Source organism: Scyliorhinus torazame, chromosome 14 (assembly GCF_047496885.1).
Source record: "Scyliorhinus torazame isolate Kashiwa2021f chromosome 14, sScyTor2.1, whole genome shotgun sequence".
Taxonomy (NCBI): domain Eukaryota; kingdom Metazoa; phylum Chordata; class Chondrichthyes; order Carcharhiniformes; family Scyliorhinidae; genus Scyliorhinus; species Scyliorhinus torazame.
In genome coordinates, this window is record NC_092720.1 from 50,299,824 (window position 1) to 50,371,912 (window position 72,089).

Genomic DNA, 72,089 nt, shown 5'->3' on the forward strand with positions numbered 1-72,089 from the left:
ACCTATCACTAAATGCTAGGAGATACTACAGAGTTGTCAACCACTGTAACAAATTGCCAGCACATGCAGTGTAAATAGATTTCTTTGAAACATTCAAGGAGCTAACTGCTCAATTGGCGTGCAACAAATCTCTCTACATACAGGTGGCTTCAGGCACTATCTTCTCCTGGAGCAAGTTTAATTCTGCCACTCCTACCAATGCCCCCCACAACCACACACACACACACACACACACATACAGATTTGATTGACTAGCTAGTTTATCCTGTTTTTTTTTGGTAAAAGTCTTATTGAGAAGGAGGGAGAAACAGCCTGCATGGGATCCATGGTACGGCCCACAACTGTTAAAATAAATGTATGTCTAGACAATGTCAGTGACTAATCAAGTAGCTGCAAATTGATGTCTTGGAATGGTTCTTGTCAAGTGGGCTTGCACAGAGTACTTGATATCAAAACATACGAATTAACAGGAGGAGGCCACTCTGTCCCACAGACCTGCTCTGCCATTCAATAAGATCATGGCTGATCTGATTGTAACCTCAACTCCACATTCCTGCCTATCCCCGATAACCTTTCATGCCGTTGCTGATCATTAATCTAGCTCTGCCTTAAAAATATTCAAAGACTGCTTCCACTGTCTTTTGAGGAAGTGTTCTAAAACTCAATCCTCAAAAAACTTCTCTATCTGTCTTAAATGGGCATCTCATTTTTAAGCAGTGACCTCTGGTTCTAAATTTTTTTACAATAGAAAACATCCTTTCCACATCCGTCCTGTCAAGACCCCTCAAGACCTTGTATCGCAACGTCGTCATCAGCAGCAATATTCTATTTGATTGAGGTTCTCAATCTACCATTTAAACCATTCTCCCCATGTCTACGTGGGTTTCACCCCCACAACCCAAAGATGTGCAGGTCAGCTAAATTGCCCCTTAATTAGAAAGAAAAAATTGGGTACTCTAAATTTATTGGGGGGGGGGGGAAGAGAATCTACCATCTACAATAGTGATTTGTTATTTATGTACTCCTGTTAGACAGAAATGGAACTACAATTTACAAGATCAGCATCGGTGAAAAATGTTACTTAGAACCATAGAAGGAGAAGGAGGCCATTTGGCCCAACAAGTCTGCACCGACCCTCTGAAAAATCACCATGTCTTGGCCCACATCCCCGCCCTATCCCCGCAACCACAAACCCTACCCAAGCTGCACATCCTTGGATACTAAGGGCCACGGACAACGCACCTAACCTGCAGATCTTTGGAGTGTGGGAAGAAACCGGAGCACCAGGAGGAAACCCACACAGACGCGGGGAGAAAGTACAAACTCCACACAGTCACCCAAGGCCAGAATTGAACCTGGGTCCCTGGCACTGTGAGGGAGCAGTGCTAATCACTGTGTCATTTAGTTCAAATTTCAATAAAAGATCATCCACTGCATGCCCATTCTGATTTACACATTCACATCCGTGTTTTCAAATCCCCCAACAACCTATAGATGATCCCATTTAAGTTCTCACCAGACCTTCTAACCTAGCCCGTATTCCTTCTTGTCGCATGGTTCCAATTTCATCACTGACCTTTCACTTTACAAATCCTTGTTTTCTCAACTTTCACCCCAGTTACTGATTTGTTACTTTTGTCTCCCTTTGTGCCAACTGTCTCTCCCTCTATAAGCACTTAAAAGGCTGTTCTGCACAAGGCATGCAGTATTTGTTGGGTTTTGGTACCTGAATGGCAAGAACACACCGTGAATGTTTTCTCCTACCTGGAGTATACATTGGTACCATTGCCACAACTTTTGATATATACTGTGCTTCACTGCACACCTAAGTTTTCATATAATTATGCACCTGGATTGGAATCCATTTTCACAGAGCACACAATTAGATTTTTGGTCTATTTTTAATGCAAAACAGTACAAGTTTTATAAGCAAAATTACACTCATGCCGCTCATGTAATATGGCATATGGCAGAGAATTTTAAATTTAAAGGAATGGCTGAGACGTATGATAACAAGCTTGTCCATTTTCAAAACAGACATCCTCTGATCAATCTTCCCAAGTCATTACATCTACTGTTTTACAAGGGAAACAAATTAAAACTTTTAAACACTGTACTCATTATTAAAAATGTAAAGTTAAAGCATCTAAACATCTCAGTAGGAGAGCTTCACTAAAATGTTCTTATCTTTGTTATTGAGTTTTAATACAAAATACCCGAAAATAGTGCTCGATTAGTTGGTGCAAAGACACCTTCAAGGAAATAAAATGCCTTCCCATGACTGATTTTCAAATGTTGTAACTCAATTTCCCAGACCATATTATGCATAACCTCACATCATCGCCAACATTAAGGAAGTAACGACTAGTCATTTACACAGCTGCATTTTAAGTTAGAAGGCTTTCTGCAGCCATCTTTCAGAATTCTTATGGCGCTAAAGGGCTACTTGGGTTGCCAGGAATTGAAAAATTTCCAATCACCGACTAAGAAAAAGTGCCTCTGGATCTTTTTTCATGAGACAATACTGTTCAATAGACATAATCCTTCTTACAAAACTGTGAAACTGGTAAACTGGAATTAAAAAAAATTAGATTGAAACTTTAACAAGTCTTCAAAAATACTGAATTTTAAGTCAACCGTTTGTGCTGGATTTAGATATTCTCTTCACCTTTGAATTGGTTCTTGAAATTAACAAAGTTCAGTCTTTGCAATGAGACAATTTAAACAGTTTGTTCGATATCATCTTCAACTGTTGTTCCCCAGGCAAAAACAAAACTTTAAAACATAATCGGAATGTCAGCAGTTCTTCGATATGGTTACTGTACAATGATCCTTAAAGTACAGTCAAGCAGATCTGCTAAAATGTGTCACGTCAGTTTGTGACAGCAAATCACTCCAGAGTGCCTGTGAACAACTTCCCAACAATTCTGTCAGATGAAATGTCATTCAGCTCAACTATCCCACAGTCACAAAGCGTCCTCCTTTGCTTGGTGTCTCTGCTGTTCTCCGTTCCTTGAGAATCGCAAATCGTTCATTTAAGGTGATGCCAGTCTAGAGGAAGAAGTACAATTACATTTTGTGATACACATCAAAGCATTCTGCCTGCATAACTAATGGGCTTCCCAAACACAAATGTAGATAGAAGATTATCATTCTCAAGTTTTTTAATCCTCCCTCTCCTCCAGAGAATGCTTTCTCATGCTGGACTATGTTCCCACTCACTTGCAGCCTTTGCTATTTCACATATTCCCATTTTTCCATGCACAATCCTAGGAAGTGGAATTTCACAGACAAACCTAATCCTGTCCTCACTCGATATCCGTCTGCACGTTTAACAGCTGGAAAATGACACCTCGGTTATTGTTCCATACTCCAGCAGAGCTGAGGCCATCCATAACAGCTCTCAGCAATCAGTCTAGTACAGGCCATAATTACATTTTAGATTTCAATACTTATATTTGTCTAGCACCCTTTCATATCAAACATCTCAAAGTGCTTCATCAAATAAAATAGTTTTGAAATGTACCAATTTATGTGGGCAAATGACACAAATGCGTTTCTAGGATTGGAAAAGTATTTCTCAACAAAGATATTATGGGAAATATTTAAATGGATCAATTTGCATAGCATCAGAGGGCGGCATGGTGGCGCAGTGGTTCGCTCTACTGTCTCACGGCGCCGAAGACCCGGCTCGATCCCGGCCCTGGTCACTGTCCATGTAGTTTTCACATTCTCCCCACAGTGGTTCACTTTGCTGCCTCACGGCCCAAAGACCCGGCTCGATCCCAGCCCTGGGTCACTGTCCATGTAGAGTTTTCACATTCTCCCCGTGTCTGTGTGGGTCTCACCTCCACAACCCAAAGATGTGCAGGGTAAATGGATTGGCCACACTAATTGCCCCTTAATTGGGAAAAACCTTGCATAGCATCTTTTAGAATATGCAATTAGCTGTGCTAGAAAAGTTAAGATAAATACTATTTATTTGTAAAGGGAAAACCTTCACGAAAGGAAGTTGTGTATTCACTTATTGTGAGTTCAGTTCAAAATGTAATTTTATGATATGTAATTTGTGGAAGTGAATGCAGGCAAGGTTACCGAACAATTAATCATGCGACGGATTAAATATTGAAGATTAATGAAACTAGCAAATTCATCTGTTTTTGGGTTCAAACTAAACAAGAATCAGATATTTGACACATTCTAATCAAATAGCTCTGGAGTGGATGTCTTATGGGTTAAAATATTACTTTAGCAAATTATCTTTGCTGCATTAGCCAGTATGGACTCCTCTGCAACCAGGAATTCATCCAATTGTAACACTACATCCAGCACAAGGCACCACCAAATAAAAAGGAATTAAAAACAACCATAAAGTAAGAAAAATGAACAGATATGGAAGAAATATCTGAACTACAACAACATTTAAGACCAAATTGAATAAAGAACAAATATTACAAAATGAGATCCAGAATGTGAAAGGATAAATGATTTTGATAAAAGTCAGATCTACAGCATTACTACAGGATCTTCAATTTTGTAATTCATTTACAGAATTTACATGTACTTAATTATGCAAATTGTATTGCATGAGTTTGTAAAATCCATTTTATATCGATTTGATTGCAGCAGTTTTGATGTATCTGATACCATGAGACACATGAAGACTAAAGTTAAAGTGTGTTCTTTTTATGTTGATGATTCAGAGTTTAAACTTTGATCTTCAACCTTGCTTGAATAGTTACACATTAGTATTTTTGCCTGTTGTGCTGAATGTAAAATAAAGCAGCAAGTTAAAATTGTTTTAAAAGAAATAAGAATGATTAAGTCAGTAGAAAGGGTGAAGATTAGCAGAACCATTTGGGTGTCTGCACCCAAGGACTGTGAAGTCTTAAATATAATAACAATAATAATCTTTATTGTCACAAGTAGGCTTTCATTAACACTGCAATGAAGTTACTGTGAAAAGCCCTAGTCGCAACACTCCAGCGCCTGTTCGGGTACACGGAGGGAGAATTCAGAATGTCCAATTCACCTAACAACACATCTTTCGGGACTTGTGGGAGGAAACCGGAGAACCCGGAGGAACCCACACAGACACGGGGAGAATGTGCAGACACTGACCCAAGCCGGGAATTGAATCTGGGACCCTGGCGCTGTGAAGCGACAGTACTAACCACTGTGCTACTGTGCAGCCATAATCTAAATAGGCCTAGTTCAAAATCATGCCAGTATGCATGCAGTATTGTAAAGTATTGATCAAAATTAGTCTCCTTACTAAGTCTTTAAGTAACAATCCTGTTCTTATCAGTCTCGCTATGACAATTGAGATCTCTCTGATGGCAAAAATATTTCCCCCACATTGAGCTGTATACTCCAAGGAATGGCTCATAAATCTTACATCAATTACATAATACATGTACAGGTGAATTAGTACAAGCAGAATGGCTCATAGGGATCATTATGACAATTAGATTTTCCTGAATATAAAAGATGTAGAAACTGCCCCATTTCTACCTTAAACTTTTAAAGAGAGTATGTCCCGCGTTACAGTACAAGGAACAATAAATTAAACTATTGCGTTTTCCAAAAATGGAGGGGAAGCCTGTAATGTCCGATTATTTTTGAGCTTTTGGGCCCCAAGCAATTTGCTTGGGAAAACAAGTTAGAAATGCTAGAAACCATCTTAAGACTGATTTTGGTTAGCAGCTGGTGTTCTTTATTTTGTATTACCATGTAAAAGATAAGCTGTTTTGACAGAATTGAGAGCCTAGGCACAGTGACTGTTCCGCATGTTTGTCATACTGTCTTACTTGCTCAGCAATTAATGTTTGATCTCATCTCAGTGTTTGTTCGGAGCTATTGAAGGAGCACATGGCGCAAAACAAGAATATCTAGTTCAGGGGATGGGGGCTGTAACTCCTATTACTGTCCTAAATCACCTTGTACCATGTATGATCCAAGGGTATGTCAGGCAATTCCAACAAAAATTAGACCTTCGGCCATCTAAGTAAGTGACTAAAAATTACTATCCCCAAATTCATAATTTGGAATTAAGTTGCTCTCCAGCAAGGGAAAGCTGGCTAGACTACTAACAAATGCATATAGCAAGTCAAATAACTAGTTTCAATGGAACACCAAGTCATGTAGCATTTCTCATCCCATCTTTCATGCATATATCTAATTTTCACTTGAACTCGATTGTCACATGGCACTTGTCAAATTTGTAAGGAATAGCAACTCTCATGGTGCAACATGTCCTCCATCAAAAGGTGGCTGGTACTGGCTTGACAAGAAAAAAAAAGAGCCGATCTATACAATTTTAAAATAATTTGCAAACATTTACCTGTCTTCCAACACTGTTGATATCAAATTCCAGAGGCACTCCTTTTGGTGGCTCTTTCTTTTCATCAATCTCTTTTTTTACTGCAAATGGCATCAATGGCGGACGTCTGATTCGGAACGGTTGAGAACTATGGAAAAAGACTCATGATTAAATAGAACAAAATAAGTTTTCTTCCTTTTATGTAACTTGCATTTATACAAGTACAAATGTACAAAAATATCACATGGCATTCCCAAAGGTGTAATTAGAAAGAATGGATGCTCAGCCAAAGTAGACAATAGCAGGGGAGAATGTACACATGCATGCGTGGGCACGTGCACGTGTGTGGCGCTCATGCAGGTGCAGGCCAGTCAAAAGGAGGGAGAAGTACGACATCATTTGAATTTTTCACATATGTGTGAAATTCCAGGTGTGGAGGTACACAATCCAAAGAAAACAGATCTTAACACATATTACGGCAAATAGATCCAAGCTACAGTACTCCTATACACAAACTGATAGATGATTCAATAAAAAAATCATGAATCAAAAAAGGTAGTAACAAAAGAAAGACATACATACTCTGTATTTTTGGCAGATGGGTTCTGAATGGACACAGTCAAAATTCCTCCGCTGCTAACAGGAACGCGACTTCTGAAAGATTAAGTACCTAAGTGACTGACAAGCAAATGTTAATCATAAAAGAATGGCATTCTTCTTAAATTGCAAAATATTTTGCATTGTGCCATACAGAATATCTGTCACTTCTGTCCACAAATGCATCCGGAAGTATTGTATTCTCAAATTGTAAAATAGCATGTCCATACTAAAATTTTAAGAATCTTTTCGCAAAAAAAGTGAACCATTCAGCAGTCAAAACAGCATGAATTAGGCCAGGCTCAAATAAAATTTAGCAACTTCTTGATATGTAGGTTAGCTGCATTACAATTCAAGCTGCACGCGTCGAGGCAAGAATCAATTAGACGTACCAACTTGTATCGTTGCAAACATTCCCCAATGATTCCCTGTCCACACAATAATTGATTCATATAGCAATTACAGTAGGTTCAGAGTTTGATGACTTACTGGTCAAATGTAGCAGCACTGGAATTGGATAGCCACCTGAAAAATAAAAAGATGAGATTCTTATCCCTCAAAAGTCACATTTTTGAGACACATGATATGCTTTCGTAACTGAAATCAAAGGGAAACCAAGTGAAAATATGGATTCCCATTTATTTTAGGTTCTTTATTACATAGAGCAATTTTTGGCTGAGAAAAAGCTCACCAATCAGGCAAATTTAAACCATTTGTTTTGAAGTACAACAACGTTACACATTTGAAACACATTTTTAGAAAGGGAGGGGGGGGGGGAACCTAGCAATTTCCACATCTCCATTTTTTGGATTACAGCAGTCATCTTGTAATAGAATTGTCACATCCAAGAAGCCTACAACCAGATATCTGATTGGGTTATTGCAGAGGCATTCAAAAGGCCATATTGAGCCAAGCCCTGACAATCTAGCCCATGAAACCCTTGCAAATTTGTGCTTACTTGTTGATTGGATTGTGTGAACTTGGGAGACGTTGAGAGAAAAAAAGCATTTCTTCGAATTATCTCACTGGGTGATAGTTCCTTAAAAAGTCAGAACAAGCTTCCGGGTGCGGCGATGACCAGCTGAGTCGCACGTTTCGGCAGCTCCCGGTGGAACGGACTTTTGGGCTCTTAATAAGAGCCCCAACGGCAATTTTAACGGCTAAAAGTACTGTGCGGTGAACCAGAAGGGAATCCCCCCTGGATACGGATGAAAAAAGGAGAGGAAGGTGGCCGGATTGCGGTGGATCCTTTAGAGCAGCGGCAAGGAAGGCAAGCAAAAACCAAGATGGCGTCGGAAGGTGGCAGTTTAATATGGGGCCCTGAACAACACGAGTTTTTGAAACGCTGCATGGAAGAACTCAAAAAGGAAATGAAGAAGGAGCTGTTGGCCCCGATATTACAGGCGATCGAAGGGCTAAAGGAGGAGCAAAAGACCCAGGAGCGGGAGCTTTGGGTCGTGAAGGCAAAGGCAGCCGAGAATGAGGACGACATACAGGGCCTGGTGGTGAAGACGGAGGTGCACGAGGCACACCATAAACGATGTGTGGAAAGGCTGGAGGCGCTGGAGAACAACGCGAGGAGGAACAACCTAAGGATTCTTGGTCTTCCTGAAGGTGCGGAGGGAGCGGACGTCGGGGCATATGTGAGCAGGATGCTGCACTCGTTAATGGGAGCGGAGGCCCCGGCGGGTCCGCTGGAGGTGGAGGGAGCATATCGAGTGATGGCGCGAGGACGGAGAGCAGGAGAAATTCCTAGAGCCATAGTGGTGAGATTCCTCCGTTTTAAGGATAGAGAGATGGTCCTTAGATGGGCAAAGAAAACTCGGAGCAGTAAGTGGGAGAACGCGGTGATCCGCGTATACCAAGACTGGAGTGCGGAGGTGGCGAGAAGAAGGGCGAGCTTTAATCGGGCCAAGGCGGTGCTTCACAAAAAGGTAAAATTCGGAATGCTGCAACCGGCAAGACTGTGGGTCACACATCAAGGGAGGCACCACTACTTTGAGACGGCGGATGAGGCGTGGACTTTTATCGTGGAAGAAAAATTGGAATGAGCGGGTTATTAAAAAAAGAACGTTTGAAACAAAGTGGTGGGGCGAGTATGGGGGGGCGAAGAGGGGGGTAAAAAGGGGGGGAAAAAGAGGAGTTTTATGTTATTAATCCTGCGATGTGGTAGCTTTTCTCTCTTCCACAGGAGGTGGTGGGGGGGGAGGAAAGGAGGTGGAGGAGATGGGGCGTTGGCCATTGGGGGCGGGGCCAAGGGGGAAGCGCGGGCCCGGTTCCCGCGCTATGATAATCATGGCGGGAATAGGGAAGCAGGAAGGAGGGGGCGTCGCACGGTGCGAGCCGAGGTCACGGGGGGGAAGCCGAGGTCGGCCAGAGTTTGCTGACTTCTGGGAGCAACATGGGGGGTGTAACTACGCTAGTGGGGGATCTAGCGGGGGGGGGGGGGGTGGGAGGGGGGAATTATTGGGCTGCTGCTGCTGGGGAGTGGGGGGAGCTGGCATGGGGTGGGATGGGCGGGGGGGGCACCGCCTGGAGGGGGACACAGCTGCGTGGGAACCGGGTGAGGAGCTGGAAAAAGGGGATGGCTAATCGACAAGCGGCGGGGGGGGGGGGGCGGGGGGGGTAAAAAGCCCCCCAACCCGGCTGATCACGTGGAACGTGAGAGGGCTGAACGGGCCGATAAAGAGGGCACGGGTACTCGCACACCTTAAGAAACTTAAGGCAGACGTGGTTATGTTACAGGAAACGCACTTGAAACTGATAGACCAGGTGAGACTACGCAAAGGTTGGGTAGGGCAGGTGTTCCATTCGGGGCTAGATGCGAAAAACAGGGGGGTGGCTATATTGGTGGGGAAGCGGGTAATGTTGGAGGCAAAGACTATAGTGGCGGATAGCGGGGGCAAATACGTGATGGTGAGTGGCAAACTACAGGGGGAGATGGTGGTTTTGGTAAACGTATATGCCCCGAACTGGGATGATGCCAATTTTATGAGGCGTATGCTAGGACGCATCCCGGACCTAGAGGTGGGAAAGTTGGTAATGGGGGGAGATTTCAATACGGTGTTGGAACCAGGGCTGGACAGGTCGAGGTCCAGGACTGGAAGGAGGCCGGCAGCAGCCAAAGTGCTTAAAGATTTTATGGAGCAGATGGGAGGAGTAGACCCGTGGAGATTTAGCAGACGTAGGAGTAAGGAGTTTTCGTTTTTCTCCTATGTCCACAAAGTCTCTTCGCGAATAGACTTTTTTGTTTTGGGAAGGGCGTTGATCCCGAAGGTGAGGGGAACGGAGTATACGGCTATAGCCATTTCGGATCACGCTCCACATTGGGTGGACTTGGGAGATAGGGAGTAAACAGAAGGGCGCCCACCCTGGAGAATGGACATGGGACTAATGGCAGATGAGGGGGTGTGTCTAAGGGTGAGGGGGTGCATTGAAAAGTACTTGGAACTCAATGATAATGGGGAGGTCCAGGTGGGAGTGGTCTGGGAGGCGCTGAAGGCAGTGGTTAGAGGGGAGCTGATATCAATAAGGGCACATAAAGGAAAGCAGGAGTGTAGGGAACGGGAGCGGTTGCTGCAAGAACTTCTGAGGGTGGACAGGCAATATGCGGAGGCACCGGAGGAGGGACTGTACAGGGAAAGGCAAAGGCTACACGTAGAATTTCACTTGCTGACAACGGGTACTGCAGAGGCACAGTGGAGGAAGGCACAGGGTGTACAGTATGAATATGGGGAGAAGGCGAGCAGGTTGCTGGCCCACCAATTGAGGAAAAGGGGAGCAGCGAGGGAAATAGGGGGAGTGAGGGATGAGGAAGGAGAGATGGAGCGGGGAGCGGAGAGAGTGAATGGAGTGTTCAAGGCATTTTATAAAAAATTATACGAAGCTCAACCCCCGGATGGGAGGGAGAGAATGATGGGCTTTCTGGACCGGCTGGAATTTCCCAAGGTGGAGGAGCAGGAAAGGGTGGGACTGGGAGCACAGATGGAAATAGAGGAAGTAGTGAAAGGAATTAGGAGCATGCAGGCGGGGAAGGCTCCGGGACCGGATGGATTCCCAGTTGAATTTTACAGGAAATATGTGGACTTGCTCGCCCCGCTACTGATGAGGACCTTTAATGAGGCAAAGGAAAGGGGACAGCTGCCCCCGACTATGTCTGAGGCAACGATATCGCTTCTCCTAAAGAAGGAAAAGGACCCGCTGCAATGCGGGTCCTATAGACCTATTTCCCTCCTAAATGTAGACGCTAAGATTCTGGCCAAGGTAATGGCAATGAGGATAGAGGATTGTGTCCCGAGGATGGTCCATGAGGACCAAACTTGGTTTGTGAAGGGGAGACAGCTGAATACGAATATACGGAGGCTGCTAGGGGGAATGATGATGCCCCCACCAGAGGGGGAAGCGGAGATAGTGGTGGCGATGGATGCCGAGAAAGCATTTGATAGAGTGGAGTGGGATTATCTGTGGGAGGTGCTGAGGAGATTTGGTTTTGGAGATGAGTATGTTGGATGGGTGCAGCTGTTGTATAGGGCCCCAGTGGCGAGTGTGGTCACGAATGGACGGGGATCTGCATACTTTCGGCTCCATAGAGGGACAAGGCAGGGATGCCCTCTGTCCCCATTATTGTTTGCACTGGCGATTGAGTCCCTGGCAATAGCATTGAGGGGTTCCAAGAAGTGGAGGGGAGTACTTAGAGGAGGAGAAGAACACCGGGTATCTCTGTATGCGGATGATTTGTTGTTATATGTAGCGGACCCGGCGGAGGGGATGCCAGAGATAATGCAGACACTTCGGGAGTTTGGAGAATTCTCAGGATATAAACTGAACATGGGGAAAAGTGAGTTGTTTGTGGTGCATCCAGGGGAGCAGAGCAGAGAAATAAAGGACTTTCCGCTGAGGAAGGTAACAAGGGACTTTCGTTACTTGGGGATCCAGATAGACAAGAATTGGGGTACATTGCATAGGTTAAATTTAACGCGATTGGTGGAACAAATGGAGGAGGACTTCAAGAGATGGGACATGGTATCCCTGTCACTGGCAGGGAGGGTGCAGGCGGTTAAAATGGTAGTCCTCCCGAGATTCCTCTTTGTGTTTCAGTGCCTCCCGGTGGTGATCACGAAGGCTTTTTTAAAAAGGATTGAAAAGAGCATCATGAGTTTTGTGTGGGCCGGGAAGACCCCGAGAGTGAGGGATTTTTACAGCGTAGTAGGGATAGAGGGGGGGCTGGCACTACCGAGCCTAAGTGAGTACTACTGGGCCGCCAATATCTCAATGGTGAGATTAGAGAGGGCGTCCTGTAGGGGGACTAGCCTACAGGCTATGGTGACAGCCCCATTGCCGTTCTCACCGAGGAACTACACCACAAGCCCGGTGGTGGTGGCTACACTGAAGATTTGGGGACAGTGGCGACGGCATAGGGGAAAGACGGGAGCCTTGGTGGGGTCCCCGATAAGAAATAACCATAGGTTTGCCCCGGGGAGAATGGACGGGGGATTTGGAATATGGCAAAGAGCAGGAGTAACGCAACTGAAAGATCTGTTTGTGGATGGGAAGTTCGCAAGTCTGGGAGCGCTGACCGAGAAATATGGGTTGCCCCAAGGGAATGCATTCCGGTATATGCAACTGAGGGCTTTTGCGAGGCAACAGGTGAGGGAATTCCCGCAGCTCCCGACGCATGAGGTGCAGGACAGAGTGATCTCAAAGACATGGGTGGGGGACGGTAAGGTGTCAGATATATATAGGGAAATGAGGGACGAGGGGGAGATTATGGTAGATGAGCTGAAAGGGAAATGGGAAGAAGAGCTGGGGGAGGAGATTGAGGAGGGGCTGTGGGCGGATGCCCTAAGTAGGGTAAACTCATCGTCCTCGTGTGCCAGGCTAAGCCTGATTCAATTTAAGGTGTTACACAGGGCGCATATGACTGGAGCACGGCTCAGTAAATTTTTTTGGGTAGAGGATAGGTGTGCGAGATGCTCGAGAAGCCCAGCGAATCACACCCACATGTTCTGGTCATGTCCGGCACTACAGGGGTTCTGGGTGGGGGTGACAAAGGTGCTTTCGAAAGTAGTGGGGGTCCAGGTCGAACCAAGCTGGGGGTTGGCTATATTTGGGGTTGCACAAGAGCCGGGAGTGCAGGAGGCGAGAGAGGCCGATGTTTTGGCCTTTGCGTCCCTAGTAGCCCGGCGCAGGATACTGTTGATGTGGAAGGAAGCCAAGCCCCCGGGGGTGGAGACCTGGATAATTGACATGGCAGGGTTTATAAAGCTGGAACGGATTAAGTTCGTCCTAAGGGGATCGGCTCAAGGGTTCACCAGGCGGTGGCAACCGTTCGTCGAATACCTCACAGAAAGATAGAGGGAATGGAAATGAAGAAGGCAGCAGCAGCAGCCCGGGGGGGGGGGGGGGGGGGGGGGGGGGGGGGGGAACCAGAAGGACTCTCAGGGTTGTTAATATATATGTATAATATGTATAGGTCGTTGCTATAAATAATTGTATATTGGACTGTTAAATCATATTTTTGGAGAGTGTTTATCTGAGACAAGGCAGTTGCCATTTAGTTTTAGTTTTCGTTATATATTATTTATTCTTTGTTTATAAAACAGGTCATTGTTATTTATACTGTTATATTATTGTGTAAAGGATACACAATATACTGTGATGGTTGACCAAAAATTTTCAATAAAATATTTTTTTAAAAGTCAGAACAAATCTATTGGTATCAAGAGCCATATGCTTTGAACTTTATACTTATATTGGGTTGGACAACAACTCAACTCTGAAAACAAATGTATCGTAGTAATTGATAGATATGTCAAAACAAATAAAGTACAATGTTGGGATTTGAGAATTTTCAGCATCTAAAAAGTAATTTAAGCATATTTTCTGCAGTTTGTTCAGTTTTTGAACTTACGGTTCTGTCCTTTTCTTAGTAGCTGCTCCATTCACCCCTTGTTCAGTTTGCATGTGCACCTGTGTTTAATAACATTTCAGATACAGATTACTGCTTTCAGATATAAACTGCTTAGCCCTATTTCTCTTTCTGACAAAATAGTCAATCTTCTGCTAACAGTAGTCAAAAAGAGGAACAGAAATCTAGAAACCCAGACTGTAAGCAAATAAGGTCAACATTTGTGGGAAACCTTTTTCAACAAGATAAATCGTGTTCAAATCCCATCACACAAGGCTTTGAAATTGTACTTAATGAATGTAATGAATGATAAAGACCATGAAATTGTCAAATTGTTGTATAAACCAAACTGGTTTACCAATATTCAGAAAAGGATATCTGTGATTTCCCAGCTAGCCCGATCTAAAATGACTAGTACTACGTGTTTCTACCTCTCAGCGCAGAGGATCCGTGTTTGATCCTGGCCCCGGGTCACTGTCCATGTGGAGTTTGCACATTCTCCCCGTGTCTGCGTGGATCTCACCCCCACGACCCAAAAAGATGTGCAGGCTAGGTGAATTGAAAGGTGCCTGGCAAGTCATCACTCAGCTATGTCACAGATTTATCAACACCATTAAGGTAAACAGGAATGAGTACTAAATGCAGACTGACCACCAGCTCTCACATTCATATGGATGGTTATTGAAATGTATATGTTTTTTATACTTGGTGGCTTCAGACATTTACTAAATAAAATTTAAGAAAACATGATCAGATATCTGACAGAGCAAAAAAACTGTTGCAAGATGAGACTCAACAAAAAAAAAAGCATCTGACATTAACAAGGTGCAAGGGCATCACAATTGGCCCAGTATCCCCCAAGTACAGGGAGGAAATTGGACATGGCACACATTTCTTATTGCTATTCAGTTTATTTCCACTTTTGGGGGACTAAACTGAAATACCAAGGTCAAGTAAACTGTTGACACCAAGTTAAGTTTCCCACCGTCAGAACAGCCAAATGGCCAAAAAACATCAAAGGATATCCAGTGTGTTTGAAATTGAACTCCAATACACATCAACACCACCAGAAAAAGCGAAAAGGGTGAGGGTAGAGACGGGTGGGAAAAACAGCAACTTCTAGAAATCATTAAGACTCACAAAAGATTCTCAAATCAATAAAGAACAGAGTTAAAGATATGGGCCGAGGGATTTCATGTTGGAGATTGCCACTTAAAAAAACTAATTTGCATCAGTATTCAACTTCAAGCTATTTATCACATAGTATTAAATCAACATAAACGTTTACACGACTAGTAAAGACACAAGCACTTGCCAATACTTTAGTTCCTTTGCTGCCAAGGAAGCGGTCTACAGAGGGCAGCATGCAAAGAAAGTTTTTTGGAGGAATCTCTTTCATCAGGAAAGATAGTACGAAGTCTTACAACACCAGGTTAAAGTCCAACAGGTTTGTTTCGATGTCACTAGCTTTCGGAGCGCAGCTCCTTCCTCAGGTGAATGAAGAGGTATGTTCCAGAAACACATATATAGACAAATTCAAAGGTGCCAAACAATGCTTGGAATGCGACCATTAGCAGGTGATTAAATCTTTACAGATCCAGAGATGGGGTAACCCCAGGTTAAAGAGGTGTGAATTGCATCAAGCCAGGACAGTTGGTAGGATTTCGCAGGCCAGATGGTGGGGGATGAATGTAATGTGACATGAATCCCAGGTCCCGGTTGAGGCCGCACTCATGTGTGCGGAACTTGGCTATAAGTTTCTGCTCGGCGATTCTGCGTTGTCGCGGGTCCTGAAGGCCGCCTTGGATAACGCTTACCCGGAGATCAGAGGCTGAATGCCCTTGACTGCTGAAGTGTTCCCCGACTGGAAGGGAACATTCCTGCCTGGTGATTGTTGCGCGATGTCCGTTCATTCGTTGTCGCAGCGTCTGCATGGTCTCGCCAATGTACCACGCTTCGGGACATCCTTTCCTGCAGCGTATGAGGTAGACAACGTTGGCCGAGTCGCACGAGTACGTACCACGTACCTGGTGTTCTCGCGTGTAATAGTGGTATCCATGTCAATGATCTGGCACGTCTTGCAGAGATTGCCATGGCAGGGTTGTGTGGTGTCGTGGTCACTGTTCTGAAGACTGGGTAGTTTGCTGCAAACAATGGTTCGTTTGCGGAGCGGAGCGGAGAAACTAAGTCATCTTCTTCACAGCCTTCAACACGTCATTGATGACGATGAACATCTTGCCAAGGTCATCCCCACACCCCCACTACTTGCCTTCAAACAACCGCGCAACCTCAAACGAACCATTGTTTGCAGCAAACTACCCAGTCTTCAGAACAGTGACCACGACACCACACAACCCTGCCATGGCAATCTCTGCAAGACGTGCCAGATCATTGACATGGATACCACTATCACACGCGAGAACACCACCCACCAGGTACGTACTCGTGCGACTCGGCCAACGTTGTCTACCTCATACGCTGCAGGAAAGGATGTCCCGAAGCATGGTACGTTGGCGAGACCATGCAGACGCTGCGACAACGAATGAACGGACATCGCGCAACAATCACCAGGCAGGAATGTTCCCTTCCAGTCGGCGAACACTTCAGCAGTCAAGGGCATTCAGCCTCTGATCTCCGGGTAAGCGTTCTCCAAGGCGGCCTTCAGGGCGCGCAACAACGCAGAATCGCCGAGCAGAAACTTATAGCCAAGTTCCGCACACGAGTGCGGCCTCAACCGGGACCTGGGATTCATGTCACATTACATTCATCCCCCACCATCTGGCCTGCGAAATCCTACCAACTGTCCTGGCTTGATAAAATTCACACCTCTTTAACCTGGGGTTACCCCATCTCTGGATCTGTAAAGATTTAATCACCTGCTAATGGTCGCATTCCAAGCATTGTTTGGCATCTTTGAATTTGTCTATATATGTGTCTCTGGAACATACCTCTTCATTCACCTGAGGAAGGAGCAACGCTCCGAAAGCTAGTGACATCGAAACAAACCTGTTGGACTTTAACCTGGTGTTGTAAGACTTCGTACTGTGCTCACCCCAGTCCAACGCCGGCATCTCCACATCATGAGGAAAGATAGGTAGTGTAGAGCATAGATCATCGAAGGAAAGACTAAAGTTGATGGTTCAAAAACCCTTTCTCATTCTTTTCTTTATACTCTTGAATTTATGTCCAATCTTGCCATCATAAAGATTCCCACCACTTAAAGTGAACCTTTTGCCTCTGTAATCAATGTCTATTCATAGATATCACTTATGAAAAAAAATAGGATTTTCTACCTTGAGACATTGAGCTATTTTTTTTTTTTTTTCAGGTAAACATGTCCATACCTTTAGGCCTCTTTTGAAAAGAAATGTTGCCTGTCGCACTTCTTTAGTTTGTTGCATCTTTGCTGGAGCCCTGAAAGAATTTGTTTGGACTGGATTCCTGAAAATAATAAGCATAGAGGATTAAGCCTACAACAACATTTTCTCACAAAATGAAGAATCTAATACAATTTCAGAAGTGCTTGCTTCTGCCTTGATGAAATATATTTACTGAGGTAGTTTTGGACAATTATCAGAATCCTTTTCAGCTGCAGTAACGTAGGAGACTTACTCTATCCTTTGTGTTAAGTCAAATTAATTCTCCATTTCCTTTCACCACCCTAAACATAGCACTGTCCACATCTCCTTACCTCCTCTTTAGCTGCATTGAATGCATCAGTGTTGGCATGCATTTCCACTGTTCTTCATTCTGCCTCATTACTGGTGTGTTGCGCTGGAGTGGAGCTCTTGATCTCTGTCCAACCTGCTGAAATCATGGAGAAGAAATCAACACCAAATACAGAAAGCCTAGAGGAGAGGATGGGGAGTGGGAAGGGAGTAGAGAGTAAATCAAATTTATAATAAAACCTTGCACCAAAATGTACCACCTGACACGAGATTGAATGCATCTCTGAAGCTACATTTCCTTCATATTTTAATTGGTTTAATTTCAACTTTTTTGTATCGCTGAGTTCAACACCTTTACTTTATCCTTTATTGAATCCACTGTTTAGCTGTTTGTTATTACAGAACTTGACTGTTACTGAAAGAGATTTTTTTCGTCAACATTTCTCATCTTGCATTCACCAAGACATTTTGAAATTAAAACCAGGCAGCTTGACGGATTGGTCAAGGCACTGCCTGAGGAATGAAGCAGGAAATTACTTTCATTTATTTTGTTTAGCTGAAACAGGTGCAATTCGTACACAGGTTGCGCCAGGTTCAACTAAACAAAATAAGCGATGCTCATTCGCTGGTTAAATTCTCAGGGCAATACCTTGACCAATTAGGGACAAGCTGCCATGTTTAATTTTCAGACAGTGTTTGGCAGTTAACTGTCAGTCACCATCAATTGGTGCATTCGCCATGGCAATACTTCTACCAATCAGAGCTGCTCGGCAATCAACACTCTTCTTATACAGGAGAAATGTGTTGATTCCCTTACATTGTAGTTTTGTGAATGTCCTGTTGAATGCAGGATGAAAAGTTTGACAGAAGTCCTTTTTCAGCAATATTGAATCTGCTGCATCTTAACTTTAGCCATGCTTAATTTTCTTCTTGCATTGATAACTTGCAGCTATTCCCGACACCACGTTTCACTTTTATTTACTACTTTTACCTCAATTTTAATACTACAAATTATTACCTGGAAAAGTAAGGTAATGTTTATGCCATTGGACTAGTAATCCAGGGACTGTTGAGATTGTATTAAAAGTGTCACTGGTTCACTAATTGGCTGTAAAACATTTTTAGGTTGTAATAGGTTATATATTAATGCAGGTTTTTTCTTTCAAATGTCCTTTAGGGATGGAAACCTGGCATCCTTATGCATTGTGGCCTACATGTGACTCCAGTCGTCCATCAATCTGGTTCACTTTGACGTTGCTCACCAAGTCACTGACTTGAGTGCCGTTACATTCTCAGGATCACCAAGGATGAGCAATAAATACCAGCCTTAAAAGCCAGCAAATAAAAACAGCACCCACATCCCAAGAATTAACAACTCCTTCAGAAATTAAATGGAGCCAGTGCACATAATTCTTAATTCTGACCACTGCATCATCAACTAACTGCTAGCACTATACAACACAAAAATACTAAATATAGGTCAGTGCCCTGAAACTAAGGACATTGGGGTGGGGTCAGCTCGGGTTCCCACTTCTAATCACTATTCAACAACTTTGGTTAGGGAGTGTAAATTGTGGCAGGTGGGCCACAATAGTTACCCAAGAAATCGAGGAATTTGACTGGGATGTCTCGTGATCATATAGTCTGCTGATACCATCTACATAAGGTACCAGAAAGTACATGATATTTGTGTAGATGTATCCCTACAAAACCTCTATCACTAAATTGGCCCAGAACATCCCATCTCAAGGCGCCATAACCTAGAGATACCCGAGAAGATGCATTGGGCACCTCCTCCAGAGGTCCACATGCAAGCACTGCATGAGAATTGCCCAGAAAGTTTAAAGTTGTGACGGGCAATTACCGTGCTGGAACTATCCGATTCTCTGAATTAAATCGGAGGCTACAGATGGTTCTCTGTACTCTCCGAGCAGAATAGTTACCCAAGAAAGGTTAAAAGGAGTAAAACCGCTTCTAACATCCGGGTAACTAAAGCACTGCCCTCTGCCACCATCCTGAACCTTGACTATCACAACACCAGCCCCCCGCCCCCCCAACCCACTGAGCCCTAACTACGACTCTCTTGACCACTGCCGCAACTCACAAACTACAACCCCCCCCAACCTGGTCCATCCTATTCACCCCAACCATCCTACCACCCACCCAACAACCCAGGACTCATCTCCCTCAACGCCTCCCCCCCCCCCCCCCCACTAATTCTACCCAGCCCCTTGATCCACCCGAAACCCCTACACATCCTTGCCCCATGCTACCCATACACTTCAGTCCCCCCCACCTGCTACTCACTTACCTCATCCCTGGCTTCTCAAGATGCATTTAACCATAAGGACCTGGTTTGCAGCATTAGTGCCCTAAAAAAGGATGCATGGATTCACTTCTCCCGACACTGTTGACCTGCATTGGAAGGATTTGGGAACCAAGTACGCTACACATTTTTCACCAGACCAAGGTTGGAAGGTCAGGCAAGAAATTAACAGCTTCTGACAAAGATAGCAAAAAAAAAAGTAGAGTGGCCTCAGAGGTTCTGATGCAATATTTCATGTCAACTGTGCAGGATAATCTCAACTGGCAATTTTTTCTGTTGTTAAGTGAATGTGACATCAGTCATTCTGTTCAAATGCTATTATTTTGGATTATGGAGGCTGCAAAAAAAAAAAAAAAAAAAAATCTACTGAAGAAACAATTATAGGACTGTGAATGAATCTGCTATGGTCTTGTTGACGGGTAGTTGACAGGAATCTGCTATGGTCTTGTTGACTGAGTGCTGAATTTGGTGCATTTGAGTGCTATAGTGAGAGTTTGGTGACTGAGGGAGTATAAGGCTTCATTTTTATCTAAAGTCTAGTCTTTTATTTAGTTAATTAACTTAAAAGTTGCTGTTTGGTTCAGAAGAAGGTGAATTTTCAATCAGTTTTAAACAAAGCTTCTATTTGTAGGCACTTGCAGCTGGAGCTTGTTAATTAGTTAATTAGATTAGGCCAGTTTTCAGAGGCTAGATTCACAGTATAAAAGTGATCCCCTACAGTGCAGACTTTGTTTGCACGGAGTGCTGAATCTGGTGCATTTGAGTGCTATAGTGAGAGTTTGGTGACTGAGGGAGTGCTGAATCTGGTGCATTTGAGTGCTATAGTGAGAGTTTGGTGACTGAGGGAGTGCTGAATTTGGTGCATTTGAGTGCTATAGTGAGAGTTTGGTGACTGAGGGAGTTAGGTGCTCCTTTCTTTTTGTTTCCTACATTTCCGCAAAGAGTGAGAAGAGAGCCAGGAGTTTGGAGAGTGCAGCTGACTGGGAGCAGAGTCGTAGGGCGGACATCCAGTTGGTCCACAGGGCAACTATATTCTGCAAGGTAAGAGGGGATGGAGGCTAGGCCAGTTGCATGCTCCTCTTGTAGGATGTGGGTGGTGAAGGATACCACCGGTGTCCCCGCTGACTATACCTGCGGGAAGTGCACCCAACTCCAGCTCCTCAAAGACAGTGTTAGGGAACTGGAGCTGGAGCTGGATGAACTTCCGATCATCCGGGAAGCAGAGGGGGTGATAGAGAAGAGTTCCAGGGAGGTAACCACACCCAAGGCACAGGACAAGAATAGCTGGGTTACAGTCAGGGGACAGAAAACAAACAGGCAGACAGTGCAGGGATCCCTTGTGGCCGTCCCCTTCAAAAGAAGTATACCGTTTTGGATGCTGTTTGGGGGGGATGGGATACGAACTACTGGGGGAAGGCCCTAGCGGCCAGGTCTCTGGCACTGGGTCTGGCTCTGGGGCTCAGAAGGGAAGGGGGGGGGAGAATCGAAAAGCAATAGTTGTAGGAGATTCAATGGTTAGGGGAATAGATAGGAGATTCTGTGGTCGCGAGCGAGACTCCCGGAAGGTATGTTGCCTCCCGGGTGCCAGGGTCAGGGATGTCTCGGATCGTGTCTTCAGGATCCTTAAGGGGGAGGGGGAGCAGCCAGAAGTCGTGGTGCACATTGGTACCAACGACGTAGGTAGGAAAAGGGGTGTGGAGGTAATAAACGAGTTTAGGGAGTTAGTCTGGAAGTTAAAAGCCAGGACAGACAGAGTTGTCATCTCTGGTTTGTTGCCAGTGCCACGTGATAGCGAGGCTAGGAATAGGGAGAGAGTGCTGCTGAACACGTGGCTGCAGGAATGGTGTAGGAGGGAGGGCTTCAGGTATTTGGATAATTGGAGAGCATTCTGGGGAAGGTGGGACCTGTACAAGTAGGACGGGTTGCATCTGAACCAGAGGGGCACCAATATCCTGGGAGGGAGGTTTTCTAGTACTCTTTGGGAGGGTTTAAACTAATTTGGTAGGGGAATGGGAAACGGATTTGTAGTCCAGCAACTAAGGTAGCCGATATTCGGGACGCCAAAGCGTGTAATGAGGCAGTGGGGAAGGGAACACTGACAAAGGAGAGTACTTGCAGGCACGGAGATGGGTTGAAATGTGTATACTTCAACGCAAGAAACATCAGGAATAAGGTGGGTGAACTTAAGGCATGGATCGGTACTTGGGACTACGATGTGGTGGCCATCACGGAAACTTGGATAGAAGAGAGGCAGGAATGGTTGTTGGAGGTCCCTGGTTATAGATTAGGGAGGGTGGTAAAAGAGATGGGGGGTTGGCATTGTTAATTAGAGATAGTATAACAGCTGCAGAAAGGCAGTTTGAGGAGTATCAGCCTACTGAGGTAGTATGGGTTGACGTCAGAAATAGGAAAGGAGCAGTCACCTTGTTGGGAGTTTTCTATAGGCCCCTGAATAGTAGCAGAGATGTGGAGGAACAGATTGGGAAACAGATTTTGGAAAGGTGCAGAAGTCACAGGGTAGTAGTCATGGGTGACTTTAACTTCCCAAACATTGAGTGGAAACTCTTTAGATCAAATAGTTTGGATGGGGTGGTGTTTGTGCAGTGTGTCCAGGAAGCTTTTCTAACACAGTATGTAGATTGTCCGACCAGAGGAGAGGCAATATTGGATTTAGTACTTGGTAATGAACCAGGGCAAGTGATAGATTTGTTAGTGGGGGAGCATTTTGGAGATAGTGACCACAATTCTGTGACTTTCACTTTAGTAATGGAGAGGGATAGGTGCATGCAACAGGGCAAGGTTTACAATTGGGGGAAGGGTAAATACGATGTTGTCAGACAAGAATTGAAGTGCATAAGTTGGGAACATAGACCAGCAGGGAAGGACACAAGTGAAATGTGGAACTTGTTCAAGGAACAGGTACTACGTGTCCTGGTTGTGTATGTCCCTGTCAGGCAGGGAAGAGATGGTCGAGTGAGGGAACCATGGTTGACAAGAGAGGTTGAATGTCTTGTTAAGAGGAAAAAGGAGACTTATGTAAGGCTGAGGAAACAAGGTTCAGACAGGGCGTTGGAGGGATACAAGATAGCCAGGAGGGAACTGAAGAAAGGGATTAGGAGAGCTAAGAGAGGGCATGAACAATCTTTGGCGGGTAGGATCAAGGAAAACCCCAAGGCCTTTTACACATGTGTGAAATATGAGAATGACTAGAGCGAGGGTAGGTCCGATCAAGGACAGTAGCGGGAGATTGTGTATTGAGTCTGAAGAGATAGGAGAGGTCTTGAATGAGTACTTTTCTTCTGTATTTACAAATGAGAGGGGCCATATTGTTGGAGAGGACAGTGTGAAACTGACTGGTAAGCTCGAGGAAATACTTGTAAGGAAGGAAGATGTGTTGGGCATTTTGAAAAACTTGAGGATAGACAAGTCCCCCGGGCCTGACGGGATATAGCCAAGGATTCTATGGGAAGCAAGAGATGAAATTGCAGAGCCGTTGGCAATGATCTTTTCGTCCTCACTGTCAACAGGGGTGGTACCAGGGGATTGGAGTGGCGAATGTCGTGCCCCTGTTCAAAAAAGGGACTAGGGATAACCCTGGGAATTACAGGCCAGTTAGTCATACTTCGGTGGTAGGCAAAGTCATGGAAAGGGTACTGAAGGATAGGATTTCTGAGCATCTGGAAAGACACTGCTTGATTAGGGATAGTCAGCACAGATTTGTGAGGGGTAGGTCTTGCCTTCCAAGTCTTATTGAATTCTTTGAGGAGGTGACCAAGCATGTGGATGAAGGTAAAGCAGTGGATGTAGTGTACATGGATTTTAGTAAGGCATTTGATAAGGTTCCCCATGGTAGGCTTCTGCAGAAAGTAAGGAGGCATGGGATAGTGGGAAATGTGGCCAGTTGGATAACGAACTGGCTAACCAATAGAAGTCAGAGAGTGGTGGTGGATGGCAAATATTCAGCCTGGATCCCAGTTACCAATGGCGTACCGCAGGGATCAGTTCTGGGTCCTCTGCTGTTTGTGATTTTCATTAATGACTTGAATGAGGGAGTTGAAGGGTGGGTCAGTAAATTTGCAGACAATATGAAGATTGGTGGAGTTGTGGATAGTGAGGAGGGCTGTTGTCGGCTGCAAAGAGACATAGATAGGATGCAGAGCTGGGCTGAGAAGTGGCAGATGGAGTTTAACCCTGAAAAGTGTGAGGTTGTCCATTTTGGAAGGACAAATATGAATGCGGAATACAGGGTTAACGGTAGAGTTCTTGGCAATGTGGAGGAGCAGAGAGATCTTGGGGTCTATGTTCATACATCTTTGCAAGTTGCCACTCAAGTGGATAGAGCTGTGAAGAAGGCCTATGGTGTGCTAGCGTTCATTAACAGAGGGATTGAATTTAAGAGCCGTGAGGTGATGATGCAGCTGTACAAAACTTTGGTAAGGCCAAATTTGGAGTGCTGTTTACAGTTCTGGTCGCCTCATTTTAGGAAGGATGTGGAAACTTTGGAAAAGGTGCACAGGAGATTTACCAGGATGTTGCCTGGCATGGAGAGTAGGTCTTACGAGGAAAGGTTGAGGGTGCTAGGCCTTTACTCATTAGAACGGAGAAGGATAAGGGGCGACTTGATAGAGGTTTATAAGATGATCAGGGGAATAGATAGAGTAGACAGTCAGAGACTTTTTCCCCGGATGGAACAAACCATTACAAGGGGACATAAATTTAAGGTGAATGGTGGAAGATATAGGGGGGATGTCAGAGGTAGGTTCTTTACCCAGAGAGTAGTGGGGGCATGGAATGCACTGCCTGTGGAAGTAGTTGAGTCGGAAACATTAGGGACCTTCAAGCAGCTCTTGGATAGGTACATGGATTACGGTAAAATTATATAGTGTCGATTTATTTGTTCTTAAGGGCAGCACGGGAGCATTGTGGATAGCACAATTGCTTCACAGCTCCAGGGTCCCAGGTTCGATTCCGGCTCGGGTCACTGTCTGTGCGGAGTCTGCACATCCTCTCAGTGTCTGCGTGGGTTTCCTCCGGGTGCTCCGGTTTCCTCCCACAGTCCAAAGATGTGCAGGTTAGGTGGATTGGCCATGATAAATTGCCCTTAGTGTTGGGTGGAGGTGTTGACTTTGGGTAGGGTGCTCGTTCCAAGAGCCGGTGCAGACTCAGACGGCCGAATGGCCTCCTTCTGCACTGTAAATTCAATGATAATCTATGATTAATCTAGGACAAAGGTTCGGCACAACATCGTGGGCCGAAGGGCCTGTTCTGTGCTGTATTTTCTATGTTCTATGTTCTAGTCTTTTAGTTGTATTTGTTTTAACTGGCTGAGACAGTTTACAGCTTATTTCTGGAACAAAGTAGAACAGGCATTCCTGTTAAAATTGTTATAGCTAACTACTCCATCTTCTGAATCAAGTAGAAACACCAAGCTTACTTTTCCCATTGATTTCAATGAACTGTTGTCACAATAATGACCAATCATAAAACCTTCACATTTCATTGCACAAATAATTAGTCTCAAAATGTGAATGCATTATAAATAATAAAAGTAAGTAATGAAACACGACAATTTACCTTCTGACTTAGAGACGACCTGTTTAGTGGGTTGATCCACTTTCGTAGCATTAAAGCTTTTCTTGCTGCCAGGCCAGTTATTACACCCTGAAACCGCTTCCTCCACGGTCCAGAACCTCTCCTCTTTCCCATTGGTACCTGTCTGTTCACAGCTGTGCCTATAATGGTTTAAGAAAGCATTGCTTTTCTTTTCATTTTCAATCTGTATGCTCACCTTAATACCACAAGAGAATTCTCAGAAAATATTGGGCTCGAGAAATACACAATTTAGCACCAACAAAATGCCTAATTTCCATGGAATGCACTTCTTACATACACCATGGTGATCATTTTTGAAGAAGATAAAATGGAATCCAATTCATGCAGTTCGATGTTACGGTCCCAGTAGAGTAACAGTTTATTTAAATCTATTTTGGAAATTTGAAAACCCAAGTATTAACTAAAACAGAGTTCAATGTTTAAAGTAAATTATTTGCTACACAAATATCAAACCTGAATATTAATAACAACATTCTCTCTTAGACAGTTGTGTTGAAGATAGTAAATGAATGGTTACTTATATTCCTCAACCTTAATGCAAATTTCCTTCTACATCCATTTGACATACACCCCCAGGAAAGTTCGATACACGGGTCACTAGCACAGCCGGTTCAGGTCAGAATTCGCCTGGTTCTAAATTTCTTTTAACTTTGGAAATCTTTTCTCTGGCTATCCCAGATGTTTCTTTAATTCATTTTGGTGTGGGCATCGCGGATTAGGCCAGCATTTATTGCCCATCCCTAGTTGCCCTTCAGGTGGTGGCGAGTTGGCTTCTTGAACCGCTGCAGTCCTCGAGGTGTAGGTACATCCATTGTGCTGTTAGGGAAGGAGCTCCAAAACATTGCCTCAACGGCAGCGAAGGAACGGCGATATATTTCCAAGTCAGGGTGGTGAGTGGCATGGAGGAGAACCTCCAGGTGGGGTGGTTCCCAGGTATCTGTGGCTCTTCTCCTTCCAGATGGTGGTGGTCGTGGGTTTGGAAGGTGCTGTCTGTGGGACCTTGGTGAGTTACTTGTAGATGGTACACATGACTGCCATTGTTCGTCAGTGGTGGGGGGTTGGAATACTTGTAAAAAGAGCAGCAATCAAGTGGGCTCCTTTGTCCTGGATGGTGTCGAGCTTCTTGGGTGTTGTAGAGCTGCACTCATCCAGGCAGTGTAGGGTAATCCATGTTATACGTTTTAGTTGCTGTGAAATGAAGAGTCTAAAGTTCTTGTGCCTTTTCACCAAACACCATTTATTTCACTTCCACAGCCTCTGCACAAAACTCTTCACAATGCACCACCTGACAGAGGCCACCTGAAGCCCCTTTACATATCAGTGTCAATTAATGGATACTTAACATAAATGAGAACTAATTGCAATGTCTCTTAACCCATTACTTAACAGTCTCCCCTTCCATGGAAAAAAATAATTAGGTGAAAACAAAATTAAGAAACTCAAAAACACACACATGATGTCCCCCATCCCTTTTTTGTTTTGTTTGGACGAGAAAGAAAAAAAAAAGTCACAGAAACAAGCGCCCTGCATTAACAATATCCAAAAGTTTCTGTGAACTAGCCCCTCTTTTCGTAAAACAGTCTGACAGTTGATAGCTCCTGTCGACCCATTTAATTTTTGTTATTTCCCATTTAATTTTTGTTATTTCCCCTCTGTCCAACATCTGCTTCAAACTTGCGATGTCTATCCGTAACCTCTTTTCATTGACACTTTTTGTAGAGTGCACATTTTCCTACAGGGATTTATTGTCAATAGACAGTCAATAGGTATATTACCCAAATCCCCTAATCCCAAAATTTCTGTCAATATCATACTTACATAAAAAGCCATATCCACCCCCTCTACAAGGCTTAACGTCTCAGCAGCCAAAGTGTTGTTTACCACTCTCCTTATTTTCTTTGTTTCCCACACAAGTGGGCAACATTTATCATTGTTCCCCAAAAGGAAAATTATAAAACCTCCTGCACTTGAAACCCCATCACATAAATTTGCGTAGGACGCATCAATATAAACTATGAGTTTCAAGTGCTTAAGGTCACCTAAAACCGGGAACTTCAAAACACACTCCTGCATTTTTAGTTTGGCCAACGCTTTATTTGCTCTTATTATGTCTTCCACTTTGGGATCATTCATTTTTGTACTCAACTCTAAGACATCAAAACTCACGTCCGGTCTAGTCTGTCTACCTAACCAGTTCAGTTGCCCAATTAAACTTCGCAGTTGCTCTTTTTCCATCTTTGAAACCATTGCGTCTTTTTGTGAAACTCGGCCACGACGAATTGCTATTGGGGTGATGCTTTCCAAATAAGATTGCTGACGTAAAGTTACCCCTAACTTAGTCTGTCCAATTTCCAGTCCAATATATTTAAATGCACCGGAAGCCTGACTTCCAACCCTGAATTCTTTCCTCAAACCAGAGATTACAATAGCTTCAAAATCACTAGTCCCACCCCACAAAAAATCATCGACATGCATCATAAAAATGCCAGAAAGATTTCCTTTATAGTGCCAGTAAAACATTGCAGGATCTGCTTTCAACTGGCAACAGCCTAACTTTAACAAAACTGACCTTACCGAAAAATACCAGACTCTAGATGCATAATTTAATCCATATACACATGTGTTCAACTTCCAGAGTACCCCTTCTGTGTTAGCTGCTTCTTTAGGAAGACGGAGAAAAATGTCTCTCTGGAGCTGATGCCCCTGCAAAAAGGCAGCTTTTATATCTATAGATTTGCATTCCCATGCCTTTGTGGATAATAGAGCCAAGAAGATCTTTAAAATAACCGTTACTGCTGTAGGTGAATCTACCCTTAAATCCTGATCTTCTGTTTTCTTCAAATCCCCTTGCCACGAGCCTGGCCTTTGCCGTATAAGTTCCACCCGGAAGAACCTTTTCCATGCAAATCCATCTGTGGGATAGAGTTCTTTGTCCCCTATCCGGTACTTCTGTGTATACCCCAAATTCACTCCAACTATGCAATTTTTGCTGTTTGTTTAACTTCTTTAATAACTTTTTCATCTAATTTATTTGAAGCCACCAAAATCTCACGTGCATGTGGGCTTCTACTCCTATTAGTATTCGTAGTCTTACTCATGTTCCTAGATCTTGACAAATTACGTCCCCTCTCCCGCCTGGTATCTCGTTCTGTACTGCTACTGCTTGACCTTTCCCTTCTGCTGTGGAATGTCCTTTCAATAGTTCTCGAACTTGTCCTGCGGACCTGTTCACTATCCGATGGACTATCTGAACTGGCACTGCGTTTCTGTGCCCTCCATTTTTGAACTTCGTTTTCCCAATCCATCGTCTTGACTCCTTCCCCTGAGTGCTGTACATTCAACCAATGTTTATACTTTCCAGTGGCCTTCCCTGCTCTACTAATAACAGTTGCATCCTTCCATTGACTAGACCCTTCAGGCAAGTATGTCACTTTTGTACCAACTTTTGGCAGTTGCCCTTTCGGAAAAATGGCCTGTTTTAATTCACCAGAAGTGTTGTGTTCCTCCACAGAAAAACTGTCTATATCAGTTAATTGGTCCTCATCGTTCTGTAACTAGCTTTCGGAGCGCTGCTCCTTCCTCAGGTGAATGAAGAGGTCTGTTCCAGAAACACATATATAGACAAATTCAAAGATGCCAGACAATGTTTGGAATGCGAGCATTAGCAGGTGATTAAATCTTTACAGATCCAGAGATGGGGTAACCCCAGGTTAAAGAGGTGTGAATTGTCTCAAGCCAGGACAGTTGGTAGGATTTCGCAGGCCAGATGGTGGGGGATGAATGTAATGTGACATGAATCCCAGGTCCCGGTTCATGTCACATTACATTCATCCCCCACCATCTGGCCTGCGAAATCCTACCAACTGTCCTGGCTTGAGACGATTCACACCTCTTTAACCTGGGGTTACCCCATCTCTGGATCTGTAAAGATTTAATCACCTGCTAATGCTCGCATTCCAAACATTGTCTGGCATCTTTGAATGTGTCTATATATGTGTTTCTGGAACAGACCTCTTCATTCACCTGAGGAAGGAGCAGCGCTCCGAAAGCTAGTGACATCGAAACAAACCTGTTGGACTTTAACCTGGTGTTGTAAGACTTCGTACTGTGCTCACCCCAGTCCAACGCCGGCATCTCCACATCATAGTTCTGTAACACATGCGTACCAGATGACTCTGGTTCCTCGTCATGTCTGTCTGCTCTGTCTAAATTTGAAGAGTTATAATCTGTACCCATTATACTTGATAAATGGACCCTAACAGTTTGATTACCATGTTGCAAAATAATTGTTTTGCCATCTATGCCCATGATCTTCCCTGGGCCTTTCCATTCATTAGAATTGTCTCTCTTATAGTATACCATGTCTCCTTGCTGAAAAACGGCACCTGATGGCCGTACGTTATGTCTTAAAGCTCTGCGAATTCTTTCAGAGACTTAGGCTTCCAAAAAAGCTTTTCTACTGCTATGTAATGCATTTAAATGTTCAGCAAAACCAGAGCTAATTGTAGTCCCCTCCCAAGCTGGAGGCTGGTCATCCAAAATGGTCGGAATTTTAGGATTTCTAACAAACACTAATTGATAAGGACTATAGCCCCCAACCATCTGCAATGAATTCTTTGCATGTACTGCCCATGCTAAAGCTAAATTTAGCCTGCAATTTGGTCGATCTGCCAAAATTTTCCGAAGCATGTCATCGATGACAGCATGATTTCTTTCACAGACACCATTACTAAATGGACTTTCTGCAGCCGTATTCATAACTCTGATATTCATGTTTTCACACATATCCCTAAACTCATCATTCGCAAATTCTCCCTCATTATCCGTAAGGAATTTTGCCGGTGGACCCATTCCTGTCCCTATCCATTTTTCCACGATTTGATCCAGAATTACTCTCTTTTCTTTACTTCGTACAATCGTTGATTGACTAAATCTGGTTGCTAAATCTACAAAATGCAAAATAAATATATTATTTGCTTTATCCCAGATCTTAAGGTCCATGGCCACAATGTCGTTAAAATCCCTGGCCAAAGGTAGGGTCACTATTGGTCGTGCTGGTGTCTTTCTGTACTTCCTACAAACTTCACAGCGGTCACTAACCTGTTCTATCAGTTTAGTATAGTCGTCATCCTTTACCCCTGTATCCTTTAATAAATTTTTCAGCCTCCGAGGAGACGGATGTGCAAATTGCCTATGCAGTTTTAATACCACAAGTTTATCAGCTAAAGTCCCACTTTCAACTGCCATTAACACATCCTTAACCACTCTACTTGAAATGGGGCAGCACGGTAGCATTGTGGATAGCACAATTGCTTCACAGCTCCAGGGTCCCAGGTTCGATTCCGGCTTGGGTCACTGTCTGTGCGGAGTCTGCACATCCTCCCCGTGTGTGCGTGGGTTTCCTCCGGGTGCTCCGGTTTCCTCCCAGTCCAAAGATGTGCAGGTTAGGTGGATTGGCTATGATAAATTGCCCTTAGTGTCCAAAATTGCCCTTAGTGTTGGGTGGGGTTGCTGGGTTATGGGGATAGGGTGGATGTGTTGACCTTGGGTAGGGTGCTCTTTCCAAGAGCCGTGCAGACTCGATAGGCCGAATGGCCTCCTTCTGCACTGTAAATTCTATGATAATCTATGATTATTTGTCAGTAATGGAATACAATAGTGTCCCGACTGTGTAAATTGTAAGTCCACAGTCTTTCCAAAAACTGTTGCCTTATCCTGTTCCATATCCAGTTTCATGTGTGCTTTCTTCATCGATGGTCTGCTCAGAAGCATCTCACTTGATACAACATCCGTGCTAATGAAATGATTCACTCCGGCAATATTGCAAGGGATCACCACTTTTTTCAGCGACTTCAGAGTATTATCATCCCCAAACCTGAAACGTTGAAATTCCTTAACCTAGTTACGATTTTCAGCATTCAAAGAGTCCAGGTAACATTTTAACCAGTCAATTCCACACACAGTAGATGTGCAGCCACTGTCCAATACAGCACAGTTGAAGGATTCTGCAACCAACACCCTCATTACCGGCGTAAAATTGCTCGTCAATAGGACAATGCCTTCTTTCTGGTCACTATCTTTTTCCTCTTCTGACTCTTCCGTGTCATGTGTCGCTTCAAACACTCTATCATAACGAGTTGGACAGTTGAAAGCATAATGGTATTGAGAGTCACATGGAAAACATCGATTTATCATGCCCTGTGCATTTCTGGGGTTCATCTTCCTATTGTAGGTTCTAACTGGGTTTCTGTCTTCATAATTTGTATGGGGGAAATGTCTCAATAATGAATGTCTGTGGTCCCCCAAATTATTCTCTTGATTTTGTTACTACAGTCTTCATGACCTTCATTGAATTAGCATCAACCAATTCCTTTGTAGGTGGGGACTTCAACTGTCATCTTAACCCTTCGATGGATAAACTTCCTGTAACTGGGAATCACCCCAACCAATTAAGGGGCAATTTAGCGTGTCCAATCCAGTTACTCTGGACACTGTTGGATTGTGGGGGTGAGACCCATGCAAACACCGAGAGAATGTGCAAACTTAGTAACCCCGGGCCGGGATCAAACTTGGGTCCTCGACGGCGTGAGGCAGCAGTGCACCACCCTGCTGCCCCAAGGTTTTTCAAACTCAGGGTCGCGACCCGCGGGTGGGTCACAGAACAATTGGCCGCGCCGTTCCTCCAGCTCCTTTATTTGGGGAAATGAGGCTTGTATGGGCCTAAGAGTCATCTGCTGAGACGGACCTTGGTCACTGAGCACCCACCAGCCTCCCGCTCTGGGGGAGACGGAGCTCCTGGGTTGGTTTTGGAGGATCACTGGGCACAGTTTTGTTTTTTTTGGGGGGGGGGGGCTGTATTTGATAAAGCCCTGGGCCGCACTGAGTGCCAGGCTCGTAAATGACAGTCAGTAAGGTTAACGTCAGGAGCTGTGTCCATGACTTTTTACATTCTTTTTCGTATCCAAGGTTGCATTTTGGAACCCCTGGGGCCGCATTGATTGCGGGCTTGGAAATGACAGTCAATGTGGTTATTCTGAGGAGTTGTGTCCACAGCTTTTTCCATTTTATTGTAGTATCCGAGATGGCATTTTGAAAATAAGTCCCTGTCTCTACTGAGAAGGAGACCCCTCGTGATATAAACTGAACTTTGTTGCAAAATGCCATGAATCCTGAAAAGTGTGTAGGTTATTCTGGCATTCACGCAGGATGTTTGGAGAATGCATGCTTCAGTGTTTTATCTTGGAGCCTTAAACTTCTGTGTCACATTTCAAAATTGCTATCTTGAAAATATTTACCATTTTTGCATTTTGATGTGAATTATAATGAAATTACATTCTGGAAAAATGATGGATTTTTAAAGCTAGATTGCGATACAACCTGAAATAATACTCTTTACTCTTGGTTATGTTGTGATCTATGATGCCTAACTGTTCAAAATAAAATACTTATTGCAAACAAAAAAAAGTGTGGCGGCCGCTGCAGCCCTTTAAATGAAAATAAATTAAGTTGTGTAATCGTTTCAAAAAAGCAGCAGCAGAGAGCATGTCATGCGCCCTACACGCACACTTGACGTTAAGCGGCCTCCAGGTTGTGCTTTTGGCGGCAAATCACAGGGCAGTGTTGCTTCCATTTTCCAGCTGCTGGCAAGCGAGGCAAGTGAACTTTGGAGAGGAATGGTTTTCTTAAAAGTAAGAGATGGCCATGGACTGTAAATAGGCAGTTTACCTATTAGACACGATCTCACAACAGAATCAACATAATGACTTGATCTTAGAATGGGCTCTCGGTCCGGCACTCTTGAAGGTAAGACAGCTGATGACTTCTAATATTATTATGGTCATTGACAAGAAACTGAGCTCATTGGCGCAGAATATCAATGCTCATGCAATAGAACTGCAGAATACTAGTAAATGGCTCGATGAAGCGGAAGTGAGAATCCTTACTGTTGAAAATACAACTTCCTTGGTTGAGACCAGCTTGCAATCCTTGGAAAAGCAGCTACATGGTATGTCAGAATTCCTGTACCATCTGGAAAACTGAAGCCAGAGATAAATGTCCAGGTTGTTGGTTTACCAGGAGCTATGGATGAGCTCCCAGTTAAATACTTTGAGAGCTGGCTGCCACATTTGTTACATCTGGATATGAAAGCTGGGCATATTAAGTTAGAAAGTCACATTGTATCCGGTCTCTGAGGCCTAGGGACAATCAGAGCCTTGCTCTATGATGGAGCGAAGGTCTCTTTCTTCCAAAATTTCTCAGTGGCAATAAAACTGATGCACAAGGGTTTTGATGAAGTTACAAAAATGCTGAAAGCTATTGGAGTGCAATATGCCCTGCTATATGCTGCTTCCCTAAGGGTGGAGTCTGTGAAGATGTTTGACAATCTAGCTAAGGCCTTTGTGAACTCTGTGAAAGACAATAATTTGAAGTAACAATCTGCAGTTCACTGTAAATGCTGGACACTATCCCTCGCCATAACGGTATTGTTATTTATCATCCAAATGGGGATGATTTAGTAATTGAGGATTATAAGGAGTGTTTTATCCTCAAGAATGCCGGGGTCTATGCACGGTAGCATAGTGGTTAGCATTATGGCTTCACAGCACCAGGCTCCCAGGTTTGATTCCTGGCTTGATTCACTGTCTGTGTGGAGTCTGCACGTTCTCCCTGTGTCTGCGTGGGTTTCCTTCGGGTGCTCCGGTTTCCTCCCACAAGACGTGCTAGTAGGTAATTTGGACATTCCCCAAGACGACATCTCTGCATCTCAACGCTAATGTTTCCCAGTGGAGACAATCCTGATATTGAGGAAACTTAAGCAATTAATTAGTAAGTTTGATGACACAATGCTCTGGATCCTGTGTGAATATACTAGAGACTCTGTGGTCTTGGGAAAAAGACGTTGCAGTGAATACTGATGCGACTTGGGACAATAAGTGGGAAAATGCCAATAGAATCTCAGTCAGTAATAGAACAGAGACGACTCAATTTATAATATTTCACAATTTGCATATCACGCCAAGCTTAAGACACAGGTTTGACACTATCATATCCTCACTGTTCAAATGCAAAGTAGTCCAGGAAGGTGGGATTAGAAAGGACAACTGGGTGGCCTAGGGCTGGCAGGGACAAGATGGGCTGAAGGGGCTCCTTCTGTGCTGTGACTTTTCTATCGTTCTCTGGAGACTTCATACATTTGTGTTGAGTCCTGTGTCAAAATTAAATCTGACTAGTCTGGTGCACATGATCTTGAGATGATGTGTCTGCGTGGGTTTCCTCCAGGTGCTCCGATTTCCTCGCACAAGTCCCAAAGACGTGCTTTAGGTAATTTAGACATTCTGAATTCTCCCTCCGTATAAAGGCATTGGAATGTCGCAACGAGGGACTTTTCACGGTAACTTTCATGGCAGTGTTAATGTAAGCCTACTTGTGACAATAAAGATTATGTTCAGTACAGCCTTAGAATTTGATCCCTTATTCTTAATTCTGGGGCTCCCAGATAAAAAGATAGCTGATGGTAATGATAAAAGCTGCACACATGTAAATAGATGACAATTATCAACTGTAAAATATGTGACCTAATAAAGTACCCTAAAACAAAGGAGCGGGGTGAGGGTGGGCCGATGCCAAATGGAGAGATTTTGTATATTGTACCCAATCCACACATCCTTGTCTATTGTACAGTGTACAAAATGAAAAACTTCAATAAAAACATTTTAATAGCAGCTTCACAAATTCTAAACTTACCAAATCGCTGTGGGATTCCACGCCAACTGCTTGATCTTTTCTGTTGCATCTTGAATGGGAAAGATCCATTTAATGCCTGCTTTCCTTTTAACGGCAGAGCTTTCTTTACATTCCGCTGCTGTTTATTCAATTTAATTATATCATCTGTTGTAACACAATATAAAGTCAACCATTAAAAGATGTTTCACAAGGCGAGTTATTTGCAATGAAAAGAAATAGCAACTTAAACACAAATTTAGTTACTGCAGGCATGTTAAAATCAGCTTAATCATTAAGTTAGTCTGATCTCCGTCAGGGTATCAGACGGGAAGTTGTAAATGGCTCCTCCGCCCTCAACTGGGAAAAGGGGCATTCCTGTTAGAACGTATCCATTGATTTTTGCTCCAAATGTAACAGTTTTTGTCAGGTGTTTGGGAAGCAGAAGGGAAATGATTAACTGAAGGAATGGAAATTCTATTGTGGTATATGGAACTTGCGGGATATGCAACTTGCAGACGCTGTAATCTGGCGTTGTGGAACATGGTGTACAAACCAATAAGTTCCTCTTCATGCATGGTTTCCAATCTCACAAGCTTGGCTGGTACCTCGCAAAATCAAATATGGCCAGCCAATGTTTATGGTCCAGGTATGCATATGACAACTTGGCATGGTACTGAAAGATGCCTGATGCCAATGGAGTTATATTCCAGCAAGTGCCCAGGAAAGGAAGAGAAAAATCCTTCTCATGGCAGTTAAAAACATGCAATTCCGCTTAGTCAAAAAATCTGTTGAGTAATAGACAGTCAAAAAAGTTATAATTCAATGTTCTAGTTTGCTGAAATTGAGCAGATCTGAAACTCCCAGAAACTGTGCCTTTTAGGAACGGGGTCCATGTTGTTGGGTAAGTCCTTTTACCCTTAAAAAAGCAAGATTTGAAAAGCTAGACACAGTAATATGTTGGATAACTCACTAAATCTATTATTGACAAGACTTTAATCTCAAACACTCATACAGAGCAGCAAATGCCTCAAGTCTAATCTCTTGCATGCTTAAATTTGGTGAGCAATTCTCCAAGCTTGTTTACACCTCAAAAACTCTTCCATAACTGGAAGTGAGAACAATTATTAACTTCAAACCTGAGATTCATAGATTTTTGTTAACCCAACGTATTGTGGGATTATGGAGTTAGATTGCAACAGAGCAGGATTTAGGTGTGAAACTGCTCAAGCAAAAATGGAAGACATTCAAAAAGATAAAGTTGAATTTCAGACTTGCATTCTAAGAAAGGTGGCTGTTAAGAAAAGGTCAAAAGAAAAAGCACTTATCCGTGGCAGAGTTCATCCTATAGATAGATTATAAGCTCACAGCTACAGGAAACTATGTTCACCCCAAACAAACAAGTGCTCGGAGATTCTTATTGGAGGAGCTATTTTGTCTCCAATCTAAGCCAAAAGCAACCCCAATGGAAATGTAGGTACTGACTATTGCTGGATTTTGGATAATTTTGAAATCTATGGGATGTTGTTTGGAGAGGTTTAGCTCCGAGACTAGGTTAATAGAAGGTTTGGAACTGGGTCAATTTAAAGGTAATGTGTATTGCCAATAAGGCAGAGGTGTATGTTTGTGGTTGCCGTTGTTGTGTGTTCTATTATTTAATCAACATTTATTTTTGTTTAAAATTACTACAAGACTGGAACATTATTCACTGGCCTTCATATCTTTCCTCACATCAAACCAAATTGCAATTCTATAATTGACTAGGTTAGGATTGTTCTCGCTGGAGTTCAGAATTGAATGAGGGGGATCTCATAGAGATTTATAAAAGTCTATAATTAAGAACCAGCATTCCAGCTTCTCTTCTGGGATTTGGAATATGCTAGCAATTAACATCAGCGGGGATCTTAATATTAATTGCTCTATTTCTTTGTTCTCCATTATAAATTCTCCTGTTTTGGACAAGGGGCCTACATTTGCCTTCACTAATCTTTTTCTTCTTATATACTTTCAGAAGCTTTTATGATACTTGCAAGTGTACCTTCGTACTCTATTTTTCCCTGCTTAATCAATGTCTCGATCCCCCTTTGCTGAATTCTGATCTGCTCCCAATCCTCAGCCTTGCTACTTTTTCGGGCAACTTTATATGACATCACTTTGGATGACTTCACTTTGGATCTAATACTATCCATAATTTATTTTGCATGCCTTGATTGGGCTGCTTTTCTTGCTGTGTTTCTGCACCAGAAAAGAATGTATAACTGTTTCAATACATAGATGAATTTATTAAACATTAACCAATGCCTAGCCACCGTCATCCCCTGAACTATCTTAGCCAACTCATGCCTCATACCTCGTAGTTTTGTTCATATTTAAGATTCTGGTTTCATATCAGACTTTGCTTTCTATCCAAAAGTAGAATTCTATCATGTTATAGTCAGTGTTCCCTAAATTACTCCGCACAACATAGATTCATAGAAGATAGGAGCAGGAGAAGGCCTTTGGGCCCTCCGAGCCTGCTCCGCCATTTACCCGATCATGGCTGATCATCCAACTCAATAGCCTAATCCTGCTTTCTCCCCATAACCTTTGATGCCATTCGCCCCAAGTGCTATATGTAGCCGCCTCTTGAATATATTCAATGTTTTAGCATCAACTACTTCCTGTGGTAATGAATTCTACAGGCTCACCACTTTATGGGTGAAGAAATGTCTCATCTCTGTCCGAAATGGTTTACTCTGAATCCTCAGACTGTGACCCCTGGTTCTGGACCCACCCACCCATCAGGAACATCTACCCCGTCTAGTCCTATTAGAATTTTATAAGTCTCTATGAGATCCCCCTCATTCAATTCTGAACTCCAGCGAGCACAATCCTAACCTAGTCAATCTCTCCTCATATGGCAGTCCCGCCATCCCTGGAATCAGTCTGGTAAACCTCCGCGGTTTGACACCTCAAGAGCAAGAACATCCTTCCTCAGAAAAGGAGACAAAAACTGCAGACAATATTCCAGGTGTGGTCTCACCAAGGCCCTGTATAATTGCGGCAACACATCCCTGCTTCTGTACTCGAAACCTTTCGCAATGAAGGCCAACATATCATTAGCCTTCTTTACCGCCTGCTGCACCTGCATGCTTACCTTCAGCGACTGGTGCACAAGGACACCCAAGTCCTGCTGCACACACCCCTCTCCCAGTTTACAACCATTCAGGTAATAATCTGCCTTCCTGTTTTTGCTTCCAAAGTGATCTCACACTTATCCAAGTTATACTGCATCTGCCAATGATTTGTCCACTCGCCCAACCTGTCCAGATCATGCTGTAGGATCTCTGCATCCTCATCACAGTTCACCTTCCCACCCAACTTGGTATCATCTGCAAACTTTGAGATGTTACATTCTATTCCCGCATCCAAATCATTAATATATATTGCGAATAGCTGGGGTCCCAGAACCGATCACTGTGACACCCCACTAGTTTCTGCCTGCCAATTTGAAAAGGACCCATTAATTCCTACTCTTTGTTTCCTCGCTGCCAACCAGTATTCTATCGACCTCAATCCCATGCCCTTTGATTTTGCACAAGAATCTCTTATGTGGGACTTTGTCAAACACCTTCTGAAAGTCCAAGTATACCACATCGACTGGCTCCCCTTTGTCAACTGTATTGGTTACGTCTTCAAAGAATTTCAACAGGTTTGTCAAGCATGATTTCCGCTTCATAAATCCATGCGGACTCTGACTGATCCTGCCACTGCTTTCTAAATGTTCAGCTATAAAGTCCTTGATAATGGATTCAAGAATTTTCCCCACTACTGATTATCATAGAATTTACAGTGCAGAAGGAGGCCATTTGGTCCATCAAGTCTGCACCGGCTCTTGGAAAGAGCACCCTACCCAAGATCAACACCTCCACCCTATCCCCATAACCCAGTAACCCCACCCAACACTAAGGGCAATTTTGGACACTAAGGGCAATTTATCATGGCCAATCCACCTAACCTGCACATCTTTGGACTGTGGGAGGAAACCGGAGCACCCGGAGGAAACCCACGCACACACGGCGAGGATGTGCAGACTCCGCACAGACAGTGACCCAAGCAGGAATCGAACCTGGGACCCTGGAGCTGTGAAGCAATTGTGCTATCCACAATGCTACCGTGCTGCCCCAGATGTTAGGCTTGCTGGTCGATACTTCCTTTTTTTCTCGCTACCTCCCTTTTTTGAATGTTGGAGTGACATTAGCTACCCTCTAATTTTCAGGGACTGTTCCAGAGTCTATAGAATCCCGGACGATGACCACCAATGCATCCACTATCTCCAGAGCCACCTCCTTAAGCAGTCTGGGACGCAGATTATCAGGCCATGGGGATTTATCTGCCTTCAATGCCATCAATTTTCCCAGTACCATTTCTCTACTAATATTGATCTCCCTCAGTTCTTCCCTCTCACTAAACCTTTCATTCTCCAACATTTCTGGTATCTGATTTGTGTCCTCTTCTGTGAAGACAGAACCAAAGTACGTATTCAAATGCTCAGCCATTTCTTTGTCCTTTATTTTGCATTCCCCTGTTTCTGTATGTAGGGTGCCTACATTTGTCTTTATCAATCTCTTTCTCTTCAATATCTATAGAAACTCAGTGTCAGTCTTTATGTTCCCTGCAAGCTTACTTTCGTACTGTATTTTCCCCTTCTTAATCAATTCTTTGGTCCTTCTTTGCTGAATTCTAAACTGCTCCCAATCTTCAGACCTATTATTTTTCTTGGCCAATCTGGATGCGTCTTCCTTGGATCGGATACTATTTCTAATTTCCTTTGTAAGCAATGGATTGGCCCTCTTCCCATTTTGCTTTTGTGCCAGACAGAATGAACAGTTGCTGCAGTTCCCCCATGCATTCCTTGAATGTTTGCCATTGCCTATCCACTGTCATCCCTTTAAGTAACTCTCCCCAATCTATCAAGGCCAACTCACGCCTCATATCTTCATAGTTTCCTTTATTAAAATTCAGTACCCTAGTCTCCAAATCAACTGCTTCACTCTCCACCTTGCTAAAAAATTCTATCATGTTATGGTAGCTCATCACCAAGGGGTCTCGCACAGCCAGATTGTCAATGATTCCCTTCTCATTAACAGTACCCAGTCTAAGATGGCCTGCTCTCTCGTTGGGGCCTGTTCTCTAGTTGGTTCCTCCACATATTGGTCAAGAAAACCATCCTGTATACACTCCAGAAATTCCTCCTCTACGGCATTGTGGCGAATTTAATTTGCCCAATCTATGTGAAGATTAAAATCACCCATGATCTCCGATATTCCCTTATTACATGCATCTCTAATTTCGTGTTTAATGCCATTCCCAACATCACCACTGCAATTGAGGGTCTATATATGACACCCAATAATGTTTTTTGCCCCTTGGTATTTCACAACTCTACCCATACAGATTCCACACTGTCAGAGCTAATATCCATTCTCACTATTGTGTTAATTTCCTCTTTAACCAGCAGTACCACCCAACATCTTTTCTTTTATGCCGGTCCTTCCTAAATACTGAATACCCTAGGACATGCAGTTCCCATCCCTGGTCACCCTGCATCCATATCTCCGTTATACCCCAATTATATCGAACCCATTTATATCTATCTGCGCGATTAATTCAACATGATTATTAATTAACCCCTTCTCATTCCATAATATCAAGTTTAGGATGGCATGTTAGCTAGTTGATTCCTCCACATACTGGCCTAAAATCCAGCTTGTCCACACTACATAATTTCTTTCCCCACTGATGAGACTGAAATAATATATACATAAAGCAAGGGCAAGTGAAGTGAGGTGCCTGTTGATTGAACACAACATTGCTTCCAACGCCAATACATTACTTTTGTTTTTAAAATTTTAAGTTGATGATAGTTCTATTAATACATAAATTAAGCATTTTCTATAACTAGTTATAAAATATTCGGTGTATTAAATGTATGTAATTTTCTTCTTGGGGTCATGGTTAGTGAACTAGCCTGATTTCAATCTTGCAGCCCACGGAGATGAAGGAGGGCCACGCATGCAGCCCACTCACTAGTCTAGGTTGTCAATCACTGTTATAGGTGCTGAACAATGGAGCTTTTGAGATCAAGATCAATGGGAAGCCTTGGGATACAGGGGTAAATAGAAATGAGGTTCAGATCAGCCCCGATCTAATTGATGGACAGATTAGACTAAAGGTGAGTATCTTACTCCAGTTCTTATAGCCTCAATGCAATGGAATGTTAGGACTAGTTCGGCAGCCTAACCAGTCAATAAGCTAACACATTTACAAACAACTCAGTGCTGTAATATTGTTGTACAATGGAGTATTGCTAAATTTGATGGCCGTGAAGTGTGACCTGCATGAAAGCAGACCTGTAATTAACGAAAGCGCAGCATCCTCAAAATACATTTGGTTCAGCTAACAGGTTACATAACCAATTGGACTGGACCAGAAGAAAGTTGTAATTTAAAGTGTCTTATCCAAATATACAAAATATGCCTCTTTTAAACTACAACGTATTTTGTGCTTACCCAATGGAAACAAATATTCACATGAATGTGCAGTCCGGTCAAGAAGTAACTCGTTGAATATGTGTCATACACGACCATGGAGGGCAGCAATTTATGTCAGATAGAAATCTTAAGGAAGCGGGACACTGGAAATCCTTGTACGGCTACATTTTTGCAAGGATTCATATCAAGAAAAATTGGGATCTGTGCAATGTGTGCACTATTTAAACTTGCAAAATCACAAAGTCCATAATCGTTTGCAGCATTACATATAATAAAAGGGAGCAATGCAAACCTAAAGGATGTTTTAGTCTGGGAGAGCACCCTTGGGAAATTAAGCAACAATGAAGCCGTACTGCCTGGTCTAGCACAATTCTATAGTCATGCTTCATCTCCATACTCACACGCTTGTCAAACAAGCAACACACTATATTACACATGCTATTTGAAGTAATATTTGCAAACATAGCAAGTAAGGGGTTATATATTTGCATGGATAGATGACTGGTTAAAAAAGCATAAAACGGTAGCAATAAATAGGTCGTTTTCAGCTTGGGACAGGTTATTAATTCTCATTTTCAGATTATTAATAATGGGGCATTGCAACGGACAATGCTTGGGCTCAGCTATTTATAATTTACATAAATGATTTAGATGGAGGAACAAAGTAACATATCTATCTTTGCAGACAATACAAGGATAGGTGGGAAAGGAAGCTATGGGGACGACAGATCGTAACGGAGAATGTGGAGACTACTTGCTTTGATAGGAAGAACAGAAAATTTGATAATTTTAAATGGGGAGAAACGATCAAGTGCTGTTCAGAAGGATTTGGATGCCCTTGTGCAAGAAACACAATGTTAATATGCAGGTACAGGAAGCAATTAGAAAATCAAATGGTATGATGGCCTGTATTGCAAGAAGGCTGGAGCAAAAGAGGGAAGGAAGTCCTGCTGCAAATGTACAAGACTCTGTGAAACACCTGGAGTACTGTGCACAGTTTTGGTCTCTGTACCCAAGGAAGATTATATTTCCCTGAGGAAGGGTGTTAAAAGTCCACGATTCTGCGATGAGGACGTTGTCCAATGAGAAGAGATTGAGTTGTATGGGCCTATGTTCTCAGCAGTTTAGAAGAAAGAGAGGCAATCTGACAAACAAAATTCCAAGAGCCTGACATCATAGATGTCATTCAGATGGTGGTAGTGAGAGGTCTGCTCGCTCACCACAACTGAGAAGGGAATCACAGAGGAGCGGTGTCAAAGAGCAGTAAAGCCCCAAACAATACATTCCTATAGTTCTTCCCTCCCCTCGCTCCTATTCCTCCCCCGCTCCTCCTTGAACCAAAGAGAGAGGGAGGTTGTTAGATAATTGTTTGTAGCTCAGAAACAGAGGAGCCTCAGCAGTGTATCATCAGTGAAGATGGAAGGGACTGTGGGAAAGCTTGTGCTGTGTGTGGCAGCAAGATGTGGGAAGTTTTGGCTCCACAAGACATCCAGGACAGTCATATCTGCATGAAGTGCCGGGGGTAGCAATCCTTCAACAACATGTGGCTGATTTGTAGTAGCGACTCTCTTCACTGCGCTCCATACAAGAGGGAGAGGGGTTTCTGAAAGTCATACCAGAGGGTGGTGACTCCACAATGTGAAAGCAAGGAGGAGTGAGGGATAGCAGAAAGGAAAAAAGACAATAAGTCCAGGAAACTCAGGACTCCTTGGAGTTGATCAACAGGTATGAAACTTTAGATGACTATTAAGTAAGCAACACAATTGAGCAAGCGGCAGATGACGCGAGGGGAAAGCCACAGTACCCTGGTGTTCGAGGCTACTCTGGGAAAAGAGAGGGAGACTCCTAGGCAGATTAGAAAGGTGGTAGTAGTGGATGACTCAATAGTTTGAGGGATACATAGTCTAGTTTACAGAAGAGATCGTGAGTGCCGTCTGGTCCGTTGCCTCCCGAGTGCAAGTGTGGGGACATAACGGATCGGCTAGCCAACTTCTGGAAAGGGAGAGCAAACAACCAGATGTGTGATTCATGTGGGATCCAACAACAGAAGGAGGCACAGCTTGGAGGTCTTGCATGACCAGTTTCAGGAGTTAAGAAGTAGGGTGAATCGCAGGTCTGAGGATTCTTTGCTGCCAGTCCGGATGAAATGATCAGTCGAACATCTCGTTACTTTAACATATGTTTATTTCTCGGCCGATGCTAAGACCACTGTATCTCTTGATAGTTACAACAGTAAGCTAAAATCAATACATCTAACAGCAGTTCTTGTACAGTTTTTGGTTCATTTCTGAGGGCAGCCCCCTCGCATTCCATTTTGCGGAGGGCAGCCCCCCTCGCATTCCATCTGTGCCTTTAGCTTAATTATGATTATTTTAAAGCCTAGCGCAACCCTTCCCAAGGCCGTTACTGCAATTTGTCTGGTACAAAAACAAGTGATTACAGCTTGCTACCAAAAGCCTGTAAAAGCCTGTCTTGACATTTCTTCACACAAAGCTTTATCTAACATTTTGTTTTTCCCATAAAGTTCCAATCTATCTTGAGCCAAACTTTCAGGTCCTCCAGGGTAGTAATCTCAGAAATACTACCTGTAACACGAGCTTCACCATTTAGGCAAAGGCAGATCAGGGATGTCAATGTTTGGCATGAGGGATGGTGTAGAAGGGTTTAGATTTTTGGGATCACTTTTGGAAAAGGAGAAAGCTGTTCAGAAGAGATGGACTTCACCTCAGCCGAAATGGTACTAATCTGCTGGCTGAGTGAGTATATAATGCAGTGGGGGAGGATTTAAGCTTGTATGGCAGTGGTGGGTTGACTAATGGGTCTAATTTTAGAAATACCGGAGAGGGCAAAAGAGAGGTGGGGAACAGGGAAAAGGAAGTGGGGAGGCTTGAGTGTTGACAGTGAACAAGAAAATGGTCGCTTCCCAAATGGCAAGAAAGAGATAAGGACAGGGTTAAATTCTAATGTATATAAATACAGTGAACAAAATTAGGGAACTGTAAACAGAAATTGTTCAAGCCAGAACAGGACTGGATACTTAACATCCCAGGTTATTCAGTTTTTAGTAGAAACAGGGTAGTAAAAAGGGAGTTGCAGCAGTCTTGACCAAAGATAGCATCATAGCCCTTGAAAGTGATGCAGTTCCCGAATTAAAATCTATATGGTTGGAGGTGAGAAAAAGGGAGCATTTACCTTGTAGGGTATTATTAGACTTTCAAATAGTGGGGAGAAAGTAGAAGAGAGCACTTGTAGGGAGATTATGGAAATTTGTGGGCAAGTAGGATTGTGATAGTTGGGGATTTGAATTATCGTAAAGTAGACAGGGAGAAGGGTAGAGTATGGGGCATGGAAGGGGAGAAATTCCAATAGTGTGCGCAAGAGAACTTTCCAAAATAGTACATTTCCAGTGCTACCAGGGAGGAAGCTGTGCTGGATCTGGTCAGAGGAAATGGGGCAGGCCAGGTGGAGAATGTCAGAGTGGAGGAGCAGTTGGGAAATAGCAATCATAATATAATACGGGCAGCACGGTAGCATTGTGGATAGCACAATTGCTTCACAGCTCCAGGGTCCCAGGTTCGATTCCTGCTTGGGTCACTGTCTGTGCGGAGTCTGCACATCCTCGCCGTGTGTGCGTGGGTTTCCTCCGGGTGCTCCGGTTTCCTCCCACAGTCCAAAGATGTGCAGGTTAGGTGGATTGGCCATGCTAAATTGCCCTTAGTGACCAAAATTGCCCTTAGTGTTGGGTGGGGTTACTGGGTTATGGGGATAGGGTGGAGGTGTGGGCCTTGGGCAGGGTGCTCTTTCCAAGAGCCGGTGCAGACTCGATGGGCCGAATGGCCTCCTTCTGCACTGCAAATTCTATGAATACGGTTCAATATTAAGTTAGAAAAGGATAAAAATCAGTCACAGATTAAGATCCCAGATCAGAAAAGAGCTCATTTTAGGGGTCTAAAAGTTGATTGGAAATACATGGATGAAAAAGGGAGACTTTCAAAGGAGAGATGAATAAGGTTCAAGCTACACCCATGAGAAATAAAGACAGGGTATCCAAAGGTCGAGTACCCTGGATGACTAAGACAATTGAGGGAGAAAAAAAAGGCATATGATACATGCCAGAATAATAGCAACAGAAATCAGGAAGGCTACCTCAAATGTAGGAGAGGGGCTCTGGCTGAAATAAGGAAGGCTAAGGGGAGGCATGAGGAAATGATGGAAGGCTGCACTAAAACAAGGAGTAAAATGTTCTGCAAACATATTAATTGTAAAAGATTAGTGAAGGATAGAGTGGGGCCTATAAGGGACAAACAGGGCAAGCTGCTCACTGAAGCAGTGGGTATGGCAGATGCACTTCGCTTCTGTCTTTACCAAAATAGAAGATGGTGACAATGGCCCAGTTGAAAATGTTGGTGTTAAATAAAGAAGGCTAGCAGCAGTCCAGGTAGAGAAGTCACCAGGCCCGGATGGGATGCATTCTTGATTGCTGAGAGGGGTAAGGGAGCAAATTGCTGAGCCGTTGACAGAAATTTTCCAGGCCTCTCTGAATGCATGATTAGCCGGGCAACTGGAGGATTGAAAATGTGATGCCATTGTTTAAGAAAGGGGCAAAAGGAAACTACAGACCTGTCAGCTCGACATCAATAGTGGGAAAACTGTTAGAGGTCACAATACAGAATAAGATAAATATACACTTAGAGAAAAACAAGTGAATACTAGACAGACAACATGGCTTTGTCAAGGGCAGATCATATCTGCAAATTTAAATGAGTTCTTTGACGGCGTGACACAGATGAGGGTAGAGCTGTGGATGTTGTATATTTGGACTTTCAGAAAGCATTTGATAGGTACCACATGGCAGGTTGATGAGCAAATTAAAAACGTTTGGGACTGATGGGTCCTTTGCAGCATGGATTTGCAGTTGGCTAAGAGATAGGAAACAGAGGATAGGTGTAGATGGGTATTTCTCAGAATGAAGACAAGTTGAAACCGATGTCCCCCGGGATCAGTGTTGGGACCCCTTTTATGATTTATATAAATGATTTAGAGATGGGTGTTGAGAGAAAAATCTCTAAATTTGCAGATTATACTAAGCTAGGGAGAAGAGTGAATTTTGAGAATGATGCTGGGAGACTTCAGAGGGACAATGACAAGTTCGCCAAATGGGCAGAAACATGGCAGATAAATTTCAATGCAGAGAAATGAGAGGTAATGCATTTTGTGAAAGGAAACATGGGGAGACAATGGTACAACTTTGAGGGGAGTACAGGAACAGAGGGACCTCGGGGTTCGGTTCAAGTGGATAATTCTCTCAAGGTGACCAGGCAAGTTTCATAGAATTAACAGTGCAGAAGGAGCCATTCAGCCCATCGAGTCTGCACCGGTTCTTGGAAAGAGCACCCTACCCAAGGTCAACACCTCCACCCTATCCCCATAACCCAGTAACCCCACCCAATACTAAGGGCAATTTTGGACACTAAGGGCAATTTATCATGGCCAATCCACCTAACCTGCACATCTTTGGACTGTGGGAGGAAACCGGAGCACCCGGGAGGAAACCCACGCACACACAGGGAGAGGATGTGCAGACTCCGCACAGACAGTGACCCAAGCCGGAATTGAACCTGGGACCCTGGAGCTGTGAAGCAATTGTGCAATCCACAATGCTACCGTGCTGCCTTAAGTTGAAACAGTTGTTCGGAAGGCTTATAGGGTCGATGGGTTTATAAACAAGGCCACAGAGTATAAAAGTAAGTGATGCTACACCGCTACAAATCATTGGTCAGACCACGTTTGGAGTATTGTGTTCTGTTCTGGCACCTAATTTAAGGAAGAATGTTAAAGCCCAAGAATGCAGAGGCGATTTACTAGAATGCCAGGAATGAGGAATTTTAGATACAAGGAAAGATTGGAGAAATTGGGCTTGTTCTCCTTGGAGCGGAGAAGATTAAGAGATGACCTTATTGAGGTGTTCAAAATTATGAACAATTTTGACAGGATCAGAAAGCATATACTGTTTCCACTATCTGGCAAGTAAGTGACTATGGGTCACAATTTCAAGATGGTCACTGTTACTCAGTTGTTAGACTTTGGAATGCGCTGTCTGGGAGCGATGGAAGTGGATTCCATAGGTTTCAAAAGAGAGCTCGATATTTCATGGAAAGTGATTAATCTAGATTAATCTAAATTATGGAGATAGGGCTGGGGAATACGACTAGCTAGGTAGCTCTTTACATGAACTATTTGGGGGAAAATGTAGCTGGTCTGATTAGTAAGTTCGCAGTTGACACCAAGGGTGGTGATTGGCAGATAGTGTTGAGAATTGTCAGAGGATACAGCAGGACATAAATAGGTTGGAGACTTGGGCAGATAAATGGCAAATGGAGTTTAATCTGGACAAATGTGAGGTAGGTCTAACCTAGAAGGGAAATTTCAGTAAATAGCAAAACTCTTAGGAATATAGAAAGTCAGAGAGATCTGGGCATGCAGGTCCACAGATCTTAGAAGGTGGCAATACAAGTGGACAAGGTAGTCAAGAAGCATACAGAATGTTTGCCTTCATTGGACGGGGTACTGAGTATAAAAACTGGCAAGTCATGCTGCAGTTGTACAGAACCTTGGTACGGCTGCACTTGGAATATTGCACACAATTCTGGTCGACACACTACCAGAAGGATTTTGAGGCTTTGGAGAGGGTGCAGAGGAGATTTACCAGGATGTTGCGTGGTCTGGAGGGTGTCAGCTATGTGGAGAGGCTGAATAGACTCGGACTGTTTTCATTAGAAAGACAGAGGTTGAGGGGTGACCTGATAGAGGTCTACAAGATTATGAGGGGCATGGATAGAGTGGATGGACAGGCACTCTTTCCCAGGCTGGAGGGGTCAGTCACCAGGGGGCATAGGTTTAAGATCTGTGGGGCAAAGTTTAGAGGAGATGTGTGAGGCAGGTTTCTTACGCAAAGGGTGGTGAGTGCCTGGAACACGTTGCCAGGGGAGGTTGTGGAAGCAGATACATTAACGGCGTTCAAAAGGCATCTTGACAAATACATGGATAGATGGGTATAGAGGGATACAAAGAAGTGCTGAGGGTTTTGGCAAAGGTTGGTATCATGACCGGTACAGGCTTGGAGGGCTGAAGGGCCTGTTCCTGTGCTGTATTCTTTCCGGAGCCAGTGCATGTATGATGGGCCGAATTAATTCCTTCTGTGCTGTAAAAGTCTATCTTACGAAGCCGTTTCACCTGGTTGGAGAGTCTGGGAATTGTATCAAGAGAAGAGATCAACCGTTTCATCATGAAATGGAGTGAACATTCTTCATTCAGAAGACCCTTTGCAATTCTATTAATTATAGGGCTGTTGGTACTCAGTCATTGAGAACAATCCATGCTGAGACTGCTAGATGTTTGAGCTTTTAAAATGGAATCGAGGGATGTGGGTATCAGAAAAATGGTGTGATATTATGGATTAGCTTAAATGGAAAATACCTTCTATCAGCAGGCTCAAAAAGCCATATTGCCTACTCTCACTTCTATTTAAGTTCACTTAAAGTTGCTAAGGTCACTTCTTCTCTGCAGAACCTACAAAGAGTGAGCAAGGGCCAGTAAACCTGACTGCCATGGCCAAAATTTGCACATGAATTTAAAAGGCAAACAAAGACCAAGTACAAGAAGAAAGCATCTAATCCATGTCAATTCTTTCTCAAGAAAAATGAAGATAAGCAGCTTTGAGGAAAGGGGGGTGTCACATCAATAGGACCAGATATAGTTTTACATGTTGTCAATTATAAATTAAAAACAATTAAACACAAGGAAGAGTTTAATTGTATTACGTTTAGTCTATTATATTTCATAAAGTTTGTATCACTCCCGTTCCCATTAATCAATACGAGGAAAATCGGTCGATTACAGGATTACAAAAAGATAGACTGGAGTTCCGCCTGCCACTATTTAAATCGTCAGCAACATTTGAAGTTTCAGCGATTGAGTCCGCATCTCTCCACACGAATTAGCCACACACATAACGTCTTCCCTCGGCCACTAACAACTCCCATGTTGTACCCGAGGCTGCCCAGGCCACGGCCCTGATACTCTCACATTTCACCCAAACCGGGTACTAATCTTCCTCTCCCTGGGCCAAACCATCCCAAAACGGAGATACCAGCGCCGCAACCATCCCACTTACCGAGAGACATGTCAAGCTTGTCAGGCCAGGTGTCTCCCACTGCCGCCGCATTCTGGTTCATGGCGACCAACCGACCGACCCTCCGGCTTCCCACCCGCCGCTACGTTGACGTCCAACGCCTACCTCATCACGCATCCTCACGTCGAAGGCCGAAAGACGTCACCGTGGGCGTGTCGTTTCAAGCTGCTTTGGGAGCTCCTGGGGAACAGTGTCGGCTGAGTGTGGGAAAATAAGCCATGCAAGTCGGCAAGCAGGCCTTTTGAAAAAACATTTTATTGGAGACATTTTCAAATATGTACATAAAGAAGAAAAACGGGAAAAAAAACAGCCCCGACGACAACAACAAACAGCCACAACATCCTTACACTCCCCACCTGCTGCCACCCCGGCTCTTGCCCCCAGCAAACCAACCCCAATCTCTTACCCAACCCAAACAGAAAAAAAACCTCCCCCCTCCCCCCAATCCCATGAATCAATGAATCAATACTGCTTAAGGAAGTCGATAAACAGGTTCCACCTCGAGGAGAACCCCTCTGCAACCCTGGTGCCGAACTTGATTTTCTCTTAAGTGCTCTGCCAAATTCTTCTTGCCTCTGCGCTTGGCGGCTCCGAGTCCCGCCAGCATAACAAAATCCATCTCCTTACTATCGGGGAGGCAAAGGCCAATGCATCGGCCTCTCTCCCCACCTGGATCCTCCGACACCCCAAACATTACCACCTCCAGACTTGGAGCTACCGTTACCCCCAATATCTTCGACAATATAACTGCAAATCCCATCCAAAACCCCCTCAACCTCGGGCACACCCAAAACATATGAACATGGTTCGTAGGCTACCCCACACACCACCCACACCTATCCTGAACCCTGGAAAGAACCGACTCATCCTGCACACCGTCATGTGGAATCTGTGTACCACTTAAAACTGGACAAGACTTAATCTTGCATACGTCGAGGGCACATTAACCCTCCGCAAAGCCTCACTCCAGCCCCCAGCGCCCCACCCAGCTTCTCCTCCCACTTACTCCTAACCTCCTTCACCAGGGAACTCTCTCTTCAACAGCTCCCCATATATGTCTGAGACCGTGGCCAGGAGTTTGTCCTGCAACAGCGAAGGTGGCACCTTTTGAAGCAAAGGCACCTCTTTTAATAAGGCCAGCAGCACGGTTCAATTCCCGTACCAGCCTCCCCTAACAGGCGCCAGAATGTGGCGACTAGGTGCTTTTCACAGTAACTTCATTTGAAGCCTACTTGTGACAATAAGCGAATCGGGAATATTCATCGACCACACTGAGAAAGTACTTGTTGCGGTCGGTGGAGGGGAGGGGCCCTTTGAAGTCCACGCTGAGGCGTTCAGATGAGCGGGAGGCCTTCACCAGGCGCGCACGGTCTGGCACCCGGTAGAAGTGTGGTTTACACTCCGCGCAGACCTGGCAGTCTCTGGTGATCGCCCTGACTTCCTCGATGGAGTAGGGCAGATTGCAGGCCTTGATGAAATGGTAAAAACGTGAGACCCCTGGGTGACACAGGTTGTCATGCAAGGACCGGAGTCGGTCCATTTGTACGCTGGCCCATGTACTTCGGGATAAGGCATCATGGGCTCGTTGAGCTTACCAGGGCGATACAAAATCTTGTAATTGTAGGTGGAGAGCTCGATCCTCCACCTCAAGATTTTATCCTTTTTGATCTTGCCCCGCTGCGTGTTATTAAACATGAAGGCAACCGACCGTTGGTCAGCGAGGAGAGTGAATCTCCTGCCGGCCAGGTAATGCCTCCAATGCCACACAACTTCAACAATCGCTTGGGCCTCTTTTTCGACGGAGGAGTGCCGAATTACGGAGGCATGGAGGGTTCGGGAAACGAATGCCACGGGCCTGCCTGCCTGGTTGAGGGTGGCGGCCAGAGCGACGTCTCATGCATCGCTCTCGACTTGGAAGGGGAGCGTCTCATCAACCGCGTGCATCGCGGCCTTGGCGATGTCGTCCTTGATACGGTTAAAGGCCTGGTGAGCCTCGGCCATCAGAGGGAAAACAGTGGAATGAATGAGTGGGGTATACTCGGAAGTACCGGATAGGGGACAAAGAGCTCTATCCCACAGATGGATTTGCACGGAAAAGGTTCTTCCGGATGGAACTTATAAGGCAAAGGCCAGGCTCGTGGAAAGGGGATTTGAAGCAAACTTAGAAGATCAGGATTTAAGGGTAGATTCACCTACAGCAGGAAAGGTTATTTTAAAGATCTTCTTGGCTCTATTAGCCACAAAGGCATGGGAATGTAAATCTATGGATATCAAAGCTGCCTTTTTGCAGGGGCATCAGCTCCAGAGAGCGCTGTCGGGGGTGTTTTGATTGCCCACAGAAGTAGCATTTGGGCCTCCAGGGGTTGGTTGGCTGCCGCGCGGCACAAGCGTGGGATTGGCTGAGGGCGGTCGCTGATGTGGTCCACGATGGGGCGGTCACTGATGGGGTCCACGATGGGGTGGCCGTCTGCGGAGTCCACGATGCACAGGGGGGCTGGGCCACGCGGTCGGGGCATAGGCCTGAATGTTGCGTGATGCGACCGTGAGTGAAAGCGGATGTAGTCAGACCTTATGCCCGTAGCAAATGCGTCACTCATTAGCAAATTCAAGTGTTCCGTGGCTGAAACGGCCTGACAGTCACAGTCTCTAACTAGGGGGAGCAGGGTGCGCCAGAAATCTTCCACCGACTCACCGGGAAGTTGACGCCGCGTGGAGAGGAGGTGCCTGGCGTAGAGTGTGTTAGTCCGCTGAGTGTAGATTTCCTTCAGTAGCGCCATGGCCTCTGCGTAGGTCGGCGCGTCCTGGACAAGTGGAAAGACGTTGGAGCTCAGCCGCGTGTAAATGATCCGGAGCTTCTGTGTTTCTGGAATTCCGTCTGGTGCAGACCCGATGTACGCTTCAAAACAGGCTAGCCAATGTTCAAAGTCCTTTTTGCCGTTGTTTGCTTGCGGATGCAGCTGCAGGCGATCCGGCTTGATGTGGAGGTCCATCTTCAAAAAAACTCAGTGTAATAAATTGATGCACGATCAATTACACAAAGATGAGAGTAGGGTGTAATCGAGGCTTTATTACACTGAGATGTGTGGCCTCCTACAGCAGCTGACGAAATGGCTGCTGTACTGGGAGCACACATATTTATACTCCGCCTACTGGGCGGAACCAGCAGGCAGGGATCTACCCCCGTACCTGTAGTACAGGGGCCTTACCGTAAAGCACCTATATCAACATCCTATATATACAATATATACATCAGTGGTGACGACTTCCGGGTGCGGCGATGACCAGCTGAGTCGCACGTTTCGGCAGCTCCCGGTGAAACGGACTTTTGGGCTCTTGATAGGAGCCCCAACGGCAATTTTGACGGCTAAAAACACTGTGCGGTAAACCAGAAGGGAATCCCCCCTGGACACGGATGAAAAAAGGAGGAGAAAGTGGCCGGATTGCAGTGGATCCTTTAGAACAGCGGCAAGGAAGGCAAGCAAAAACCAAGATGGCGTCGGAAGGTGGCAGTTTAACATGGGGCCCTGAACAACAAGAGTTCTTGAAATGCTGTGTGGAAGAGCTCAAAAAGGAAATGAAGAAAGAGCTGTTGGCCCCGATATTACAGGCGATTGAAGGGCTAAAGGAGGAACAAAAAACCCAGGAGCGGGAGCTTGGGGTTGTGAAGGCAAAGGCAGCCGAGAATGAGGACGACATACAGGGCCTGGTGGTGAAGACGGAGACGCATGAGGCACATCAGAAACGATGTGTGGAAAGGTTGGAGGCACTGGAGAACAACGCAAGGAGGAACAACCTGAGGATTCTTGGTCTTCCTGAAGGTGTGGAGGGAGCGGACGTCGGGGCATATGTGAGCACGATGCTGCACTCGTTAATGGGAGCGGAGGCCCGGGCGGGTCCGTTGGAGGTGGAGGGAGCATACCGAGTGATGGCGCGAGGGCCGAGAGCAGGAGAAATTCCCAGAGCCATAGTGGTGAGATTCCTCCGTTTTAAGGATAGAGAAATGGTCCTTAGATGGGCAAAGAAAACTCGGAGCAGTAAATGGGAGAACACGGTGATCCGCGTTTATCAAGACTGGAGTGCGGAGGTGGCGAGAAGGAGGGCGAGCTTTAATCGGGCCAAGGCGGTGCTTCATAAAAAGAAGATAAAATTTGGAATGCTGCAACCAGCAAGACTGTGGGTCACATATCGAGGGAGGCACCACTACTTTGAGACGGCGGATGAAGCGTGGACTTTTATTGTGGAAGAAAAACTGGAATGAGCGGGTTATTAAAAAGAACGTTTGAACAAAGTGGTGGGGCGAATGTGGGGGGCAAAGAGGGGGGTTAAAAAGGGGGGAAAGAGGAGTTTTATGTACTAATCCTGCGATGTGGTAACTTTTCTCTCTCCCACAGGTGGTGATGGGGGGAGGAGGGGAGGTGGAGGAGATGGGGCGTTGGCCATTGGGGGCGGGGCCAAGGGAGAAGCGCGGGCTTGGTTCCCGCGCTATGATAATCATGGCGGGAATAGAGAAGCAGGAAGGAGGGGGTGTTGCACGGTGCGAGCCGAGGTCACGGGGAGAAGCCGAGGTCGGCCAGAGTTTGCTGACTTCTGGGAGCAACATGGGGGGAGTAATTACGCTAGCGGGAGATCTAGCGGGGGGGGGGTGGGAGGGGGGAATTACTGGGTTGCTGCTGCTGGGGAGAGGGGGGAGCTGATATGGGAGGGGATGGGCGGGGGGGCACCGCCTGGGGGAGATACAGCTGCGTGGGAACCGGGTGAGGAGCTGGAAAAAGGTGATGGCTAATCGACAAGGGGGGGGGTAGGAAGCCCCCCAACCCGGCTGATCACGTGGAACGTGAGAGGGCTGAACGGGCCGATAAAGAGGGCATGGGTACTCGCACACCTTAAGAAACTTAAGGCAGATGTGGTTATGTTACAGGCAACGCACCTGAAACTGATAGACCAGGTTGGGCTACGCAAAGGATGGGTGGGGCAGGTGTTCCATTCGGGGCTAGATGCGAAAAACAGGGGGGTGGCTATTAGTGGGGAAGCGGGTAATGTTCGAGGCAAAGACTATAGTGGCGGATAACGGGGGCAGATACGTGATGGTGAGTGGCAAACTACAGGGGGAGACGGTGGTTTTGGTAAACGTATATGCCCCGAACTGGGATGATGCCAATTTTATGAGGCGGATGCTAGGACGCATTCCGGACCTAGAGATGGGAAAGCTGATAATGGGGGGAGATTTTAATACGGTGTTGGAACCAGGGCTGGATAGGTCGAAGTCCAGGACTGGAAGGAGGCCGGCAGCAGCCAAGGTACTTAAAGATTTTATGGAGCAGATGGGAGGTGTAGACCCGTGGAGATTTAGCAGACCTAGGAGTAAGGAGTTCTCGTTTTTCTCCTATGTCCATAAAGTCTACTCGCGAATAGACTTTTTTGTGCTGGGAAGGGCGTTGATCCCGAAGGTGAGGGGAACGGAGTATACGGCTATAGCCATTTCGGATCACGCTCCACACTGGGTAGACTTGGAGATAGGGGAGGAAACAGGAGGGCGCCCACCCTGGAGAATGGACATGGGACGAATGGCAGATGAGGGGGGGGTGTCTAAGGGTGAGGGGGTGCATTGAAAAGTACTTGGAACTCAATGATAATGGGGAGGTCCAGGTGGGAGTGGTCTGGGAGGCGTTGAAGGCGGTGGTTAGAGGGGAGCTGATATCAATAAGGGCACATAAAGGGAAGCAGGAGAGTAAGGAGCGGGAGCGGTTGCTGCAAGAACCTTTGAGGGTGGACAGACAATATGCGGAAGTACCGGAGGAGGGACTGTACAGGGAAAGGCAAAGGCTACATGTAGAATTTGACTTGCTGACTACGGGCACTGCAGAGGCACAATGGAGGAAGGCACAGGGTGTACAGTACGAATATGGGGAGAAGGCGAGCAGGTTGCTGGCACACCAATTGAGGAAAAGGGGAGCAGCGGGGGAAATAGGGGGAGTGAGGGATGAGGAAGGAGAGATGGAGCGGGGAGCGGAGAGGGTGAATGGAGTGTTCAAGACATTTTATAAAAAATTATATGAAGCTCAACCCCCGGATGGGAGGGAGAGAATGATGGGCTACTTGGATCGGCTGGAATTTCCCAAGGTGGAAGAGCAGGAAAGGGTGGGACTGGGAGCACAGATCGAGGTAGAAGAAGTGGTGAAAGGAATTAGGAGCATGCAGGTGGGAAAGGCCCCGGGACCGGATGGATTCCCAGTCGAATTCTATAGAAAATATGTGGACTTGCTCGCCCCGGTATTGACGAGGACCTTTAATGAGGCAAAGGAAAGGGGACAACTGCCCCCGACTGTGTCTGAAGCAACGATATCGCTTCTCTTAAAGAAGGAAAAGGACCCGCTACAATGCGGGTCCTATAGACCTATTTCCCTCCTAAATGTAGATGCCAAGATCCTGGCCAAGGTAATGGCAATGAGAATAGAGGAATGTGTCCCGGGGGTGGTCCACGAGGACCAAACTGGGTTTGTGAAGGGGAGACAGCTGAACACGAATATACGGAGGCTGTTAGGGGTAATGATGATGGCCCCACCAGAGGGGGAAACGGAGATAGTAGTGGCAATGGATGCCGAGAAAGCATTTGATAGAGTGGAGTGGGATTATTTGTGGGAGGTGTTGAGGAGATTTGGTTTTGGAGAGGGGTATGTTAGATGGGTGCAGCTGTTGTATAGGGCCCCAATGGCGAGCGTGGTCACAAATGGACGGGGATCTGCATATTTTCGGCTCCATAGAGGGACAAGGCAGGGATGCCCTCTGTCCCCATTATTGTTTGCACTGGCGATTGAGCCCCTGGCAATAGCGTTGAGGGGTTCCAAGAAGTGGAGGGGAGTATTTAGAGGAGGAGAAGAACACCGGGTATCTTTGTATGCGGACGATTTGCTACTATACGTGGCAGACCCGGCGGAGGGGATGCCAGAAATAATGCGGATACTTGGGGAGTTTGGGGATTTTTCAGGGTATAAATTGAACATGGGGAAAAGTGAGTTGTTTGTGGTGCATTTGGGGAGCAGAGTAGAGGAATAGAGGACCTACCGTTGAGGAAGGTAACAAGGGACTTTCGTTACCTGGGTATCCAGATAGCCAAGAATTGGGGCACATTGCATAGGTTAAATTTAACGCGATTGGTGGAACAAATGGAGGAGGATTTCAAGAGATGGGATATGGTATCCCTGTCACTGGCAGGGAGGGTGCAGGCGGTTAAGATGGTGGTCCTCCCGAGATTCCTCTTTGTGTTTCAGTGCCTCCCGGTGGTGATCACAAAGGCTTTTTTTAAAAGGATTGAAAAGAGCATCATGGGTTTTGTGTGGGCCGGGAAGACCCCGAGAGTGAGGAAGGGATTCTTACAGCGTAGCAGGGATAGGGGGGGGCTGGCACTACCGAGCCTAAGTGAGTATTATTGGGCCGCTAATATTTCAATGGTGAGTAAGTGGATGGGAGAGGAGGAGGGAGCGGCGTGGAAGAGATTAGAGAGGGCGTCCTGTAGGGGGACTAGCCTACAGGCTATGGTGACAGCCCCATTGCCGTTCTCACCGAGGAACTACACCACAAGCCCGGTGGTGGTGGCTACACTGAAGATTTGGGGACAGTGGAGACGGCATAGGGGAAAGACTGGAGCCTTGGGGGGGTCCCCGATAAGAAACAACCATAGGTTTGCCCCGGGGGGAATGGATGGGGGATATGGAATGTGGCAAAGAGCAGGAATAACGCAACTGAAAGATGTGTTTGTGGATGGGAAGTTCGCGAGTCTGGGAGCGCTGACCGAGAAATATGGGTTGCCCCAAGGGAATGCATTCAGGTATATGCAACTGAGGGCTTTTGCGAGGCAACAGATGAGGGAATTCCCGCAGCTCCCGACACAAGAGGTGCAGGACAGAGTGATCTCAAAGACATGGGTGGGGGATGGTAAGGTGTCAGATATATATAGGGAAATGAGGGACGAAGGGGAGACTATGGTAGATGAACTAAAAGGGAAATGGGAAAAAGAGCTGGGGGAGGAGATCGAGGAGGGGCTGTGCGCAGATGCCCTAAGCAGGGTAAACTCGTCGTCCTCGTGTGCCAGGCTAAGCCTGATTCAGTTTAAGGTATTACACAGGGCGCATATGACTGGAGCACGGCTCAGTAAATTTTTTGGGGTGGAGGATAGGTGTGTGAGGTGCTCGAGAAGCCCAGCGAATCATACCCATATGTTTTGGTCATGCCCGGCACTACAGGGGTTTTGGATGGGGGTGACAAAGGTGCTTTCAAAAGTAGTGGGGGTCCGGGTCGAACCAAGCTGGGGGTTGGCTATATTTGGGGTTGCACAAGAGCCGGGAGTGCAGGAGGCGAGAGAGGCCGATGTTTTGGCCTTTGCGTCCCTAGTAGCCCGGCGCAGGATATTGCTAATGTGGAAAGAAGCCAAGCCCCCGGGGGTGGAGACCTGGATAAATGACATGGCGGGGTTTATAAAGCTAGAGCGGATTAAGTTCGTCCTAAGGGGGTCGGCTCAAGGGTTCACCAGGCGGTGGCAACCGTTCGTCGAATACCTCGCAGAAAGATAGATGGAATGGAAAAAAGAAGGCAGCAGCAGCAGCCCAGGATCTGGGGGGGGGAGGGGGGGGGGGGGAGGAACCAGAAGGACTCTCAGGGTTGTTAATATATACTGTATAATATGTATAGGTCGTTGCTACAGATAATTATATATTGGACTGTTAAATTATATTTCTGGAGTGTTACTTGTGATAAGGCAGTTGCCAATTAGGGTTAGTTTTCATTTTTGTTATTTATTATTTATTCATTCTTTGTTTATAAAATAGGTCATTGCTATTTGTGTTGTTATAATATTGTGTAAAGGATGCACAATGTACTGTGTTGGTTGACCAAAAATTTTCAATAAAGTATTTATAAAAAAAAATACATCAGTGGTGACTACCACAACCCCAACCTCTCCTTTGCCATGGCCAACATCTGGGACACGACCAGTCCAACCTAAGTTCCAGCACAGTATTAAAGTCCCCCGTCCCAATAATCAGCCAGTGCGTGTCCAGGTCTGGAATCTATACCAAAACCCACCCCAAAAACTGTATATCATCCCAATTTGGGGCATACACAGTCACCAACACAGGCGCCCCCTCCAACCTCCCACTCACCACCACAAATCTACCCTCCGGGTCTGTCGCTCTACTCCCCACCTCAAACTCTACCCTCTTATTGATCAACATTCCCATCTCCATATCCAACCCCAAATGGAATCCCTGCCCCACCAAGCCTTTCCTCAACCTCGTCTGTTTCCCCAACTTCAAATGCGTCTCCTGAAGAAACACTATGTCCGCCTTCGAACTCTTTAAGTGCAAGTGCTCTTACTCGGCCCATTTAACCTCGAACATTCCATGTAATCAACCAGGTTTTGGGGGGGGGGGGTCAGGGAGAGGGGTGGAAGGAGGCGGGGGGGCTGGCGGCGTGGGCTCCCCACACTCCGCCCCCTCCCCGATCAGCCATAACACCTTTTTAACCAACTCCTCCAGGTCCACGCCTCGCACACCCTCGGGGCTTCTCCAAGATATCCACCACCATCCCCCCTTAACCAACTGTGTCACACCAACTCCAGTTAGGTCAGCATCCCACCACCCCCCCATAAACAAAGAAACAGAAAACTCAACCCCCCTCCTCTCCCCTATTCCCGCTATGGATCAACCCCCCACTTCACTCCTGTTAACTAGCCTACCTGCGAGCATGGTGGCCCCCCATTCGAGCCTTCCCCCCACCACCACCCCTCACCCGCAATTCCCCCCAAAATTGTCGAACACACTTACCCAATCCATGCCCAAAGAAAGTAAATATAAAAACCGTCCAGCACACACATCCATATTCCCCGTACTGTCATCTCTAAAGTTCAATCTACTCACTAGTCCCCAGTCTATGGTCTCTCTTAAATTTACTTGCCCCCTCCGGCATATCAAAATAGAATTCCTGACTCTTGTGTGAGACCCACAGACGAGCAGGATATAACACCCCAAACTTCACTCCTTTCTTGTAGAGGGCCGCTTTGACTCTATTGAACACAGCCGGTCACTTGGCCAACTCCGCACCCAAGTCCTGGTAGATAAGCACCACATTTCCTTCCCAGGTACTTTCTCTCATCTCCTGCGCCCACCTCAGAATCTTCTCTTTATCCAGAAAAAGATGCACCTGCCCACCATCGTACTCGGCTGTTCCCTCGCCTCGGCTTCCTCCTCAATGTCCTGTGCGCCTGATCTACTTCGGGAGGTTGGTCAGAGACCTCCCACCCTCACCCTTCAGGCAACCCCACAATCGGAGATTCTGCCACCTTCTTCTTTAGCTGTTTCTGGCCCTCCACCACGAGCACCATATGTGCCTCCAACAAGGCCAACCGGTTTTCATGATCCACCATCGGGTCCTCCACCTTCTGGAGTGCCGAGCTCTGTGACTACAGCCTTTGCTGCACTCTCTCAAAAGCTGCCTGATTGATACCGCCACCTTAGCCAGGTCCTCCAAAGTCTCTTGCCTTTCCTGTTGGTGTCATGATATGCAAACATGCAACCAATGAACACTCAGAATAGGACACAAACAATGGGCAGTCAGGACACTCAGAGGTGGCATCACCACAAGGGGGCATAAACACTATAAAAGTGATGAGGCACTCACACCCTGCCTCTTTCCACAGACAGACATCTAGAGAGTTAGACAGGGTTGATCAGCAGCATCACACCCCAGCACGTGGCTTAGAGCAAGCTGGTACAGTTAGACTGAGTTACTACAGTTAGATTAGCGGAAAGTCAAACTCATTTGAGAACTGTGTTAATAGTTCAATAAACACATTGAACTCATTTCAGAGTCTGGAGCATCCTTTAGTTAAGACTGCATCAAGTAGCAGCCTGTGTTATCCGAAGCAGCAAAACACAACAGTTGGAATTAGGCATTCAGAAAATCCAGCAATTGCTCAGTAGACCACTGGGCCGGGGATGATGCCCCAGAGCCCGTCGCCATCTTTCCCTCTGATGTACTTCAAGAGTCCTCCTGTCCACACTGCTGTCCCTTGATGCTCATACTGCTCATCTGGTAAGCCATAAACAGGCACTACTGGAGGAGAATTTTATCTCTCATGATCATGCACTTTGCACCAGCAAACACCCCCTATATCGGGTGAAAAGTATCAAATGATTCCATCTCAAGCAGGCGCCACCAAATGTGCGACCACTCATTCCATGGCCTCCACCGGAAGTCACACTTAAATGAATAGAATGTTCCGTGTGGTGTGGCCTATATTTACATAAAATTATATCAAAGGTCACATGAGAATGACAATAGCCACAAGTGTCCCAAGGTATTTGTCCAACATTACCCATTTCATAAAAAGGAAAAACAAATTGCATGTCTTACCATTGCCAGTTACTCAACAGACATAGTCCGTTAATAAATGATCACGCATGAACAAAAAACTGTTTGTTTTTTCTAGTCTGTCCCAATTTCATCTGTCCCTACTGTAGCCATCTGGGATGGCCACTTCCTGAATACAAAATGGACGCTCGCAAAGACTGTAGGGAACTGTGGACAATGTCAGGAAAGCACGCAGGCACAGAGCCTATATGCATATTGGAAAGACAGCTCCCAGACGGAGCTGAAACTATAGGTCAATTAACATATTGATGGCCCATCTCCGGGAACAAAGGAAAGACACTCAAGCAACCGATACTGTTTCAGACATCCCGGCACCAGTTTCCCAAACCGAAAGCACAAACAAAGCCAGACCAACGGCCACCAAAGACACGCCCAGCCATCAGGGCACCCACCTCTTTATTGGTCAAGATCAATACCAGTGCCCAATTAATTGGGGTCAAGTTTAAGGCCCGCTTAAAAGCGCGCGAAGCCCCTCCGGGTATAAGAAGAAACCCCCAAGAGAGAATCACTCTCTTGGACTCGGCTCTCAAAGCGGAGAGACCCGTCCACCAGCTGCACCAGAAGCAAGTAAGTCCAAGGTCAACGCTCGCTACCAGACAGACGACCTTAGCTATTCTCCTGTACATCTTCGAACCCAACAGCCTCAGATCCGAACAATGGCCATTGTTCCTCTGACTGAGTGGGCATCTGAAGTTAAGTATAGGCGTTAGCGTTAGAGATAGTTTAGTTTGTAGTACTGTTGTGCATGAGTAGATCTTACTGTGTGTGTAAATAAATTGTATTGACTTTGAACTAACTAACTGGTGTATTGGCTCTTTGATCAGTATTCAGGTTTGAACCTTGTGGTGGTATCGAGAGATACCTGGCGACTCTAAAGTAAACATAATTAGGATTAAGGAAGGCGACCATATTGACCGCCATATTTAGAACCAGAGAAACAGAGCAAAATTACACATGCATAGTCTTTAAAGAGAGTTTAGTCTTTCTAATGGTACACATGCGAGTTGTTGTTTTGTGTTCATCTGGTGTCTGCTGGTTCCTGGGATGGCACTGCCTCTGCAGAAAATGCTGAGCCATGACAAGTGTTGCTGTGGTAAATGTTGCTGCCAGTCCACTGCAATGATTGGCAAAATCAAATCTCCTTCATCAGCTGTCTGCTGTGAAGGAGCAGCTTCTCCGGTCCCATGTAGATGCCTACGGTTGCAATGTTAGGTCTGGTTGTTCACCTTTATCGTGTATGATCAAGTTGACAACTTCTCTACACAGATCCCAAGTTGCCATGTGGACTGACTTTTGATAAGCACATTGAATGTCAGCTCACCAACTTTCAGTTCTCGAAACAATTTAGCAGCTTTGTCAATTTGGCTGTCCTTTCACATTGATCTCTGTCACTCACTCACCTTACTTCTGGCTTCAGTAGTTTTTTAACAGTTGGAAAAATAATCCAGGTACGGAATGACATTGATAGCTGGACTAGACTACCTTTCATGCCTTCAGTCAGAGTGTTTCTCCACTGTGCTGGATCTAATCAATGTTTTGATGGTCCCTTTGGCAAGTTTCACTGCTGCCTCAGGCGATTCATTGTGTTGAGACGGTATATAAAGCTAAATTTCCCAATAGGTAATGAAGTGTCTGAATTCTTCACTTGTAAACTGAGGGACATGTCACTCTTCACAATGTTGGGAACACCATTATGTCTGAAGTGTGCTTTCAAGATTTCAACAATTTCACTGGTAGTCATTGCCGTCAGTTAGTCTAACACCCAGTAGTCTAAATAGTAGTTGACGGTGTTGGGATAATCTACCAATGAGAGTGAAAAGGTCTGCTCCAAGTTTCACCCATAGTCTGTCTGAGATTTCATGAGTGACCCTTTAGCTTGCTTAGCTTCATGTGCATTACAAGCACTGTATTGGCTGATGTGGTCTTTAATCTCATTGCTCATGTTTGGCCAGTAGAGCTCTTTTCTTGTCTTCCTCAGACTGAACTTGATGTCTTGCAAGAATGAGCTTTCAGTATTTCTATTTTTCATCTCTTGAGTGATAATGACATGAGTTCCTTTGTGACAAGATGCCACCCTGGGTGATCAGTTCATTTCTGTATGGACAATACTTTCTTATATTAACAGGAGTGTCCTTGATAGTTTCAGGCTATTCTTTCATTACATTTTCCATTGCATCTCATTGTGTAGTTTACATGCTCTGAGCAAGACACTTGTCTGGCAGATCCACTGTCTCTGCTGGGTTGATGATTTCCAGAGCATGTTGTGCTGTTACTTCTCGTCGAATCTGGACAATTTCATACTCCGGACAAACATTGTCAACTTCCTTCAAAGAGAGTGCAGCTTTCGACATCATGTCAATGATTTACATTTCAAATGATATCTCTGCAATTACTTTGGAACAGATTAGTACAGTGTACTGATGACTGCATACGCACAATGTTACATGAAACTCTTTGGAACAGATGGAAGTGGTTTAAGGAAGAGGCTTTGAAATGGCTTGTGGTCAGACTCTAACGTCATTTTCTCTCTTCTAAACAGGTTCTGGTTAAAATACTCAGAAGCAAAGACAATAGCTCGGCATTCTTTCATGATCTAGCATGAAGGCAGCACGGTGGCGCAAGTGGTTAGCACAATTGCCTCACAGCGCCAAGGTCCCAGGTTCGATCCCTGCTCTGGGTCACTGTCGGTGTGGAGTTTGCACATTCTCCCCGTGTTTGCGTGGGTTTTGCCCCCACAACCCAAAAGATGTGCAAAAGAGGTGGATTGGCCACGCTAAATTGCCCCTTAATTGGAAAAAATGAATTGGATACTCTAAATTTATTTTTAAAAACTTTACATTAGCACTCTAGGTTAAACTCAACAAGATGTCCGTGCTGCATGAGGGTTGCTCCATACTCTGTTTCACTGGACTTAAAAACCACGCTGATGTTAAATGCAAGAATATCCCCAAACCCAGAAAGGTAACTCGGAACACCAGTTTACAGTAGTGTATGTCTTTTTTTTGGTATAATGTGAGGAACGATATGCAATCCAGTGAGGAACAGCCCAGTCGTTGTGTGAACAATTAATTAAAACATATTTATTAACTTAAAAGACAAAAACACAAACGACAAGAAGGACTAGAATACACTATGTCACCCTATATACTGATGACTATCCATGCACAATGTTACATGAAACTCTCCCTTGGTCCCCAATTTACCTACATTTTTCCAAACAACGCCCAATTTTAAGTAACTTTATGAGCTAAATCCAGCAAATAATGACCACATCCAGGTTAAAGTGGCCACATCTGGGAAATAGTCTTCAGGTCCAGCAAAGGCAGAAAATGCTGCTTCATTTGGGAGACTATATCTGCAAACTGCTGCAATTCTGATGTTAGCTCTCTCTCATTCTCCCTTTACTTAGTGTTCGACAGTTATACTATTTTTGTTCCCTTTGATGTTATTCACCCTCTGGAGTCGGCTTTTGGCAGGTTTGTGTCAGCTTCCTTATCTCTCTACTTTGAAGTTACCACCTCTAAAGCTCCCTTCTTTTTAAGGTAACGTGTAAAATACTTGTTTTCCACTAATTGGTGAATTCACATTTTATCATTTCTCCAGATATCTGCCTCTAATCAACTCTCTGCTTTACCTTTTTTAAAAAAAAATCTTAATTTTCCCCCAATTCCTAACACTGGCAACACACTGCAAGATGACGCAATCATAGTACCTCAGCAATGTTACTGTCTTCAGTTGTTTCATGCATGTAAAAACTGCTTCTTGTTCTGTGCCCCAATACCATCCTTTGCAGTGGTTTTGCATAAAGGTTTATTCACACATTAATAACAAATTGAGCAAGAACTTGGCTAGGTAGTTGACAAATTCTACAAATCATTGAACTGCTTTCACATCTGTTGGTTGCTGAATCTACTGTCAGTAAAATACTTATGGAATTGACTTTAATCATCTTCACTTGCATATTTTTCTTGTTCAGCTTCAAGTTGATCTGGCAGTCCCTCTCTAAAAGTCTTATTGGGTTACAGTTGTGGTTCTGTGATGGTTTCTTCCATTGTGTCTCCACATCAAAAGACTAGAGGGTCCGTCCACCCTTGGAAAATCACTATCTCATGCTATCTGCATTGCTACTCTTCCAGAGTAGTAGAAATGCCAAACAACATGCACCACCATCCATACCTCCCAAATGACATTCAAAATGTAATGAGAAAACTGCTGCTTTCATCATGCTTCACCTGCCAGTATCCATCCTTAGCATCTGGAATCATAAAGACCTTTGCCTTGACAAGTTGTGGAATCATTTCTTCAATGGCTGGCATGGAGTAGTGAGATCTCTTCAAAGCTTTTTTTGAGGTCCTTTGAATCTATGCACACTTCAGTGCTCCATCATGCTTCTAATCCAGTCTGTACTTATACCTGAATGCTCGTAGTATACGGAATAAGGTGAATGAGTTGATGGCGCAAATCATCGTGAATGACGATGATTTAGTGGCCATTACTGAAACATGGTTAAAAGATGGTCACGACTGGGAGTTAAATATCCAAGGGTATCAGACTATACGAAAGGATAGAATAGACGGTAAGGGCGGTGGTGTAGCTTTGTTGTTTAAGGATGGCATCCGGGCAATAGTAAGGGATGATATTGGTGCTATGGAGGACAAGGTTGAATCAATTTGGGTGGAAATCAGGAATAGTAAGGCGAAAAGGTCACTGATAGGAGTAGTCTCTCGGCCACCAAATAGTAACAGGATGGTAGGGCAGGCAATAAGCAAAGAAATAACGGATGCATGTAGAAATGGTACAGCGGTTACCATGGGAGATTTTAATCTGCATGTCGATTGGTTTAACCAGGTTGGTAAAGGCAGCCTTGAGGAGGAGTTTATAGAATGTGTCCGGGATAATATCCTGGAACAGTATGTAATGGAAGCTACAAGGGAACAAGCGGTCCTAGATCTGGTCCTGTGTAATAAGGCAGGATTGATTAATGATCTCATAGTTCGGGATCTTCTTGGAAGGAGCGACCACAATATGGTGGAATTTAAAATACAGTTGGAGGATGACAAGGTAAAATCAAACATTAGTGTTTTGTGCTTAAATAAAGGCGATTACAATGGGATGAGAGAAGAACTAGCTAAGGTAGACTGGGAGCAAAGACTTCATGGTGAAGCAGTTGAGGAACAGTGGAGAACCTTCTGAGCGATCTTTCACAGTGTTCAGGAAAGGTTCATACCGACAAAAAAGAAAGATGGTAGAAAGGGGAAAAAAATCGACCATGGATATCTAAGGAGGTGAGGGAGAGTATCAAATTGAAGGAAAAAACATACAAAGTGGCAAAAATTAGTGGGAGACTAGAGGACTGGGAAGTCTTTAGGGGACAACAGAAAGCTACTAAAAAAGCTATAAAGAAGAGTAAGGTAGACTATGAAAGTAAACTTGCTCAGAACATAAAAGCAGATAGTAAAAGCTTCTACAAATATATAAGACAAAAAAGAGTGGGTAAGGTAAATATTGGTCCTTTGGAAGATGAGAAGGGAGATTTAATAATAGGAGACGGGGAAATGGCTGAGGAGCTGAACAGGTTTTTTGGGTCAGTCTTCACAGTGGAAGACACAAATAACATGCCAGTGACTGATGGAAATAAAGATATGATAGGTGAGGACCTTGAGATGATTGTAATCACTAAGGAGGCAGTATTGGGCAAGCTGATGGGGCTAAAGGTAGACAAATCTCCTGGCCCTGATGGGATGCATCCCAGAGTGTTAAAAGAGATGGCTAGGGAAATTGTAAACGCACTAGTGATAGTTTATCAAAATTCACTAGACTCTGGGGGTGGTCCCAGAGGATTGGAAAGTAGCAAACGTGACACCAATGTTTAAAAAAGGAGGTCGGCAGAAAGCGGGTAATTATAGGCCGGTAAGCTTAACTTCGGTCGTAGGGAAAATGCTGGAATCTATCATTAAGGAGGAAATAGCGGGGCACCTGGAGGGAAATTGTCCCATTGGGCAGACGCAGCATGGGTTCATAAAGGGTAGGTCGTGTCTGACTAATTTGGCAGAATTTTTTGAGGACGTTACCAGTGCAGTAGATAACGGGGAGCCAATGGATGTGGTATATCTGGATTTCCAGAAAGCTTTTGACAAGGTGCCACACAAAAGGTTGCTGCATAAACTAAAGATGCATGGCATTGAGGGTAAAGTGGTAGCATGGGTAGAGGATTGGTTAACTAACAGAAAGCAGAGAGTGGGGATAAATGGGTGTTTCTCTGGTTGGCAACCTGTAACTAGTGGGGTCCCTCAAGGATCAGTGTTGGGCCCGCAGTTGTTCACAATTTACATAGATGATTTGGAGTTGGGGACCAAGTGCAATGTGGCAAAGTTTGCAGACGACACTAAGATGAGTGGTAAAGCAAAAAGTGCAGAGGATACCGGAAGTCTGCAGAAGGATTTGGATAGGTTAGGTGAATGGGCTAGGGTCTGGCAGATGGAATTCAATGTTGCCAAGTGTAAGGCTATCCATTTTGGGAGGAATAACCGCAGAATGGATTATTATTTGAACGGTAAGATGTTAAAACATGCTGCTGTGCAGAGGGACCTGGGTGTGCTGGTGAACAAGTCGCAAAAAGTTGGTGTGCGGGTGCAACAGGTGATTAAGGCGGCGAATCGGGTTTTGTCTTTCATTGCTAGAGGGATGGAGTTCAAGACTAGGGAGGTTATGCTGCAATTGTATAAGGTGTTGGTGAGGCCACATCTGGAGTATTGTGTTCAGTTTTGGTCTCCTTACCTGAGAAAGGACATATTGGCACTGGAGGGAGTGCAGAGGAGATTCACTAGGTTGATTCCAGAGTTGAGGGGATTAGATTATGACGAGAGGTTGAGTAGACTGGGACTGTACTCATTGGAGTTTAGAAGGATGCGGGGGGATCTTATTGAGACATATAAAATTATGAAGGGAATAGATAGGATAGATGCGGGCAGGTTGTTTCCACTGGTCGGGGAAAGCAGAACTAGGGGGCACAGCCTCAAAATAAGGGGAAGTAGATTTAGGACCGAGTTTAGGAGGAACTTCTTCACCCAAAGGGTTGTGAATCTCTGGAATTCCTTGCCCAGTGAAGCAGTTGAGGCTCCTTCTTTAAACGTTTTTAAGAAAAAGATAGATACCTTTCTAAAGAATAAAGGGATTCGGGGATATGGTGTACGGGCCGGAGAGTGGAGCTGAGTCCACAAAGATCAGCCATGATCTGATTGAATGGCGGAGCAGGCTCGAGGGGCCAGATGGCCTACTCATGTTCCTAGTTGTTATGTGTTGTCATTTTCTTGATTACTCCCTTCTTTTCAAGCTCTTCTATCTTGTCTTTTCGGCTGAACTTGAAGGTATCTGGAATTCTCCTAGGAAGATGCTGAGTTGGTCTCACACTCTCATCCATTTCAAGATAATATTCACCAAGGGCAGCACGGTGGTGCAGCGGCTAGCACTGCTGCCTTATGGTGCCCAGGTCCCAGGTTCAATCCCTGCCCTAGGTCACTGTCTGTGTGGAGCTTGCTCGTTCTCCCCGTGTCTGCGTGGGTCTCACCCTACAACCCAAAAGATGTGCAGGTTAGGTCAATTGACAAAGCTAAATTGTCCGTTAATTGGAAAAAAATAATTGGGTACTCTGAATTTATATTAAAAAAAGATAATATTCACCAGGAAGGCATGCAAGACCTGTGAAAACATAGTTTTAATTTATCAGGATCTGTTCAGCAATTGATAGCTCGCTGCATTATGAAACAGTACACATCTCTCTGGAATGGGGAGGTTGCCAGTCCAAGGTTCGAAACTTGTTTCAGCTGAGATGAGGGAATTTTGCTTTGCGAATACAATCTGGAACTGAAAGTCATCTTTCTTTTTGGTGTATTGGATTCTGAGCTCAGTTTGTCCTCTTGGGGTGAGCATTGTCTCATCAGAGAAGAACACATCTGGCTTATCTGCTCCTCAGTGAGATTTAGGATCCATTAGTGGGTTCTCCAACATTGTTAACAGGGTTGCTACTTTTATTTGTTCAATTTTCTTTAACTGTGGCAATCTTATAATACTGCCATTGTGACTGGAAGAATTTCCAATTGACTCAAGTCTCCCTTAAATTTCATAGGAGCAGGTATTGGAATATTCAAAGCCATAAGACTCAACCAGTTGTTAATGTCCTCTACAAAATTGCAGACTGAAGTTTTAATTATTCTTTGCTTTTTTTTAAAACAGCTGCTGGATCTCTTACAGTTACCAAAATCCAATCAATTCCAGCCACACAGTTCCAAAACCATATTCTATGTGTGTAAAATGGCTATTGCCAAGACCTTCATCCACATAAAATTAGATCATAGGTCCATGAATACGATAAGCCACAGTGTACAAAGTTATTGGGCAGCACGGTAGCATAGTGGTTAGCACTATGGCCTCACAGCTCCAGGGTCCCAGGTTCGATTTCTGGTTTGGGCCACTGTCTGTGCGGAGTTTGCACGTTCTCCCTTTGTCTGCATGGATTTCCTCCGGCTGCTCCGGTTTCCTCCCACAAGTCCCAAAAGATGTGCTGTTAGGTAATTTGGACATTCTGAATTCTCCCTGTGTGTACCCGAACAGGCGCCGGAATGTGCCTACTAGGGGCTTTTCACAGTAACTTCATTGCAGTGTTAATGTAAGCCTACTTGTGCCAATAAAGATTATTATTTATCCAAACATAGAACTTAGTATATTTGTCCAGACATTAAAGGTATGTCTTTCAATTGGAAGAATTAGTTCTTTTTTTTAAAAAAAAGAGTACCCAATTCATTTTTCCAATTAAGGGGCAATTTAGCATGGCCACCTACCTTGCACTTCTTTTGGGTTGTGGGGGTGAAACCCATGCAAACACGGGGAGAATGTGCAAACTCCACACGGACGTGACCCAGAGCTGGGATCGAACCACGGACCTCAGCGCCGTGAGGCTGCAGTGCTACCCATTGTGCCACCGTGCTGCCCTGGAAGAATTAATTCTGATGACAAAATCAAAATGCTGTTGATACTGGAAATCGATCATGACTCTTCGCCTTGCTTCTTTGACTCTATATCTGTGGATAGGCTATCCACCAATATCGATTTTACATCCACTCACTCTCACAGCTTCCTCAAGTAAGTTTCCTCACGCCCCCTGTTCCCTTCACCGCCAACAGATCATGCCTACTGTGTAAACCATCTGCAGCAACTCACCAAGAGTTGTTCCTTCAATAGCACCTCTCAAACCTGTGACCTCTACCATGCAGCAGGTAAGGACCACCTGCAAGAAACAGTCCTCCATCGTCACTTTGGAAAAATCCTGGAACTCCTTACTGTTGTGTTGGGTGCTCTGCTACACAGACTAACCAACACGGTTGTGGATGGTACAACTCAGTTCTATTACTAACAATAACAACATCTGTAAACTGGTTACTGTGGTTCGTTCATTACCCTCTAACTTGTGGGCCTAGCTCTAACACTATCTTGGAGAAGCACTCAGTACATGGTGAATGTCTGAGTGGCTTGCTGTGAGCTCTGTGCCCTGAGCTGTCTCCTGCTGGAATGAGCGGGAAGTGCCGTGTTCCCCGTTTTATAGTGTGTATGCTCTTGCCTGTGATGTTGTGTGTGTATTGATTGGTCCGTTGATCTGTCCATCAGTGTGTATGTATGTTTGCACCATGATGTTTATCTGAATATCATGACATCCCCCTTTTTTACAAGAATATGTGCCTATGTGGTAATAAATATAGATGTGTACTGAGTGCATCTGAATGTGTGTGTGCAATATCTACAACATGTACATGAGGCTAAACTATATACATAGGAAGGTGTCAGGTGCAACATAGCAACAAGGTTGTACCATAAACAAAACAAGTGTAAACATCAAGCATCAAAACGGACTCCTGTAACGACAAAAAGAGAAACATATTAACATTGTGGCATAATACGGCAGTGAGTCCAATGTTCAAACAGGCTCATAAGTCCAGCCTAGTAGGTGGGCGATGAATTCGGGTTGACCATTAGGGTGGCATACCATTCATCACCCGGATTGACACTGTTCACTGGCATCGGCTGGTGGGTCCTGCTTGGAGACATCCGGTTCCTGTCAATGCCCGCAACGCAGAAGGCTTCCCGGTCGTCTGTATCACCAGTCTGTATATCGTCCGGGTATGACTCGGAGTACGGAGGCTGAATGGTCCGCACGTCCCTGCGAGGCTGTCGGAATTGGGGAGCGTTGGCAGGTTGAGCTGCTCGACAGCAGGCAGCGTAGTGGCCCATCTTGCCACAGCGGAGGCATTGTCGGTTCTTTGCCGGACATTGCCGCTTTAAATGTGCGGATCCACGGTTGCCGCACGTAGTGACGTCATGGAGTCCGTTGCGCCATCGCGCATGCGCAGTTCAGGCCTGCGTAGAGCGCGCCTGCGCATCACGTCCCTCTGCGTCGACATCTCTCTTGGCGCGTACAAGCGAGGGAGGCCGCGGAAAGCGCGCGAAATGGCCGCCCTCGTCCGGGCCGTGGGCCGGGAGGAACTCGATCGCCTGGACCCGCTCGGCCTCGTAGGACCCCTGCCGTGCCGATTCGGCCACGTAGGACCCCTGCTGTGCCGATTCGGCTGCCTGGAATTGGGAGTAGCAGCTGGTCGCGTTTTCATGGAGGACGCAGGCTTCGATGGCGGTGGCTAGGGTGAGGCTTTTAATTTTGAAGAGCTGCTGGCGTAGGGTGCCCGAGGTGACCCCAAAAACAATCTGGTCCCGAATCATGGAATCGGAGGTGGTCTCGTAACC

The 72,089-nt window shown here is 45.0% G+C and overlaps 1 protein-coding gene across 2 annotated transcripts; it reads right to left on the minus strand.

Moving 5' to 3' along the window:
* Positions 1–1,882: 1,882 nt before the first annotated feature.
* Positions 1,883–49,987, minus strand: LOC140389717 (UAP56-interacting factor-like). 2 transcript variants are annotated; one of them, XM_072474163.1, is made up of 10 exons: positions 49,860–49,987; positions 35,178–35,321; positions 25,395–25,552; positions 17,518–17,630; positions 17,171–17,267; positions 13,830–13,888; positions 7,409–7,444; positions 6,905–6,976; positions 6,344–6,470; positions 1,883–3,051 (listed from the first exon to the last, which is right to left on the minus strand). In XM_072474163.1, the coding sequence occupies exons 1-10, from the start codon at positions 49,918–49,920 to the stop codon at positions 2,956–2,958; spliced, it is 963 nt and encodes a 320-aa protein (XP_072330264.1). In that variant the 5' UTR covers positions 49,921–49,987; the 3' UTR covers positions 1,883–2,955. The 2 variants fall into 2 exon arrangements, with proteins under 2 accessions (XP_072330264.1, XP_072330263.1); XM_072474162.1 differs by having other exon boundaries at positions 17,518–17,633.
* Between the last annotated feature and the right edge of the window lie 22,102 nt (positions 49,988–72,089).

Bases quoted from the DNA above. Each gene is read 5' to 3' on its own strand.
- LOC140389717 (XM_072474162.1), bottom strand. From the start codon at position 49,920: ATGAACCAGAATGCGGCGGCAGTGGGAGACACCTGGCCTGACAAGCTT. The intron at 13,889-17,170 runs GTATGGACATGT...TATTAAACACAG, and splicing joins TTTTCAAAAGAGGCCTAAAG to GTGCACATGCAAACTGAACA. The intron at 3,052-6,343 runs GTAAATGTTTGC...TTCTTCCTCTAG, and splicing joins TCAACAGTGTTGGAAGACAG to ACTGGCATCACCTTAAATGA.